Source organism: Neomonachus schauinslandi, chromosome 10, assembly GCF_002201575.2.
Source record: "Neomonachus schauinslandi chromosome 10, ASM220157v2, whole genome shotgun sequence".
Lineage (NCBI taxonomy): Eukaryota > Metazoa > Chordata > Mammalia > Carnivora > Phocidae > Neomonachus > Neomonachus schauinslandi.
Window position 1 is genome coordinate 102,972,461 of NC_058412.1, and position 72,089 is coordinate 103,044,549.

General features: G+C 40.4%; 1 protein-coding gene across 1 annotated transcript; it reads right to left on the reverse strand.

Moving 5' to 3' along the window:
- Positions 1-21,901: 21,901 nt before the first annotated feature.
- Positions 21,902-46,801, reverse strand: ANKEF1 (ankyrin repeat and EF-hand domain containing 1). The gene is made up of 9 exons (XM_021689161.1): positions 46,456-46,801; positions 40,985-41,184; positions 40,082-40,231; positions 38,710-38,833; positions 34,151-34,973; positions 32,474-32,700; positions 31,090-31,253; positions 22,908-23,045; positions 21,902-22,060 (listed from the first exon to the last, which is right to left on the reverse strand). Exons 1-9 carry the CDS (start codon positions 46,799-46,801, stop codon positions 21,902-21,904), a joined length of 2,331 nt encoding a protein of 776 aa, XP_021544836.1.
- Positions 46,802-72,089: the final 25,288 nt, after the last annotated feature.

A 72,089-nucleotide genomic window follows, 5' to 3' on the forward strand; every position in this document is an offset into this window, starting at 1 on the left:
CAGAACTTCCTGAAGAATGATAAGGACCTGGCACCCAGTTTACCCTCAGCAGGCTTGACCCAAGAAAGAGAAGAGTAAGTATCAAACCCAACATCGATAAGGTTGCTGTGTGTTTTTCCTCTTTTCCCTAAAGGCATGTTTGCTCTTTCAAAGACTAGGAACACACTGTTTAAAGTATTTTTGGTCGAAGGGCCAGGCTGCCAAGAAAGCAGTGGGCATTTGCTTGCAGTAGTGGGGTTTTTACCCCATGTGACCTCTATTTTGGGCAGGAATTGTCAAAGTGTGGACCAGCATTCATGAGGCTTTCAGGAGTTTTAAAGGTTCAAACTGATGAAGGGCTGAGAGGCTTTTTCTTTATTGTGAGCAAATGATACACCATGTATCATTTTATTTTTTATATCTAAGCAAGTGCTATATACTAGTAAACTACTGTACGAAGAATTCACTATTACTAAACTTTGGTATTCATACATTTTAGATAGTACAATATTGGAGTTTACTGAGAACAGTAATTCAGGATTCCAGTGAAAGTCCACTTCCCATAAGGAGTTCACAGCTGTGCACAGGTGGATAGGAGAAATTCCCACAAGGCTTGGGGAAAACCTGAGCAGTGCCTCCCCAGTGAGGTCATCTATAGTTCTTAATCACAGCTATGCTTGATTCTTAATCATCAGCCATTGTTGGCTCAAACTCCTCTTAATCTACTTTCTTTCATATCTGGTTCATTTTCTCATGTGGTAAAATGCTGTTTTAGCTTGGGTCTCCCCAGAAGTAGAGTGTGAGAGGATGTGAGTGCAAGTAGTTTATATGGAGGGTGATCCCAGGAACTTGGAGGCAAAGGTGAGTGAGGAGATAAGACAAAGAAGGGAGAAAAGCCATTAAAGGTGTGCTAATGAGCAGAATTTGCTCAGGCCTTTGGGGATCCTGGGGACACTGCATAACATGCCTCCGTGTTGCCCCACCAGAAAGGTGAGGATCGGGGTATATACCCAACACTTCCCACTGGGTGGTGTTGAAGGCGGCTTCTGGAGGCATCAACTAACTCACAGATACTTCCAGCCTTCCTAGCACACTGGATCAGGCTCCTGCAGCCAGAGAAAGCCTTCAGGAGAGTTGCAGGTGCTTTATTAGAGGCTGTTCGGTGAAGAGAAGAATCAGAAGAGAGGACCAGCGGAAGCTGGCAGGGCACAGGTCTGCTATGGATGCGTATTTCCACAAACAGTATTTGGAGTCCATAGTTTTCTAATCACTGGACTTTGAAACACCCATGTGTTGCATTCCAAAGAACTACATAAGCCCAAATTGCTTAATAGTCATGGAGAACTTTATGTAAGGATATAATCTTAATGTTGAACTTGGAGGATGGGAAGAAGCCAGACATATGAAGAAGGAAGCATGGTCCTAAAGTCTTCTGCCTCAGTTTGCCCATGTAAATTGAGTCTAGAATGTGCAGATTTAAATCCTAGATTGCTTGAAGAGTGATTTTTAGCAATCCTGTTCTCATTCAGAATGAAATTGTTTTGTTTTTAGCCATCTCCTGCAGGATAGAATTTCAGATTTTTCATTTGATCCCATTTTAACATCATGCTTCTCATTTCTCTGTGCCCACCCATTAGTCACATTTCCCAATTCCATTTTCACCAATCACTGCTTTGACAGTTCCCAACTTCCATCCTAGGCTTCTCTCATCTAGTTTCTTAGGGAAAAAAAAAAATCCCATCGGAGACACAGAAATCTTCAATCCCTCTAAACGTGGTGAGGGTGACAATTCTGATACCTGGTACTGGACTTGCTCCAATTTGTCTGGTTAAAGACTTCCCCACTTTGTCTTGCCTCTCAGCCTGAAGGTAATTTCGTATCTCTCAGATACTAATCCTGAAGCTTGTCGTTGGTTCTTGACATTCTGTGAGTAATTGTGGCGCATTGAAACAGACTTAAATGAGTATGAGAACGGATGTATTCCCCAAAGTTCTTGCATCACAGATTTTTTTTTCTTGCAATGGGAGTCACTGTCAAATTGCCTGAGTCATACATTTTTTCTTTCCAGTGTAACACACCCCCAAGGGACTTGTGGCTTCATCCTGAGCGAGTTCAGTCAGCAGTGTTAGAGGGAATAGTAAGAACTTTAAAGAATTATGAAGCCAGCTCAGACCTCATTTCTTAAAAGATTTCCTGAAATCTTCCCTGTAGAAACAGCATCACTTGTCATCAGACAGTGGCATGTCCCCTTCAATCATATTCTACCATAGATGGCATCGCCCTTCCTTAGGCTTTCTCTGATGTTTCTGACTTTTGGAAGAATCATGATCTCCCATTTGTATTTGGACTTGTCACCTTCTCTGCACATGATGGTTTTCTACCTCTCAGAGATTCTTCACAGTGTTTGTTCCTCTGATGGAAAACTTTGTTTTTACATACCATTATGGATTATTTTCATCAACTTTTCTTTCATTAAAAAGGCTTTACAATGGAAATAGACACCTGTACTCTATCTGTAATTTGATTCAATTTTCAATAGCCCTTTCCTGTTACCTATTTTTTCCATATCTAGTAACACAAAGTTAGCTCTCAGTGAAGGCTGAATGAATAAAACATTTAAGTCATTGCTTTATAAGAAGATCCAACCTAGTGAAGCTGTATGCAGACTTCAAATATATGTGTTAAAGGAATTCTAGGTATCTAGGTTTCTGACATTCTATCTGAAATCTCATACCAATTTCATTGACTTTGTGGTACTGGATAGCAGGAAAGGAAAAAAGTAATACATAAGCATATCTTTACGTAACTACAACAGGAAAAAAAATCCTCACCTCACAGCTGTAAACCAGTATTTTAATCCACCTAAAACCTCTCCTCCAGTGGTTTTTCAGCCCTCTTTAAAAAAAAAAAAAAAACTTCCAGTGATAGCAAACCCATTATCCCCTCACAAAGCAATTCAAACAACTTCCAGAAAGTTCTAATTGTTAAAGAAAAAAAATAGTATTCAGGGGACCTAATTATGGGCAGTTTTAAGTGCTGTGCTAAAAAAAATGTGGATAGTTTTCTGGGTTGGTCATCTTAATTAAGGGAACTCTGCAAAATAAACCATGTTAGCAGCCCATGTGGGAAAAGAAAACAATTTATATTGAACCTCAACATCCCCTGACCTCTGTAAAGTCCTCATTCCCTAACCAGTGTATTTGTTTATCCAGCAAGTGTGTACCCATTTGGGTCACTGTCTCATTGACATACTACGAATGACTACAATTCAGTAACTGTGTTGAATAGATTTACTCTTCTTTCAACCTGTAGCTCAGACAAAATCATCGTGGCCCAAAGGAGTATCTTTCTAGTTCTGTGGTGGTCATGTTGTCCTAGAAGGGTCTTTGAAGTAACCAGCCTGAGCCATTTTCTCTCCTTATGTGACCTAGCACAGGTCCCTGTGTTCTGACTTCAATTACAGTCAACATCTAAGGTTGGTCCCCGGGTGGCATGTGCAGGGGTAAGGGACATCCTAAGCCTCCTTGATGGCCCCAATAGTCATTGTCGCCGGTGCCTTCACACAGGCCCTCTCTATTTCTAGTCTGAATGGTGCCATGTTTTACTGTCCCCCTCAGCCTCCGCCTTGCCGGGTCTCTCATCCCTTCCTGCTAGAGTGCTCTCTCTTTCATGCATCCCTGATCATGTCACCCTTGGTTAATTGCCTCATTGCTATCTATGTAAAAGACTCCTTACTATGAAAATACAAAGCTTACGCCGACTTCTCTCACCACATCTCTTGTCTTGATCTATCTTCCAACCATGTGGGATTACCTTTGTTCTTGGGTAGCACATGTGCCCTGCTGGTTCCCCTCCCCCCCCGGTCTTTGGCTACACCCACCCCTGAGAGCAAAGCCCTACTGCATAGCTTCCAGAAAGCTGGTTTTCCCTTACACTTTCTTCCCCAGCAGGATAGGTTTATGCTCCACTGCATCTTGAGCTTATCTCAATTGCTAGCACTAATCACTCTGTATTGTAATTAGTTCCTACTCTACATCCTCCCCAAACCTGGAGCTTTTGGTGAGAACAGGCTGGGTTTCTATCTCTGTAACATCAGGGTGTAATGTAGTATAGTTACCCCATATTACAAATGCATGATGAATGCAGGTGCTCCAACTCAGAAATGAATAAATATTCAGCACTCTGAAAAATCTAATCATGCTGCTGAAGACTGTTCTATGGAATACACCTTTTGAGTGAACTCTCAAGTAGCTATGTAATGATTGCTTTTAATGGAACTAAAATATTTATAGTAGTGATCTCTGGTGGTTTTCCCCTGGATTATGTTTTTGTCTTAGTTTTTATATTCTCAAAATTCTCTACAAGGAGCCATATGAATTACATTCATAATCAGGAACAAAGGTTAAGAAACATTATATATTATTTTGTATTTGCATTTACCTTTATGGCAAATGTGTGCAGAGCAAAAGGACTGGGATAGAGTCCTCAAGGGGTGAACGGTGGTTTTCTCTAGAGTTGGAATAATAGGTGATGTTTTTCTTATTCCTTCTAATTTGCATTTTTCCTGTATGATTATGTATTCCTTTTATAAGAAAAATTGTATTTAAGTATTTAAAAATTAAATAACATGACTAATAATTGGAATAGTCAAATAATCAAACCACCTCCTATCAAGAGATTACTGAACTTACTCAAATCATACTTATTGTCAAGCCATTTAGCTCTTATTCTGAGAACCCACGGAAAACAACATAAATATAAGAATCTATCATTTAAAATGGAAAAAATGTGATCCTGCAAATTATAAAACTAAAAAATTTGTTTTAGACCTTTTGGAAGTTAAGTATATCATTGGACTGGGAAGAGAACCTAGGTCCAGTTGTGAATTATAGAGTTGGTTTTTAATGGAATGTAACTATTTCTGTTGCTAAATCTATTATCCTTTGGTACATAATACACTGGAGATTAAGGTTCCTTATATTCAGTAAAAGATTTAGTGTGAAGCAGTAAAAATAGCTTTAGTTATAATTTATACAGGTGCATATTTATAAGTAGAACATAAATATTTGAAAAAAGGCAAAGAGAAAGGTAGGATCCAGCATTATTTTAGAATTTATTTTTACTTTCTTCTTTAAACCCATATGCTTTGTATTTATTATGAGTTAAAACTAAACACTCCTTCAATATTTATCAAACAGTTAAGACTTTTCTCAATTGCATTTTACTCAGCTGTGAGAGCTGAGTAAAAATCAGTTGCTTGTGGTTATTTATTGAAAAGGAGGTTAGGTATTAGTGTTTAGCCATTATGAGTTGTTCTTCAGGTTCTTGTATATTATCAATTATCATGAACTGAAAATATGATTTACGAACTTGATGATCAGTAATTTTCATGAATAATTTAATGTCAGCATAGACACTTCTAAAGTGTCCTCCCATCCTAGGCCTCAAACTCCTATCCTGAGAGCTACACAGATGCTAATACTTAGACGTGGAAGGCCAACAATGACTGAACGATGGAAACATACATGTACTTAGCACCTTATAGTGTGATGGATAATAAATAAAGCAATTGCCTAGTATATATTGTCCCACTGTGTCCTCAACACAAATCTAGGAAGAAAGTCTATTAGAGTAGTTGACAACCTGTAACCTCAGCTGCTTATGACCTACCATGACAGAACCTCTCTCTGTCATGTCCGTTGACAGGCAGCTCTGGACCTCGCTCTGTGTCTCCTGGGCTGACAGAAGAGCCAGCAGCAGAGGGAAGTGAAGCTCAGAGACTCTCAAACCTGCAATTCAAAGCACCACCCTGGAAATGACAAACATCGCTTCTGCTCACAACTCATTGTTCACAACTAGTTAAGAAGGGGGCAGGACAGGAAGTGTGGTCCTACAGTATGTGGGGACAGGCTGGAAATATTTGGTGAATAGTACTAATCACTACCACAGTGAGTGAGGGTCCCTATTTTACACATGAGGAAATAATCTGAGAGAGGTCAGTTTGCCAAGTCACATAGCTAGTAAGTGAAAGAGCTAAGATGCTATTAAAGAATTAAGCCTGAATTTTATAGCAAATTCTGAGCCTACCAATTCTATGCCACTAGAAAGACATGGGAATACTAGAAACTGAACAGAGATGAGCAGGTATCTCTTGGCCTCACTTTCGTGAACTCTGAAATCCCTTAGCTATACCTCCTGCTGCCTACCTCAAAAGCTGGTGACCAAAAGTAGTGACCTTGTTACCAGAGCTGAGTTCCTTATAAAAATGTTCTAGCCCATGGAGTTCTTGGGTAGTTTATTGAGTATCAGGAGCAATGTGACTTGCAATGACTCAGAAGATGCTGTTAGCAAGATAAAGCCAAATAACCCTCAGAAGAGTCAATACTATCCCTCCAATCTGCTTCAGTGATGTGCATTTTTCATTAAGGTGACTTAGAGACAGGCTGTAACTCCAGGGGCACTGTTCACAAAATATTCTATGGTCCCGGACCCTTCTGGAGTTGTGCAATGCGTTGTCCAAAAAACAAGTCTGTCCCTTAAGGGGCACATGTCCCCACTTTCCCTCCAATTTCAGCCCCTCTCCTCCATAGTATTTCACTTCTTATAAGTAGGAGTTAGAACGGAGTATATTATCAGTAAAGTATTGAGAAGTCTACAAATTTTGCCTTTGCATTGAGGGAGGGTTCAGCCAATGGAAGCTCTTTCTGTCATTTCCCTTTTAGCATTTGACGTGACCTCCTGCACCTCTGTAGGTACTAAAGAATCTCTGCTCCCCTAGATACTGCAGCACCAAGCCAACAACAAATTTACGTTGCTTCTACATAATTCCCAGGAAGTGGTCTCCACCCAGGCTGCACACTAATACCCCAGGGTGTTTTCAAAAAATCCCCTTGCCCTTTTCCCCACCCTTGGGATCTGATTTGATTGCCCCTGGATAGGGCCATGAATATTTTACAAAGCCCCTCAGATGGTTTTGATGGTAGCCTATGTTGAGAACCACTGACCTAAGAAATAGTTAACAAGTTACCAAGAAGCTCAACTTACTAGATGAGGAACATGGGAGAGCTGTAACATTGCTCTGTTAAAAGAATAAAGAAAGATAAACCGTAATAGATTTGATTCCTGCACCTACCAGTCTGGTGTCTGGCCCACAGTTCTGCCAAGGCCCACAAACACAGCCACATTGCCAAATCTGTTAGATCACTGGTTCTCAACTTTACTTAAGGTGGTCCTGGAAAGCTTTTAAAATCCAGACACCCTGTCCCTACTTAAGGCCAATTAAAGCAGAGGCTTTATGGGTAGAAGACAGATACCTGTGTTGTTTTTTGTTTTTTAATATTCTCTAGTTGATTCTAAAATGCAGCCAAGGTCAAGAACTCCTAGGTCCTTTTAGTCAATATTGTACTAAACTTCGCAGCAATTTTTGATATTGGCTCCTCCCCCTTCTTGGGAACCAGTGACCTTGGCTTCCATGACTCCACACTCTCCTGTTTTCCTCTTTTCTTTCAATTCCTCTATTTTTCTTTTTCATTCTCATGTGTGAGCTTCTCTTCTTCTAGATTTCTACGTTATGGAAATCTTCAGACTTCAGCTCTTGAGGCAGAATCATCACCTGGGTCTAGCTGATATAATTTATTCCTATGCCTCTAATCACCATCATAAAACCAAAAGCTCCCAAATTTATGTCACTAACCCAGATTTCTTTTTTGGAGTTTGTTTATCCCCTTGGCTATTTTATAGACATCTTTAACTAAACATAACATATCCCAAACCAGACCATCGACCTCAAATGTGTGCTCTTTTGATGTCTTCTTTGCTCTCACTAAGCAATGCAGACTCTCCAGTTGTACAAGCCAGAAATCTGGGAGGTGATCTCCGTGCTGTCCCTCCTCAAACCCCACCCACAGATCCAGGCCTTGGTCACATCCCATCTTGTCTACTTCCAAACACACTTCAAAGCCACCCCCTTCTCTCTGCCTCCATAACTGCATTAGGCATTTCTTTGTTGCATCATACGTTGCCCTAAAACTTAGTGCCTAAAAACAATGAATGTTTTATATCACATACAGTTTCTGGAGGTCAAGGATATGGGAGTGGCTTAGCTGGATGATTCTGGCTAGGGGTCTCTTGTGATTGCAACATGAGATGTTGGCCAGGGCTGCAGTCTTCTGAAAGCTTGACTAGCACTGGAAGATCTGCTTCCGGTGGTGGCACATTCAGATGGTTGGGGAGGTTTGTGCTAGCAGTTGGTAGGAGGTTTTGGTTCCTCCCCCTACATGGAACTCTCTATAGGGCTGCTTGAGTGTTCTCAGGACATGGTGGCTGAATGCCTTCAAAGGGAGTGATCCATGAGAGAGCAAACAGGAGGCTGTTTTGTCTCTCCTGGCTGACTTTTCGTAGTCACACAATATCACTTTTGTATGGTCTTATTGCTTACCCGGATCAGTCCTGTTTAATGTTCTAGGGAACCACACCAGGATATGAAACCCAGGAGGAAAGGATCATAGGGGCTGATTTGGAGCCTGGCTAACACAACTGCCAATACTCTAAGCCGTGCTACAATCATTTCTCACCAAGAATATTAAAATAACTGATCACTTCTAACTTTGCCTTCATTTCAGCTTTTTCTATAAAGCAGCTACGATGATCTATTTTTTTTCCCCACAATCACCTTCTAATGAAGAGAACCGGATCATGTCATCTGTCAGCTTGCATCCTTTAAATGCCATTATATTGAACTTAGAAAGTCACACTGCTTACTCTTCCCTGCAAGTGCTCAACATCTGGCTCTAGCCTCCCTTTCAACCTCATCCTCAGCTCTTCAGGCCATTCTGGTCTTCCTTGCAGCATACTCCTCCCCAGCCAGGCTCTCTCTCACTTCAGAGCCTTTGAGGTGGTTACTTTGTGTACAGATTGCCTCCCTCTCTCTCCTCCCAATCTGGCAGTTTCCACTCATTCTTTAGGTCTCAGATTAGATACTTTCTCAGAGAAGCCCTCTGGGTCTCCCAGCCTAAAACTTTATGCAGTAACATTCATCACAATTTATAAGGATACTTTGTGTTTATTTACTTACTGTCTCCCAGGACCACAGCAGTAAGGGCCCAGGGAGCAGTGACTGAGCTTTGCTCAGGTCCCACACTAGGTGCCTAGGATGCTGACAGGAAAATAGGAGATCCTTAATATTTACTGAAAGCAATGAATGACCGAGTGGCTTATAGTCTTTAAGTGAGGATTTCACTTGAACTCCCCCAATTTCAACTTATGTTTCTCTTCTTTTAAGCTTTGCCAACAATTCTAATGCTGGAGGTGAGAAAATGGAGATGGGAAAACCAGACACAACCGGAGAAGTTTAGATAAAAATGAAAACCGTTCTCTCTCTCTTCTGCTGATCCTTTTCCCCCCCAAAGCCTAAAAAGGATGAAACTATTTGGACTTATTGATGTTGAAAATGATGTAGAAAAGAATTTAAGAACATTCAGCTCGATTCAAGATGATTTCTATAAGTAGAAAAGGAGATCTAGAAAAGCCCCAAACCAATTACTACATTCGAATCGATAAGTACATTTTACATTTTTTGTCAGACGTTTCTTACCAAAAGGCTTGGAGAATATCATCTGTTCTTGTGTTTTTTTCTGTGCATTCCTACTCATGCATATCAAATGAAGAAAAGCCTAAGGTGAGGTGCTCACATTTGCATCATAAAACACGTGGCACATTTCGAAATTGACATCACAAGGGTAACTTCAATGCTACGCAACGCATGTATCTGCTGATGTGTGGTCTAGGAAGTGTTCTTACCCTATCAGTTCTGCGGCCCACCGTGTCCTCCAAAAAAGAAACGCTTTGGCCAAATCATGTGTAGAGTTTTTGAGACCACTTGCTCCCTGCTTATGTACAATTCCTTCACTTCTTCAGAATGATTAACACTTTTTATGCATCTTGGAGCCTGGGCTGGAGCTGAGACTCCAATAGGAGGGTGGTGGAGTAAGGGGGAGCCCCTGACCAGCGGGCTCTGATGAGAAGCAGCCCTTTAGAAGAAGACTTGCTCCAGACGAATAGCTGTGTTATGAGGGGCAAAAGGGAGTGCTGATATGGTCCAGTAGAAAGAAACAAGGGAACAGGAAGGAACAGGTGCAGGAACTCAAGAGTGTAACAGTCAGGGATGAATTAGCTTCAGAATGAACCTCTCTCCAGCGGACTAGGCACCAAGGAGATACATGCATGATTTTTAGTTGCTTACCATGACTCATTTTAAAATAATTTAAGTGTAGATTACCTTGCATTTTCAACGTGGCAGGGAAATCCCTTAGAGATTTACAAGGCAACCAGATGGATTTGGGGAAGTAACTGATTTCTGTTTAATTCTGCTGATTCGTGGGGGCACCTGGGTGGCTCAGTCTTTAAGCGTCTACCTTCAGCTCAGGTCATGATCCCAGGGTCCTGGGATCGAGCCCTGCATCAGGCTCCCTGCTCTGCAGGAAGCCTGCTTCTCCCTCTCCCACTCCCCCTGCTTGTGTTCCCTCTCTCGCTGTGTCTCTCTTGGTCAAATAAATAAAAATATTAAAAAAAAAAATCTTTCTTAAAAAAAAAAAATCTTTCTTAAAAAAAAAAAATTCTGCTGATTCTTCCCTCATCCTAGGAATTTCCTTCACTTTAGTAACACCACAATATCCTTTGAAGGGCAGTTCTTTTTGTATGAGGGCTCTCAACACAAACCAATTTAATCCAAAGACAGCGTGATGGTCCATGAAGTTTAGAATCTCTAGGGGTAGACTGCGTGAGACTGCACGGAACCCTTGAGAAGTGTGTCTCTTTCCTGGGCTTGTGGGCACTCGCTCTCCAGCTCTCTTGCTCCTTCAGCTCTGCTTAAATTTGTGTGAGTGCCAAGCTCAGCCAAAATGTCCCCACAACGTGGCACAAATATCTACCCGCAGCTCCAGACTCACATTCCGTTAGAATCCCAAATGGAAAGAGGTACTCTCTCCCAGTCAGTTCAGTAAAGACCCTGGTTGGGTTCTCCATGGATCTGGTTTGGGCCTCTTCCTCCATCCAGCTTCTGTTTTTGTTCTGGTTATACTGTCTTCATTTCATTTCTTGGAATGGACCTGCCCTGCAAAATGCTGTTCCTTCCATCAGACTCTTCCCTTCCATCAGGGCCAACTGAATACCTTACTCATCCTTCAGATCTCAGCTAAAACGGTATTGCATCAGTATGAAGTCCCCTGATTTTGTAGAGACTCTGTGACTTTACATGTGGCCTCAGAACAGCGTTCCTTGCAGCTATGCTAGGCCAGCTCAATAAATGTGTTTCTGGGCCCACAGTTAATTAACTTTTTTTTTTTAAGATTTTATTTATTTATTAGAGTGCACACGAGCAGGGTTGGGAGAGGGGAGGCAGAGGGAGAAGTAGACTCCCCACTGAGCAGGGAGCCTGACAAGGGGCTTGGGGCTCCATCCCTGGACCCTAAGTTCATGACCCAAGCTGAAGGCAGATGCTTAACTGACTGAGCCACCCAGGTGTCCCTGGGCCCACAGTTATCTTGATCGTGTATAATCTGAAGATGAAGTATGCCCTACCTATCCTGAATACCTAAGAAAGGCCCTGGGGGTGGAGGGGTGGTATGCCTGGAACCTTAGAGCCAAATATGATTCCTTATGCTCTATCTTGCTGTGTTGTACCCTCTACCTGTATTAAAACCTTACGTGAGCATAGGTGAGGATGTAGAGAAAAGGGAACCCTCTTGCACATATTGCAAATTGGTGCAGCCACTCGGGGAAACAGTATGGAGGTTCCTCGGAAAGTGAAAAATAGAACTACCCTATGACGCAACAATCACACTACTAGGTATTTTCTCAAACAATAAATAAAATACTAATTCAAAGGGATACATGTACCCCAATGCTTGTAGCAGCATTATCTACAATAGCCAAATTATGGAAACAGCCCCAGTGTCCATCAGTTGATGAATGGATAAAGATGTGATCTTATCCACAATGGAATATTAGCCCTAAAAAAGAATGAAATCTTGCCATTTGCAACGGCATGGATGGATCTAGAGAGTATTATGCTAAGCAAAATAAGATCAAGAAAGACAAACACCTATTGATTTCACTCATGTGGAATTTAAGAAACAAAACAAATGAGCAAAGGGGGAAAAAGAGAGAGAAGCAAACCAAGAAACAGACTCTTACTATAGAGGACAAACTGATGGTTACCAGAAAGGGGGGGCGGGGGGATGAGTGAAAGAGGTGACCAGGATTAAGAATACACTTACCATGATGAGCACTGAGTAATGTAGAGACTTGTTGAATCACTCTATTATATACCTGAAACTAATATTACACTGTGTGTTAACTAACTGGAATTTAAAAAAGAAAACCTTACAGGAGTATGCCCTGTGGAATCTTGTCTTAATGATAATCATTAATTATCCAAACTTGTGTGATTGTCACATATGGATTTTGTGGTTATTCTATTAAAATAGGTCTCTGCTACCAAACTGGAAGCTCTATCAGGGTAGGGGCCAAGCCTGATTTTTGCATTTTATTTTCTCCTGACATGCCATCATGCCTGATACATGGCGAGTTAGGATCCAACCAGGGAAACAGAAACCACTCTGAGTTCTTACAGAAGGGAAGTTAATGCAAGGATTTAGTGGTGCAGCTGATAGAAGAAGCTGAGTGAGACAGCCCAGATATGAACAAGCCGGAACCATCTCCAAGCTGGAGGGACAGGAGGATGGGGTGGTGGACAAGAGCCCAGGGGCCAGGTTCACCTGGTGGAAGCTGGATCCACGGTAGGGTGCTCAGGGGAGAGCTGGTGCCATGGGGAGATGGACAAGCTATTGCATGGGAGCTGCCCAAGGGCAAGGAGAGGACTGGAGAACTAGCTTGGCTTCTCCTCTCCTTCCTTTCTTCTCCCATCTTTTACCAGTGTCTGCCCTTGCCTAAATCCAGTTGGAAGCCAGGTGATGCAGAAACCTGGGTTTCTCTCCATGATACACCACATGGGGCAAACAAGGAACAGTTCCCGGATCGTCCTTATCAGTGCTCAATAAATATATGCTGAATGAATGAATCCGACCAAATTGTGCACAAAAACCGTTGCTGGTTGATTCAAAATTCTAGTGGTACCAGTCTTGAAAGGTCTAGATCTACAACAAAAATGCACATGTTACAGAGATCCCTCGGTAGGGCAGAATCTGGAGAAACATAGCTTGGCTGATGTCATTTCATGATAATTCTATCGCTGACCAATCCTCCTTCTGGCTGACACTCTTCTTTCTTTAGCTGTGCAATATGTTGCTTTAGCTTGGGATCCATTCAGACGTGTCAGGAATACTTTGTCTATTGTTCATTTCATTCTTCCTGTCTTAATTTCATTATCTTAATTTTTGTGAGGAAATACTTATTTCTCTTATTTCCAACTTCCTTAAGAGAGGAGCATCACATTGGAGCCTGCATGTCCCAACAACAAAGAACATAATAATCTTAACGACTGAGCCACACATGTGGAGAGGGAACACAAGCAGTAGTGGGAGAGGGAGAAGCAGGCTTCCCGCCGAGCAGGGAGCCCGATGCGGGGCTCGATCCCAGGACCCTGGGATTATGACCTGAGCTGAAGGCAGACGCTTAACGACTGAGCCACCCGGGCGCCCCGGTTTAGTGACGGTTTAGCAAATTTCCTATGTAGCCATGAAGGTGCCCAAGAAAACCATTGAGCCTGCAGTTTGTTTTTGAGGAGGTGGGATGACAAGAGAGGAAGGGAAGAATTTAGATGCCTTCTACCCACAGCTATAAATTTGCTCGGACAAATTTATACATGGAGAAATACATGGATATTTCAAGCCATCTTATAAAAAAGTCACTAAACTGGGATGCCTGGGTGGCTCAGTCGTTAAGCGTCTGCCTTCAGCTCAGGTCATAATCCCAGGGTCCTGGGATCGAGCCCCGCATCGGGCTCCCTGCTCGGCGGGAAGCCTGCTTCTCCCTCTCCCACTCCTGCTTGTGTTCCCTCTCTCGCTGTGTCTCTCTCTGTCAAATAAATAAATAAAATCTTAAAAAAAAAAAAGTCACTAAACCTGTGGAAATCAAATCATCTTTTATGTATTAGTTCTTCAAAGTCTTATTTACTGAAGATAAAAGGAAAGACCATGATTATTAATCCTGAATAAAATACACACACATATGCATCACATAATACTCAACTATTTATCTGGGATAAAAAAAATCTCCAGTGAATTCCAGAATATTAACAGAATATTTCATTCTTCTTTATTGCTCAGATAAAATTCATGATGTAGTAACAATTACCTAAGGACCTAAGAATGTTAACATGAGCTTATCTGATGTGCACAAACACCTCATCTGCCTTCATTTATAAATTCCCCCCATGATCCATTGTTAAAGAAACACAAATCCAGGAAAAAATGTACCCCCTGTACAAATATTTAGAAAATAATAACAGTTCAGATGACTACTGCAAATTTATAGCTGTGGGTAGAAGGCATCTAAATTCTTCCCTTCCTCTCTTGTCATCCCACCTCCTCAAAAACAAACTGCAGGCTCAATGGTTTTCTTGAGCACCTTCATGGCTACATAGGAAATTTGCTAAATTGTGAATTCAATAAAAATTGCTAAATTAACTGCACTGTGGGGGGTGATTCATTTATACCAATTAGACATGACCTTCTCCTGAGCATGGGGTTTGAATGCGTCCATCTGTCTCTCACGGTTATAATTTTCAATGATTGATAATGCTCAACTCAAGCTTGAAGAAACAGAAATGACTTTCTCCTTTTAGGTAGCTGCTGAATTGACTCCCATTGCTGTTCTTGCTCATTCTGTATCCTTAAGAATGATTTAGACAAGTTTGGAAGTTTGTAAAAGTTACTTTTCTTTTTAAAAGAGAGACAACTTGTTATACAAAATAAACCCCAAGAAATCACCATCAAAAACTTTACGCCCAAACTTTGTGCCCATAAACATGTCATTTGTAGCAGATGCTACCAAATTCCCCTCACCAGCTGACACACGCATTGCTCTGTGGCCGTGGCTGGTGGCTCAGAGCTCCCCCCTTCTCTGGAGGATTGCCATTGGCTGATGGGAGCCACCTTGCATCTGTGAGGTTTCTGTCCCCACAAGTGGCTGGCCAGTGACTGACTGATGGAGGGTACAACAGTCAGCCTCCTTCCCTCAGGGCAGGGCAGCCCCAGTGGTACAATCCATCCTCCATAGCGCCCCCTGGAGTCAGGCTCAATCTAACTTTCTCTTCCTTAGGTCCTCCCCCTACTTTATCCTGCATCCCTCATGTCCTGAAAAGTCTCTTCTGGGAGCATTCCTGCAATAAAGCATTTACAGAAGAGTTTCCATCTCAAGCTCTAGTTCTAGGGAGCTCGAACTAAGACTCTGTTTTAATAACCTATTTTCATTCTAGAAGAAGTTGGGTTAGGCTCTAGAAACAAACAAAAAAAGTAAACATTTGGGCCACTAGAATTAGTGTGGCTAGAATTAAGTGACTATATTCATAGCAAAGGGGTCATGTTCATCTTTCTCTGATTATCAGAAACCAGATAAAGAAAATGTCTCCGTGTTTAAATCACTTCAACTGACAGTCTGAAAGTGATTCTGCTTTGATGAACCTTTACTCTTCTGATGGTCTAGGTCTGGATCTCCATCCCTGTGCCTTCTTTTGGTTTACCTTGCCCCTAGAGACAGAAAGAGGGTTAAAAACAGGTCACTTACTGAGTACTGACTGCATAGACACAAAATTAGAAACCTTACAGGTGTAATTCCATTTGATTCTCATGACAGGTTATTGAGGGTCAGATTATTATCCCTACTTCATAGAGGATGACACTGAGATTCAGAGACCATTTGTAACTTGATCCAAGCATAGGCAGCTAGGAAATGGCAGAGTGAGGATTCAAATCCAGGTCTGCTGACTACAAAAGCGTCATTCATTTTTTTTTTTTTTAATTAACACATAATATATTATTGGTTTCAGAGGTACAGGTCTGAGATTCATCAGTCTTATATGATACCCAGTGCTCATTACATCACGTGCCCTCCTTAATGTCCATCAACCAGTTACCTCATCCCCCCACCCCCCTCCCCTCCAGCAACCCTCAGTTTGTTTCCTATGATTAAGAGTCTCTTACAGTTTGTCTCCCTCTCTGGTTTCGTCTTTTTTTCTCCCTCCCTTCCCCTATGATTCTGTTTTCTTTCTTTCTTTTTAAGATTTTATTTATTTGACAGAGAGAGACACAGCGAGAGAGGGAACACAAGCAAGGGGAGTGGGAGAGGGAGAGGGAGAAGCAGGCTTCCCGCAGAGTAGGGAGTCTGATGCGGGGCTCAATCCCAGGACTCTGGGATCATGACCCAAGCTGAAGGCAGACGCTTAACGACTGAGCCACCCAGGCGCCCCTCTGTTTTCTTTCTTAAATTCCACATATCAGCAAGATCATATGATAATTGTCTTTCTCTGATTGACTTATTTCGCTTAGTATAACACCCTCTAGTTCCATCCACCTTGTTGCAAATAGCAAGATTTCACACTTTTTTTTTTTTTTTGATGGCTACAGAATTTTCCATTGTATATATGCACCACATCTTTTTTATCCATTCATCTGTGGATGGACATCTGGACTCTTTCCATAGTTTGGCTGTTGTGGACATTGCTGCTATAAACATTGGGATGCAGGTGCTCTTTCAGATCACTGCATTTGTATCAAAAGCCACATTCTTAACCAATTTACACAGTGCCAATTTAAAGATAAGGACATACATGGAAGAGAGTATTTCCTTTTTTTATTTGAGAGTATTTCCCTCTAACCTTAAGCATCTACATCTTCATTTCTGCAGCAGTGTCGGTGTCCCTTTTCCCATACTGCACCCACCGTCAACTCCTGCAGGCTTTCCAACCACTGGTTCCCCCAGGACCCACAATTCAATTTATTGAATTGCCTTTGAGCACTGAGATAGCCTTACCAGTACCTTCCCTAGGCTGTAGTTATTAACAGATGCAGGAATCCAAAAGCCCAGTACTTTTTGCCTGTTCTCTATAGCTCTCCAGGAGTTAAAATGAAGCTGGGGTGGGGGGGGGAACCTCACCAGAAAGCTTACCCTTATTTGGTTTCCTTCACTTCTCTGTCCTGCTCACCCCCCCCCCCCCCCCCCCCCCCACCCCCTCTGGCCCCCCCCCCCCCCAGTGGTCTCTCCAAGAGTATTTTCTCAACAAATCACCTGCTCCTGAATTCCTGGCTCAGTGTCTCCTGAGAGAATCATAACTAAGTCAACATACATAAAGGAATGAAACAGACAAATACTACTAAAATCACTTTGGCATTCTGGACTTCTGGATGAACTTGTTTTGTTTTTTTCAAAGAAATAATTTTGTTGTTTATTGAAAAGTAATACATGCTCATTGCTAAAAAGAAGGATAGCAAATATAAATTAAGACAATAAAAGTCAATTCAGAATTCTAAAACTCCGAAAGATTACTATTTGAGTATTGCATATTTATATGTCTGAAATTACTATACATACCATTTATACTGGCTTTTTTTTTTTAAAGATTTTATTTATTTGGGAGAGAGAGCACGAGTGGGGACAGAGCCAAAAGGAGAGGGAGAGGGACAAGCAGACTCCCCGCTGAGTGCAGAGCCCAACGTGGGGCTCTATCCCAGGACCCCAAGATCATGACCTGAGTCGAAGTCAAATGCCTACTGACTGAGCCACCCAGGCGTCCCTATGCTATTTTTTTTTTAAATGTCTTTGACATGCTTTCTTTCTATGCCAGTAAAATTTCCTCTACAAAATATTTTTTTAAGCTTATATAGTGTTCAGTACTGTAATTTTTGGGGGTGGAACCAAGCCTTCAGGTGATGCTACTGGTCCATGGACCACTCTTTGATTAGTACTGATGGCTTTCTAAGGCCATCAGAGAACTCTGGCTTTGGTCTGTTTCGGTTTAGTGTTAATCTTGAAATAAACTTAGTCATTTGAATGTTCCCTCACACAATTCCCATTCCAACATGTTGATGAGTCATTCAAATGAATATAGACATATATGGGGAAAGAGAATTAATAGAACTTGACATTAATACTTTCAGTGAACATTTACAAGTGGCTGAAGGTGATCACAGAACACTACTATAGATGCAACTAGCACTGAGGAAGTGTTGTATTCACTAGGGTGACAGCAGAAATTTAGACCTTCTGATAGTCTGCTATTTTCCTTGTTCTTGAATAAAACCATGGGTAAGGCATTTCCCACCGTATTCAAGAAATAAAATATCCTCTAATTATTTGAGGAAAAACCATGGGTAAGGCATTTCCCATCGTATTCAAGAAATAAAATGTCCTCTAATTATTTGAGGAAACAACATGTCTTGTTCTCAGGAGCCACCTTGAAGGGGCTTCCACTAGCCAAATCAGGGACAATTGAAAATCAAAGTCATGTTAGTAAAGGATTATAACTCATTAAATAAAAAAGGAATGCATGGGTCCATACTTATTTAAATACATAAATTAATGGGTTAGAAGAAATAGTTCTGTCCCAAAGTAGAAAACCAACTAAGAAATGCTGAAAGAATGATGAAATTAGAAAATCATCTTATGACAGCCATCACTGTTATAACCATTTCAGACAAAAATCATGAATGTTAAAGTTAGTGGGTGAAAATTATGGGGGTAACAGGAAATTTATATAGTTTCATAGGTTTTATTCATAAGATACTAAGTACAAAGGGAAAAATAATAGCTTTACAGTAGAGAAATACCACTTCACCAGATGGATACCACTTTAACCAAGAGATTAGAGTTCACAAAGTTTACATCACATATCAACATCACGTGCTTCCCGATATGATGTACTGAGAAGGGCACAATATCACATCTGTGGTATTCCTGCCTAAAATGTATCACTTGAAGCTATCTTGAGGAAACATAAGATATCAAAATTGAAGGACATTTTACAAAATAACTGGCATGCATTCTTCTAAAATATCAATGTCAAAAAAAATGAGATGAAGGAGATGGGGCAACTCATGCAGCCCATGATCTGGGATTTTCTTTCACTGTAAAGGATATGATTGCGACAAATAACAAAATCTGAACAAGGTCTGTAGACTAGTTAATTCAAATATTAATTTCCTAATTTTGGCAGCTGTAATATGGTTTTGTAAAAGAATGTCTTTGTTTTTTGGAGATACGTACTGAAGTATGTAAGGTAAGGGACATCATGTCTTCCACTGACACTCCAATAGTTGAGGAAAACAAATTATACATACATGGGTATGTGGAGAGAGAAAGAAAGAAGATATGTGGTTAACATGTAGGTAATCTGGGTGAAGGATATATAGGAATTCTTTGTAAAATTCTTGCAACTTTTCTGTACATTTCAAAACTTTAAAATAATTAAAAATAAACATATACACACAAAACTCATAAAACAAACAAAATTCAGTTCTGTCTAATAGCAAATCTCCAGGCTCCATAATATACAACTTGTAAGGAACTCCAGCTCAAGCCTTCCTCAGGGGAAAGTGGGCCTGGTTAGCTACTTGCTCACTCATCCAGCCTCCTCACCACTCACTAGCTCCATTAAAGGCTCTTCCACAGGTGGAAAGTGAGGGAGGGGATAAAGCAAAGGGTTTTTGTCATACATGGCTGATAGAGTTGTAATTTGGAGTCTGTGCCCTTTGCTAAGGCAATCCTAAAGTGAATTTCTGTCTGTGGATATTTTTGGCACTCCTGCCCAGCATTCACTGTATTTCCTGTGTGGGTGATGCCTCCCCTCACTTTTTACTCAGCAGTACACCTCCAGCAATGGTCAGTTTTCTGTCTCAATTTGGCTAGGTTATAGCACCCAGTTACTCAGTCAAACAGTAAGTGTAGGTGTTGCCGTGAAGGAGCTGCGTAGATGCAATTAACATTTACAATTAGTTGACTCTATATAAAGGAGATTATCCTCTGTAATCTGGGTGGGCCTGATCCTCTCAGTTGAAAGGCCTTAACAGCAGAATTGAAGTTTCCCTGTGGAAGAAGAGATTCCACTTGTGAACTGCAGGGACAGCTCTCACCCTCTCACTAAGAGTTTCCAGCCTGGCCTTCCTGATGGCCTGCTCTGCCAGTCCCACAATCATATAAGTGAGCCCCTTGCAGTAAATCCCTTTCTCTATCTATCTATCTATCTATCTATCATCGCCTATCTATCTATACTACTGGTTCTATTTCTCTGGTAGAATCCTGACATACCTCTTTTCCAAGTATCAGGCCCCTGCCCTAAATCCCAGTGGACAATTGTAAGGGTTCATGGTGGGTATCTTAAACCCCCTCTTCTCTCTTGCTCCCACCCCATACACTTGCCTTAAGAAAAAGTCACATATGATATCTGGTCATTCTTTATCATATATATGTTTTTTTGGCATCTGGAAATTTTGCTCAAAGTTTCAGCGAGTGTATGAATACCACTTGAACTGTTTCTTAATTGCACAAAACCCTGGGGGCACATCATCCTTGCTGGGGGAAATGCTTATTTTATAGTAAACAGAAGATAAGGGAAGGCACTTTTTTTTTTAAAGGTTTTATTTATTTATTTGACACAGAGAAAGAGCACAAGTAGGCAGAGCGACAGAGGGAGAGGCAGAAACAGGCTCCCCACTGAGCAAAGAGCCCAATGTGGGGCTCAATCCCTGGACCCCAGGATCATGACCCGAGCTGAAGGCAGACACTTAACCGACTGAGCTACCCAGGCATCCCAGGGAACGCACTTTTAAAATTTTCGCTAGGGGGTCTCAGAATCATAACTAGTACTGTAGTTGTTATCTTAGTTTGGGTCCTTCCAGAAGCAACCTTGAGACAAGGGTTTAGGTATATGTATTTCAGAGGTGATCTTGATAAAGATCTGTAGGTGTGGGAGAAATGTGGGAGGACAGAGAAGGGAAGGTGGCCAGTGAAGGGTGTGTTATCAAATTACCAGTGTGGGCAATGTGATCTTAACCTCTCGGGAGCTTTAGCAATCAGTAGGAATGCGCACTTCCAAACAATCCAACTAGGGCAGTGAGGGAGCTGGGGTGTTAATACACCATATCTGTTCAGTTTCTGGTTGAGAGCTGCTTCCAGGAGGCTCTCATTCTCACGCACTTGGGTCCTACTGTGTCAGAGGCAGCCTTCCAGCATCTGGAAGTCAGGCCTACTTCAATCCCAAAGCAGAGGAGAAAGGGGTGGAGTGCTGACAGCGTCTGCTAGAGGTGATAAAGTTTATCTGACCCAAGGTATCGGATACATACCAGTATCTAATACATACAATGGTGTGTCAGAAACAAACTCCTTACTTAATGGATTAAAACTACTTCTCTTCCGGGGGTGCCTGGGTGGCTCAGTCGTTTCGGCTCAGGTCATGGTCCCAGGGTCCTGGGATCAAGCCCCGCATCAGGCTCTCTGCTCCGTGGGAGGCCTGTTTTTCCCTCTCCCACTCCCCCTGCTTTTGTTCCCTCTCTTGCTGTGTTTCTTTCTGTCAAATAAATAAATAAAATCTTTAAAAAAAGAAAACCTACTTCTCTTCCCTACTATTAAATTGTTTTCATCAATTTCCACTAGAATTATAACTTTAGCAACATAATGACATACATCCTGTAAATTTTTTGTAATAATGTTATGTTTATAACCAAAATGCCATTTATTCTTCTACATCCTTAAAGAAGATTAGGGGGTTTATCCAGAATATGTAATTCATTGCAAAATAAAATATATACTTTCTAGATAGCTCAGAATATTTATAGTTGTTAGAGCAAAAACAAATGTTTGGTTACAAATTCTTAATTTGTGGATTGCTTTGACTTTGATGGAAATACCAATTTTCTCTGAAGTATGGTCCCTGGGCCTCAAAATGTTGACCGCAAGAAGCAGCTGCTGTGATTTAGGTCTTGAAGGCGGCTTCCAAGGCTTTAGCTTTTTCTGTGATGTTCTTCTGAAAGGGCATCATGAAGTCCTCAAAGTCCACCTCATAAGTGAACCTCTCTCGCCGCAGCTCCCTTTTTCTGATCAGCTCTGCTGTTGTGGCTTCAGGACTCCAGATCTTAAATAAATCACCATATTCGGAGAAGGCATGAGTAGGAAAGCCAGCAAACACATGGCAGTATGCAGATAATGCCCAGTATGGTTAATTCAAAACTATCAAATTTATTTCTAAATCTATTTTAACTTATGTTTTCCTCTTACATGATGTCAGTGGCTACATGGGCATCACTATTTCTGATGGTGACTATTTGGACAACTGGAATGCTTTTTAGTGACCTCTGATGATCCTCTGTTGTTCATTTTTAAGATGTCAAAAAAGGAAGTGATAGAGTTAGATCATTGAGGTTTGCTACCTTTATGTGTTATGGGGAAGTCCTGAGAAAATTATTTTCATAGTAGAAGGAAGAGGGGGCTGGTGGTCTCTTATTCAGCATGGTTTGATGGGCATTGGCAAGATCGCTCCTGTTTTCCAAAGATGTCTCCACCTCTTTAATTGTGGATGTTTTAGGCAGCTACTAAATAAATCCAGTGTTGCTTAGTATGAAACTCCCAAGTGAAATGGTAGTAAGAGTGCAAAGAGGAAGGTTAGGGTCTGAGAAGCATCAAGAAAATGTATCTATAGCATTTGATGACCAAATGGCTATAGGGAATGGCATTGACCAAAAAATAGTTTTTCAAGGACAATTAAAATGTCAATATAGAAATAGTAGCAGGGGAAACTAGATATTGGAAGCTAAACAAATTGGACTTAGTCAAAGCAGTAGGACCTGGCAAAAGGACACCTTCAAATTATAACTATGAAAGATAATCTCTGGATATTTGTTTGGGTGCTCTGCATAAAAAGTATTTAGAAAATGATATTATGAGTTTATAACATGTTATGAAGGTCTTTCCAAAGTACTTACCCTCCGTGGAATAAATGTGATATCCACTTTCTTGGTATAACCACTGGTAATCAATGAATTGAGATAAACCACATTATCCTTACGCATTTTCTTTTCCTCTGATATGGTTGGTATGGTATAAACAGATGAAAGTGGTTCCTGGAAATGAGACAAAAGAAAAACCAACCCTATCAATTGCAAAAACCTATATATACTTTCTAATATTTGCCATTCTTTATCTTACTCTGAAGCCAAGAAAAAATTAAAATTAAAATTAAAATGTTACCATACAAATTATAATTTGAAATGAAATAGAATATTATTATAACTTTGGATGGGGAAAGATAACTAGTTGGCCTTGTTTAGCTCTACTTAATTAGTAGTATCAGAGACAGATCATACAAGTCTTCAAAATATCCTTGACCTATGGCCATTGATTAGAAGAATTAAATTATTCTACTAAAAAGATAATGATGTATGTAGTAGAAGCCTAGCCAACTGATCTTCCTTCACCTCTGGCCCCCCCCTTACTCTCGTCTTCCATGTTTATTACTCTCTACCGTTTATTGTCCTCCATGTTTGTTACAATCTTTTCACCCTCTCCACTTCTTACCACCTATGTTTCTCCAACCCTTTCCAATTTGATAACATTAGAGCATTCCTTTTTGAATTTCACCCTGTCTTATGTCTGCAAAGAATCTCCAGGGATCCTCTTGCTTCCCTAAAGAAGCTTCTAGCCTAGAAATACACTTGGGCTTCCCTGCTACTGACAAAGTCTTGCTCTCTCTGTAATCTGCCTGGGCAAAAACCTCAACCTTTTGCTGGTAGTTTAGAGGCACGCACATTATTCAGGATTACCAGGAACAGTCACTTTGGCACCTTTAAAACTTTCTGGAGTCATTCTGAGGGATATCCAAGTCACAAGTGGCTCGATATCCCCAGCGTTCAGTGGTAGTCATTAAAATTCCTTAGAAGGGGATGGGGGGGTGGAGCAAGATGGTGGAGGAGTAGGAGACCTGGATTTCGTCTCCTCTCAGGAATTCAGCTGGATAGGGATCAAACCATTCTGAACACCTACAAGCTCAACAGGAGATTGAAGAAAAGAAGAGCAACAACTCTCTCATCAGAAAAGCGACCACTTTGTGGAAGGTAGGACGTGCGGAGAAGTGAATCCGAGGCGATATTCGGGAGGATAGAAGGTGGGGGAGGGGCCTCCATCAGCCGCTTCTGGCAAGTGATAGAGCTGCCGAGCACAAAATCGGAACTTTTAAAAGTCTGCTCCGCTGAGGGACGTCACTCTGGTGGCTAAGTGGGGGGTGGAACCCTCGTGGGACAGTGTGGTCTCAGGACCCTCGTGGTCACAGAAAGACCGGGGGTGCCTGAGTGCGGCAGAGCTCCCAGGTATCGGAGCAGGGAAGCCGGCTGCAGAGGCGGAGCCCAGGCGCGGGCTCTCAGCTCGGGGTTGCCATAAACCGTGATCCGCGGCACAGTCGGGCCACTGCTCCTCCAGCAGGGACCCAACAAGTGACAGATCCGGGGAGACTCACCTTCCTCTCCTGGGAGGAGCGGCGCGGGAGCACACCGCAGGGATCTGCTGGGTTTGGAGACTCCACAACGAGTCGGGTGCCAGAGATAGAAACGCGCGGTCACAGGCCGGGTGAGCACGGAGTGCGGCCGGAGACCGGAGAGGGGAGTAACTGACTCCCCACTGAGGAGCGGGGCCCTGAGTTCTCGGCTCCTCCAGGGCGGAGATTGGGAAGCCGCCATTTTCACTCTCCGCCTCCAAAGCAGTACGGAAAGCTTGCAGGGAACAAAAGCTCCGGAGAGCAAACCCGAGCAGATTACTTAGCCGGGAGGGGGCAAGGGCGGGGCAATTCCGCCTCCGGCAAAGACATTTGGGAACCACGGCAACAGGCCCCTCCCCCAGAAGACCAGCGAGAACAGCCAGCCAAGACCAAGTTTACCGATCAATGAGAACGGCAGAACTCCAGCACTAGGGGAATAATGCACATAGAATTCATGGCTTTTTTACCATGATTCTTTAGTCTTTCAAAGTTAATTATTTTTTAAAATTTTTTTTTTTGAATTTTTCTTTTTCCCGTTTTCAACCAACATCTTATCAATCCCTTTTTTAAAAAACATTTTTATTTTTCATTTTTAGAGTCATATTCTATCCCTTCATAGTAGTTACCCATATTTTTGGCATATATATATAAGATGTTCTCTCTTTAAAATTTTGAGATAGTTTCTTCTAACAGATCAAAATGTACTCTAAATCTCTAGTGTATGTTTTTTTTCTACTCCCCTGCCTGATCACATTCTCTCCCTTTTTTTCTTTTTTTTAAATCCTCTTCTTTCTTTTTTCAAACAACTTATCAATGCCTTTTATAAAATTTTTTATAATTTCCATCTTTACACTCATATTCCATCCCTTCATCATATCAACCCTTATTTTTCTACATATATAAGTTTTTCTTTCTTTAAAATTTTGGGAGGCACTTTCTTCTAACAGACCAAATACACCCAAAATCTAGTGTGTGGCACAGATCTATATACCAGCCTGATCATATTTGATCACATTCTGATTTTTTTTTGTTTTGTTCTGTTTTTGTTTGTTTTTATCTTTATCTTTTTCTCTTTTTTTTCCTTTTTTTCTTTTTCTTTTTTCTCTCTTTCCCTTTCTTTTCCCACTGCTTCAGGTCTTTTCTGATTTGTTTAGAGTATATTTTCTGGGAACGTTGTTACCCTGTTAGCATTTTGTTCTCTCATTCATCTATTCTCCTCTGGGCAAAATGACAAGACAGAAAAAATCACCTCAACAAAAAGAACAAGAGGTAATACCAACGGCCAGGGACCTACTCAATACAGACATTAGTACAATGTCAGATCTAGAGTTCAGAATCATCACTTTAAAGATACTAGCTGGGCTTGAAAAAAGCATGGAAGTTATTAGAGAAACCCTTTCTGGAGAAGTAAAAGAACTAAAATCTAACCAAGTCGAAATCAAAAAGGCTATTAATGAGGTGCAATCAAAAATGGGGGCGCTAACTGCTAGGATAAATGAGGCAGAAGAGAGAATCAGTGATATAGAAGACCAAATGATGGAAAATAAAGAAGCTGAGAAAAAGAGAGATAAACAACTGCTGGATCACGAGGGCAGAATTCGAGAGATAAGTAATACCATAAGACGAAACAACATTAGAATAATTGGGATCCCAGAAGAAGAAGAAAGAGAGAGAGGGGCAGAAGGTATAATGGAGCAAATTATAGCAGAGAACTTCCCTAATTTGGGGAAGGAAACAGGCATCAAAGTCCAGGAAGCACAGAGAACCCCTCTCAAAATCAATAAAAATAGGTCAACACCCTGACATCTAATAGTAAAACTTATGAGTCTCAGAGACAAAGAGAAAATCCTGAAAGCAGCTCGGGAGAAGAGATATGTAACCTACAATGGTAGGAACATTAGATTGGCAACAGACCTATCCAGAGAGACCTGGCAGGCCAGAAAGGACTGGCAGGATATATTCAGAGCACTAAATGAGAAAAATATACAGCCAAGAATACTATATCCAGCTAGGCTGTCATTGAAAATAGAAGGAGAGATAAAAAGCTTCCAGGACAAACAAAAACTAAAGGAATTTGCAAACACAAAACCAGCCCTACAAGAAATCTTGAAAGGGGTCCTCAAGCAAAGAGAGAGCCTAAAAGCAACATAGACCAGAAAGGAACACAGACAATATACAGTAAAAGTCACCTTACAGGCAATAAAATGGCACTAAATTCCTATCTTTCAATAGTTACCCTGAATGTAAATGTGCTAAATGCCCCAATCAAAAGACACAGGCTATCAGACTGGATTAAAAAACAAGACCCATCGATATGCTGTCTGCAAGAGACTCATTTTCGACCCAAAGACACCCCCAGCTTGAAAGTGAGGGGGTGGAAAACCATTTACCATGCTAATGGACACCAAAAGAAAGCTGGGGTGGCAATCCTTATATCAGACAAATTAGATTTTAAACCAAAGACTGTAATAAGAGATGAGGAAGGACACTATATACTACTTAAAGGGTCTATCCAACAAGAAGATCTAACAATTGTAAATATCTATGCCCCTAACATGGGAGCAGCCAATTATATAAGGCAATTAATAACAGAAGCAAAGAAACACATTGACAACAATACAATAATAGTGGGGGACTTTAACACCCCCCTCACTGAAATGGACAGATTGTCTAAGCAAAAGATCAACAAGGAAATAAAGACTTTAAATGACACACTGGACCAAATGGACTTCACAGACATATTCAGAACATTCCACCCCAAAGCAATGGAATACACATTCTTCTCTAGTGCCCATGGAACATTCTCCAGAATCGATCACATCCTAGGTCATAAATCAGGTCTCAACCGGTACCAAAAGATTGGGATCATTCCCTGCCTATTTTCAGACCACAATGCTTTGAAACTAGAACTCAATCACAAGAGGAAAGTTGGAAAGAACTCAAATACATGGAGGCTAAAGAGCATCCTACTGAAGAATGAATGGGTCAAACAGGAAATTAAAAAAGAATTTAAAAAATTCATGGAAACCAATGAAAATGAAAACACAACTATTCAAAATCTCTGGGATGCAGCAAAGGCAGTCCTAAGAGGAAAGTATATAGCAATACAAGCCTTTCTCAAGAAACAAGAAAGGTCTCAAGTACACAACCTAACCCTACACCTAAAGGAGCTGGAGAAGGAACAGCAAATAAAGCCTAAACCCAGCAGGAGAAGAGAAATAATAAAGATCAGAGCAGAAATCAATGAAATAGAAACTAAAAGAACAGTAGAACAGATCAACAAAACTAGGAGCTGGTTCTTTGAAAGAATTAACAAGATTGATAAACCCCTGGCCAGACTTATCAAAAAGAAAAGAGAAATGACCCAAATCAACAAAATCATGAATGAAAGAGGAGAGATCACAACCAACACCAAAGAAATACAAACAATTAGAAGAACATATTATGAGCAACTCTATGCCAGCAAATTCGATAACCTGGAAGAAATGGATGCATTCCTAGAGATGTATCAACTACCAAAACTGAACCAGGAAGAAATAGAAAACCTGAACAGAGCTATAACCACTAAGGAAATTGAAGCAGTCATCAAAAATCTCCCAAAAAGCAAAAGCCCAGGGCCAGATGGCTTCCCAGGGGAATTCTACCAAACATTTCAAGAAGAATTAATACCTATTCTTCTGAAACTGTTCCAAAAAATAGAAATGGAAGGAAAACTTCCAAACTCATTTTACGAGGCCAGCATTACCTTGATCCCAAAACCAGAGAAAGACCCCATCAAAAAGGAGAATTACAGACCAATATCCCTGATAAACATGGATGCAAAAATTCTCACCAAAATACTAGCCAATAGGATCCAACAGTACATTAAAAGGATTATTCACCACGACAAAGTGGGATTTATCCCTGGGCTGCAAGGTTGGTTCAACATCTGCAAATCAATCAACGTGATACAATACATTAACAAAAGAAAGAACAAGAATCATATGATCCTCTCAATAGATGCAGAAAAAGCATTTGACAAAGTACAGCATCCTTTCTTGATCAAAACTCTTCAGAGTATAGGCATAGAGGGTACATACCTCAATATCATAAAAGCCATCTATGAAAAACCTACAGCGAATATCATTCTCAATGGGGAAAAACTGAGAGCTTTCCCCCTAAGGTCAGGAATGCGGCAGGGATGTCCACTCTCACCACTGCTATTCAACATAGTATTGGAAGTCCTAGCCACAGCAATCAGACATCAAAAAGAAATAAAAGGCATCCAAATCGTCAAAGAAGAAGTCAAACTCTCACTCTTTGCAGATGATATGATATTTTATGTGGAAAACCCCAAAGATTCCACCCCAAAACTGCTACAACTCATACAGGAATTCAGTAAAGTGGCAGGATATAAAATCAATGCACAGAAATCAGTGGCATTCCTATACACCAACAACAAGACAGAAGAAAGAGAAATTAAGGAGTTGATCCCATTGACAACTGCACCCAAAACCATAAGATACCTAGGCATAAATCTAACCAAAGAGGCAAAGGATCTGTACTCAGAAAACTATAAAATACTCATGAAAGAAATTGAGGAAGACACAAAGAAATGGAAAAACGTTCCATGCTCATGGATTAGAAGAACAAATATTGTGAAGATGTCAATGCTACGTAGAGCAATCTACACATTCCATGCAATCCCCATCAAAATACCATCCACTTTTTTCAAAGAAATGGAACAAATAATCCTAAAATTTGTATGGAACCAGAAGAGACCCCGCATAGCCAGAGGAATGTTGAAAAAGAAAAGCAAAGCTGGTGGCATCACAATTCCAGACTTCCAGCTCTATTACAAAGCTGTCATCATCAAGACAGTATGGTACTGGCACAAAAACAGACACATAGATCAATGGAACAGAATAGAGAGCCCAGAAATGCACCCTCAACTCTATGCAAGGGCAAAAATGAACTATTGGGACTTCATCAAGATAAAAAGCTTTTGCAAAGCAAAGGAAACAGTCAACAAAACCAAAAGACAACCGACAGAATGGGAGAAGATATTTGCAAATGACATATCAGATAAAGGGCTAGTATCCAAAATCTATAAAGAACTCATCAAACTCAACACCCAAAGAACAGAGAATCCAATCAAGAAATGGGCAGAAGACATGAACAGACATTTTTCCAAAGAAGACATCCAGATGGCCAACAGACACATGAAAAAGAGTTCAATATCGCTCGGCATCAGGGAAATCCAAATCAAAACCTCAATGAGATACCACCTCACACCAGTCAGAATGGCTAAAGTTAACAAGTCAGGAAACGACAGATGTTGGCGGGATGCGGAGAAAGGGGAACCCTCCTACACTGTTGGTGGGAATGCAAGCTGGTGCAGCCACTCTGGAAAACAGTATGGAGGTTCCTCAAAAAGTTGAAAATAGAGCTACCATATGATCCAGCAATTGCACTACTGGGTATTTACCCTAAAGATACAAAAGTAGGGATCTGAAAGGGTACGTGCACCCCAATGTTTATAGCAGCAATGTCCACAATAGCCAAACTGTGGAAAGAGCCAAGATGTCCATCGACAGATGAATGGATAAAGAAGAAGTGGTATATATATACAATGGAATATTATGCAGCCATCAAAAGGAATGAGATCTTGCCATTTGCAACGACGTGGATGGAACTGGAGGGTATTATGCTGAGCGAAATAAGTCAAACAGAGAAAGACATGTATCATAGGACCTCACTGATATGAGGAATTCTTGATCTCAGGAAAGAAACTGAGGGTTGCTGGAGTGGGGGGTGGGGTGGGAGGGATGGGGTGACTGGGTGATGGACACGGGGGAGGGTATGTGCTCTGGTAAGCGCTGTGAATTGTGCAAGACTGTTGAAACTCAGATCTGTACCTCTGAAACAAATAATGCAATATATGTTAAGAAAGAAAAAAAAAGAAGAAGAAGAAGAATGTAGCAGGAGGGCAAGAATGAAGGGGGGAAATCGGAGGGGTAGACAAACCATGAGAGACGATGGACTCTGAAAAACAAACTGAGGGTTCTAGAGGGGAGGGGGGTGGGAGGATGGGTTAGCCTGGTGATGGGTATTGAGGAGGGCACATTCAGCATGGAGCACTGGGTGTTATGCACAAACAATGAATCATGGAACACTACATCTAAAACTGATGATGTAATGTATGGGGATTAACATAACAATAAAAAAATTTTTTAAATTTCCTTAGAAGGGGGATAAGGTGGGTAATGAAAGATTATGAGACCAAAATGAAGGAAAATTATGCTTTGCTTCTTTCTTCTTACCTTCCTTCCCTGTCTGAGCCATCTCATCAAATCTGTATGACTTAGAACCAAGTATATACATATCCAATACCAGTTCTTTTTTCAACATTCTAATTGTATTTGGCTGAGCCAACTTGGTTTTTACATGGATTCTATTTGCAATGAGCACTTTTTAGAATTTTCAGTAATAGGAATTTCTTTGCTAGGTATTTTTTTTTCAATGCTGCATAATAGTGCTGAAAATATGGCTTGCATATTATTTCGCCCATGCTGTGTAACAATGTGTAAATACTGACACTCTCCTACCCCCCGCAAGCTTTTACCAGTTACTAATGGGTAGTCGATCACTTTTCTTACCTCTTCTTTCTTAACTTCAGGGCCTTCAGTCTTCACTTTAGGAGGTGGCTTGCCTTTCAGTTTTTGATTTTCTGTTAGTTTTGGCAAGTTATCCAGCTTCTCTTGAATCAAACTAACTATTCTATAGTCAGCATATGCCTTTGCAACATCCATGGGAGTATGTCCTGCTCAAGACATAAATTCAGAGTTGCAATAAACAGACTGATAATAAACCATGCCGAAAAACCTCAGCACATCAGCCTCAGCATGTGGCAGTAAGGGTGATTACTACAGCCAATGGTTATGTGTATAAGGTCACCAAGCTAGATCAGCTACTCTCTAAGGCAGACCCAGCTCTGAAATCTCATAGTTTAAAGTGCCATTTACTAACAACACAATGTTTTCTTGTTAATTTTTTTGAGCATGTTTCTTAAAAAAATGGATAAGAAATATTGGTAGAATATTTACATTTGGGTATTTGATTGATGGTTCTCTTCCCACCTTACACACATTTCCTTTTGTGTGACAATTTTACACTATCCTCCCCTTTCCCTGATACAAGGATGTATATTCAAAAAGGCCTGGGGAAGCTGGTAGTCACAGTGCTCTATACAGAAGGCTGGGTATTATGACAACTGTAATATCCTCAGGCAGGCCTGAAACAATACTACCAGTGACCCAGGGGAAGCCCGAAGCAGCCAGAAAAGTTAATGCTCTCTCTGATCAAAAGGAAGCAATGGGTTCCACTGTAAGAAAATGACACCTCCAAGCAATGAGGTCAAACATTTATTCAAATGCTTATTTTTCAGGTTGTATATTTATGACATAAGATGGGCCTATTTACTTCCCAGAGAGAGCCTCAAACTCAGGAATTGTGTTGTTCAGCTTTAGAAATAATCCAAATTCTACAGCCTTTAAAATTATGCCACTTCCTAGGGACTTGGTAGTTATGACAGTGTGATAACCCAAGGTATAGTCTGAAAACCGGTATAAGCCCACAAAACCAATGCTTCCTGGGCCACAGTGAAATAAGTAAGAAATTAAGAGTGGGCATTTAGAAATTTTTGGATGGATTTGATAGAATTTTCCATCACTTTAATCTAGTGATTAAAAAAACCTTACATTTTATTTCCCCACTTCATTTTCTAGTAAATCACTTTTTACTGTACTTTACAAAAGTATCCATCCATGACAGACTGCAAACATCAAGAACCGGTCCTTTCACACCAGTGACTTGAGAGGAACTGTGTATGAAACCAACTTCCAGAACATTCAACTTAGGCTTGTGGTTGCAGTAGCGACTTGCGGGGAAATGCGATCTTACAAGAAGAGAACCAGAAGGGGTTTGGAATCTAACGTAAATTCTCCTCTTCTGACCCGAACCACCACTCATGCGCCCACGCACCTTTTCTATTTTCCAGCTGGAATTTAGCGCCGATATCAAGAAGGTACTTTACGGTATCCAGTCTACAGCTCTCGATGGCTCTAGTCAAAGGGGTGGAGTTGTTGATTGAGACTGCATCTATCACTGCTCCAGCTTTAACAAGACGCTCAACGATGTCTTGTTGGCCTGCATGGCATGCAAAATGAAGTGGGGTCCACAGGAAATTATCTCTTGCATTAACGTTAGCCCTATAAAATAAGATAGATGCACAAGCTAAAAATGTTGCTTGTTCCAAACACCAGAGGCTGGAAATGCAAAGCAAGATTTCCTATTAGTGTTATCAAGTTGTTCAACTGTAAACCAGGGAAGCCCTAAATAAAGTTAAACTCTGTGCCATAATTTTTCTTGACTCGTGTTCCGCATTATCCGACAGTCTTAATTTGCTTTGCATGCATATATATATATATATGTATATATATACATATATATATACATACACATTTTGTTTAGTTTTAAAAGGCACTTAGTTAGATCCCAGGGGTTACACTTTTTTGCAAAGGTTAAAATTAAGGAAAATTATATAACTGGATCTAGTGAAGGTAAAAGCTGATAGGAAATAAAAAAATCCTATTATTTCATTTTGTGTCTACTTTCTCTGCATGTCATAGATTTTTAAGTGCACCTCCATTATTAAAATTCTAAGCATGAAAATGTATTATTTTAAATGTTAGTCCTTTTTAAAAATTCACTGTCCAAAAGTTCAAATTCTCATTAATTACTTTATACTCCCTCTTGATAATATACAAATCTGAATGCTTCTTTGACCTTGACCATTATAGTAATAACAATAATACCCTTTTATCAAATATGCAATTACTTTGCTTTACATATTTTAACTCATTTAATCTTCAAAAAATGTGCAAGCTGAATCCTAGTAGAGCCCCATTATAAAAATGAAAAATGTGAGACACAAAAAAGAAACTTATGCCAGGTTATTCAGCTATGGTAAGAGAAGGAATTAAACCTGAGTAGTTGCTTTAGAAGTTCAGTAAAAATGTCATGCTTGGATATTTTAAAGATATTTACAAATGAACCAAGGAAAAGACTGCTGCTTCTCGAGGAGGGAATGAGACATGCCCTAAGTCATCATGATCACTGTCCCACTTATTTGAATTTGCTAGGATCCCCACACATAGGAGACAGATTAAAAAGCAATGCGGAAAATGAATAAGTTCTAGAGATCTATGCAATTCTGTGATTATAGTTAATATTGTACTGTACGCTTATAACCTGTTAAGAGGATAGATCATGTTATCTGTCCCTACCACAATAAAAAAAAATTCTTTCGCTGGGCTCCCTGCTCAGAAGGGCATCTGCTTTTCCCTTTACCCTTCCCCCCCTGCTCATGAACTCTCTCTCTCTCTCAAATAAATAAAATCTTTAAAAAAATAGTTTAAAAAATTCTTTCGGTAATTTAAAATAAAATAAAAAGTGACTCCACACCATGTAGATAAATCCCTAGGCAAAGCAACTTCATGCATAGTTACTGGCAAACCATCTTTGGGTACACACATTCCCAGCTTCCCATTAGCCCACTTTCCCATACAAGATCTATCTGTAATCTCGACGTCAGGAATGAAGCACTTTCTTTGTCCTAAAATTCTGGAGTTGAATGTGAATTCAACCAAGAAAACACACCCTTTTTCAAGAAGAAACTTGACGGCATCTATGTTTCCCGTGGCACACGCAGTCATTAGCGGTGTTTTGTAATAATTATCCTTCATATCCACAGGTATTCCTGATTCAAACGCCTTTTTCAGAGAAGCCAGGTCTCCTGCCTTGGTGATGAAATTAATATTTGAAAATACCTTCGGTGGATCATCAATGTACCAAGCAGAGTCATCCCGAACGGGATGTTCGGGCGGCCAGTCTCGGTTAAACCGACTGCTATCTGTTACATTCTTGTAGGTTTCAATCATGTAATAGGGCGGCCCGCCGTCACTCCGGCGGGGAAATACGTCGTCAGGGATGATGCAGATTGGCAGCGGTAAGACAAACTTGCCTTTCTTTGGCTTTTTGGCCATCCCTTTTTTCTTTTTCTTAGGCCCATAGGATCCCAAGACATAAGACTTACTCAGGTACCTGGTTCCTTTAAAGAAATCATTAATGTTGACCCCAGCTCCCCGCAATTTCTCATGATATTGAGCTATCATAGCCAGCTGTTCTGGGGTCACATATTCTTGCCTCTCCTCCAGCGTCAACACGAAGTCCTCCTTGCTGACTGTCCCATCGCCTCTGTCCACAAACGAAAAGGCTTCCCGAAGGAAAGTCTCATGTTCTAGCGACCAGTCGTGAAGTCTCAGGGCCCAGAGTGGATTTGGATCTTTGGCTCCTGGCCGCACCAGTTTATTAGCGGTGCGCTCTGCCCGCCGTATTTCTTTGCTTGCTGCTTTGAAGCCACCTTCCTTGGCCACAGTCCTGGGTGTTTTATGGTCTAAGTTCTTCCATTTCAGGTCACATCCTAAAACATGAAGCATCATTATCATGAATAGTGCCTAGGCACTTGCATGACTCTGCAAATGACATTCTTACAACCATTTTCTTAAGCTTGAACTACTGGCCAAAAGTTTATCCCTAAATTATTTGTATAGAGCAATGAACCCATTTAGCTATTATAATTACAAAATTAAACTGTGAATTTTTTTTTTTCTGTGAGCTTCACTTTGGTGAATTCTGAGGGAAATCTGTTTCCAATTTATATTCTCTGCCCCTAAAGGATTGGGACATGAATCCCTATAGATACTTGAAACAAATTTCATATTGGGATACTTGCTAAGGAGACTTCCTGCCAAACAGGAAAAGAATAAGGGTGGCATTTGAATTTGGAAAGAAGCTGAGTTCAGACAGCTTACAAGGCCCTTAGGAACTCAGAATGCTGTACACCTGCTTCTTTTTGAATGATTATGACTGCAAATCTGTGTACCATCTTAAACTATATTTATCTGTATTCTCCATGAATTCAATGTAATTTATATCGACCTGCTGTTTTGTGATTGGTCATGTGAACAACCCGATAGAGGACAAAGTCATTCGTTCATCAAATCTGAAAGGACTCTAGTATTACGTTTGTGCAAAGTAGGCATTAAAATTCATTTTCCTTCTTGGACCCTTCCTTAAAATGATGACACCAACAGTATATGTAAGTATTCCTCAAATAAATAAATTTCTCTGAGTGCATTGGGGAGTCTACTTAGTGCCACTAGGAAGGCTGTGCTGTCCATAAGTGTCTTAAGATATTAAAAATCCATTATGTATATAAATAAGTCAGACTATGAAGAAGCTCTTTCTAGTGTTTTGAATCTAGAAGAAGGCTCTTCTGTGTCTTTGCCAATATCACATAATCAGAAAGATTGCTACTCAATCAGTATGTCCAGCAACCAAATATGTATGCAGCTGCATGCAAAAATAAAACATGCCTCTCCAATACTTTATAGTTTTATTCCTTGTCAAAAAGAAAATGAGTCACCAGTGCTTTTTTTTTTTTTTTTTTTTTTTTTTTTTTAAAGATTTTATTTATTTATTTGAGAGAGAGAGAATGAGAGAGAGCACATGAGAGGGGGGAGGGTCAGAGGGAGAAGCAGACCCCCTGCTGAGCAAGGAGCCCGATGCGGGACTCGATCCCGGGACTCCAGGATCATGACCTGAGCCAAAGGCAGTCGCTTAACCAACTGAGCCACCCAGGCACCCGAGTCACCAGTGCTTTTTAAGATTAATACTTCCTTTGGCATTGTCAAAACTTAAAACTTTATATTAAGACTGACAATTTTATTAGTGGTAGAAGAACTCAAAAAGAGTATCATGACAATGAGGATTCTAAAATGTCCATATTGAACAGTTTTGAGAACAGTGACTTATTGAAAAGGGGACCTGAGACTGATCTTGATAGCATAATTCCATAGCAATTTCAAAAATGCTGTCTTTACTTAGCTTTTTTGCTTATTCAAGGTGTCTGGGTGTTTATCTACCATCTCCCAAGCCACTCCTTTATTCACCCCTAAGGATCAAAGGACTTTAAAGGTGTTTTATCTTGCCTCCTTCTGCTCCCAGTTTCCTCCTAGTTAGAAACCTTTATGTGGATAAAAGACTCCAACATCCCAGCTTAAAGATCTGAAGGCCCTTTTCTTCTCCTTTTGCCTTGGGATTTTTTGTCTCCTCCTCTATAATTAGTAAAAATAAAGATCCATTCATTCCCTTTGTGATGTATGATCTGCGGTCAAACGTACTCAGCTTACAGCTGGTGTGTGCTGCAGAGCACCAGCCAAAGGCCCAAGAGAAAGAGAAACCTCATGGGGTGCTTCCCCAGAAGTGCTCCAAACTCCCAGCTTCTGCCCTTGGATACAGCACTCGCACTGCTTACAGGGACTTGTAAATTGTTCCAGCAGCAGGACCAGGGGCAAAGGAGGAGAACACTGAAGAAGATAGTTTAATGTGGCAAAAGAATTCAGCCTTCACATTTAAGTATAGAAGACACTGAATCCAGGGAGTTTACTCAGAAATGAGCATTTCATGGCTAATGCATTGTTTGTTGCTGCTCTGATTGCCTTAGCTGGACATGTAACTGATCACACTTCTGCTATGGAACTGGGTCCCCCACCTTGATCCAGTGAAGTGGTTGTTACTTCCAAACATGCTACAGAACTTAGAATGCTTTCAGGCCCTTGTTTTAGAAACACGGTCTAGTCTCATGACTCTGCCAGGAAGATAATACTTTTCTGCATCATTGGGAAGGCCTTTGGCATGGCCCAAGCTCTGACTAAATGTGTTTCTCAATTTGCTCTTTGTGACTTTCTCCCAGGAGTACATAAATAACAGAGTAGATGTCTGGTGATGTTTGTCCCTATAATGAAGTGGTCAACATGTTAAAGTTGAAGAAGCTTGTCTTAATCTGGACAGATCTTTAGTTCTTAGAAATATACAGTGTTAAAAATGTCAGAATAAATTGCTGATAGTGACAGATTTGAAAACAAGACTGATGAGACCGTTTATGGGGGCAAAAGTTGCATTTGATATATTTTCCTTTATTTGTTAAAAGTGTTTATTATTTGGGGGGGTGGGGGGAGAGTACGAGCTTGTATAAGTTCATAAAAAGTAGAAGTGAATCAGTTATTACACTCTTAGTTATACAGGCACATTAGTCTTATTTATATTAGTGGTTATAATACAGGATCTCTAGGCCCCAGGGACTTCTAAAATTCTCTGCTCTATTCTAGAATTGTAGAATAATAGACTCTAAGTTTTTGCCTATTTCTCAAACTGGAAAAAAAAAAGAAAAAAAACACTACCATAAAGCTCAGCAGAATGCAGTTCCACTTCTAACGAAGAGTTAGAAACTTTTTTTTAAATAAAGATTTTATTTATTTGCGAAAGAGACAGAGCACAAGGGGGGTGTGGAGAGGCAGAGGGAGAAGCAGACTCCCCCTTGAGCAGGGAGCCCAACACGGGCTCAATCCCAGAACCCCGAGATAATGACCTGAGGCAAAGGCAGATGTTTAACCAACTGAGCCACCCAGGCGCCCTGAGTTAAAAACTTTCAATGTACATCCAGTCAGCATGTAATTAACACCAATTTGATCCACAAACTTAATTAGCTAATATTACCACTTTAAGGAATACATTAAGCTATACATACATATTTCATATTCCTAAATTAATAGTTACATAGAAGCTTCAGGAAAATCTAAAATATCACTTACCTTTTAAATTTTCCATGAAAATTTTCATTTTATTTCATATTTCTCCCTAAAACATTTCTCCCATAATTTCAAATTATTTAGAAAAGTTTATCCTTTGCACTTGATACAATTGAACATTTTTTAATAAAATAGTTAAAACTTCAGACTAAAAGACATAGTTTTCAGTATTCGTCCTTCAGATTGATGTCAACATTTTTTTAAAAAGGAGTTTAATAACTATAAGCGTTTTAATAATTAGTTGACCCATGAACAATCCTGTTTAGATTTTTAACAATAACCTAAAAATATTTGAGAATGTGGGTTTTCATCACTTTAAGACAAGATTCATGATTTGACAGAAGGTAGAGTAAGAAAAGATTCTCAATTTTCTTTCTACGTATATAACTGATGTTCGGCTATTGAAAAAGATAAGCAACTGACAAGTGACAGGCCCAGATTCTCTGCTCATCTACAACATGGGTAAATCATAAATACTTTAAGCATAAAATTGCTAGGCAATTTTACCTCGCTGAGCTATATATTTACAGCAATCTGCAAAACCACCCATGGCAGCATAATGAAGTGGTGTGTTCCCATTCATTGATATCAGCCCCATGTCTCCATTGTAAGCAAAAAGAAGCTTCAATATCTGCAAAAAAAATCGTAGATATTGTAGAGGAATAGCAATGTACATTCATTGAATGAAGACTGGCACCTAAACGTGTTCTCCAATAGTTACTTAGGCTACATGTGGCTATTTAAAATTAAATTGAATTAAATAGAAAACAATTTTTAAAAATCCAGTTCCTTAGTTTCACTAGCCATATTTGAAATACTCAAAAGCCACATGTGACTTCTATATTACACAGCACAGATTTATAACTTTTCCACATTGCCAAAATTTCTATCAAATAGCGCTGATCTAGAGGTTAGAAAATTCTATATTCAGCTGGGGCATGCCATCTTAGTGAATTCTAGTAATTCTAGAAAACATCAGCCTATGGGAAATATCATCAGGGAAGCAAATTCTTAACCACATGTGACTTCTATTGTGCTGTAGATTTTTATTGCAGGGGAGAGACCGAATGACAAAAACAAAGATAATTGTTAAAACTCAGAAAATTGAGTAAAGAAATTTTAGATGTAATTGAGAATTAAAAAAAAAAAAAGGAGAGCATTGGTTCCTATTTCGTTTCTGCAACGTCATTGTACCTATGAGATATCCTTTGCTGGTATATCCAGATAACCACAATACTGAAGAGTTTAAAATGGAGGTGAGTCATTAGATGCACACAAAAAATCAGGGAGATAAAGGGGCACCTGGGTGGCTCAGTCGGTTAAGTGTCTGCCTTTGGCTCAGGTCATGATCCCAGGGTCCTGGGATCGAGCCCCGCGTCAGGCTCCCTGCTCAGCGGGAAGCCTGCTTCTCCCTCTCCCACTCCCCCTGCTTGTCTTCCCTCTCTCGCTGTGTCTCTCTCTGTCAAATAAATAAATAAAATCTAAAAAAAAAAAATCAGGGAGATAAGAGTATGTTGACATTGTTCTCTCTACAACTCGGCCATGCCGGACATATTATGAAGAGTCTAATATGTAATAGAGGCATAAAATAAAGTAGTCTTGGTTGGCAAAACTTTTAAATTGCCATAGTTAAGAATACAGAAAAACATGGTTAGTAATATTAAATGCATAAACTTGGCAAGCCGATAAAACTGAATAAAGAGCTAGACAAAGTTAAAAATATAATATTTGATATAAAATATAATTTTAGAATTATTTAGGGAAATCAAGATGGTAATGTAGAAAAAATTCTTAGTGTAACCTATATGATATTTAAAAATTTGAGGAAAAGGTAAGAAATGGTGAGCAACAAATTTTAAAGCAAAGGGCAGATTCTTACATCAAAAAAGCCTCCTTTGGCAGCAAAATGTGCAGCTTGTTTTCTCTCATTGTCAAAGGCATTCACTTCACCTCCTCTTTCCAATATCCCTCGAACTAATTCTATCACTCCTTCTCTTGATGCTTCCATTAAAGCCGTTCGACCTGTGGACTGGACAAGAAGCAGATCAAATTCTGGTTATACTTGTCATCTTAAATAACACATTTGGTATACATATGTTCTCAATCCATTTGGCCTTAGATTCACACTGGCAGGTTTAATTCTCTACATCTTTATTAGTTCCACAAAGCAAATAGGAAAAATGAAGTCAGTGCAGTGGGTCAATGTAGAGAGTTCCAATATCAGAGTCAGGGTCACACCAGATGTCCCTGTGAAAAAATCATGCTAAAGATGCATTTTTTTTTTTTTGCAAAGAAAGTAGAGCAAAAGGGGAGAAAAGAGGGTAAAATATATGCTAAAATTAGGTTTTAAGTGTTTTCTAATGAGAAAAAATCTATTATTATTATCTTGAAATGCCTCTTAAACAATTAGAAAACTCAATAAAATTGGCCAAATGAGGACAGAGAGCAAAATGAATGAGGGAAATAGCACAACTACATATTTTCTTTCCAAAAAGATAAATTTTTATTAGATAGCGGTGATATTTTTTCTATTTTCTCTAATGATGTTTTACCTTTATGCATAATAAATACCAATTTTCCAAATGTAATTAGGAAATAAACTGTAAAATCATAGCAATATAAAGATAATGAGAGTATATCATCTTAAAGCATTTTGAATAGAAATGAAAGTCTATAAGCTGACAGGATAATTTTACCATATTTAAATGCAAAAAAAAATGCACTACTAAGACTCTATAATTGAAAAAAAAAGGAATATTTATAATCACAGGAATAGTCATACTGAGTTGATAGCATTTGGATTGGCTCCTTTTTCCAAAAATGTCAGGCACGTGTCTTTAACATCATGTGCTTCTTCGCAAGCTCTAAGAAATATTGGTTTTCCTTCATAGGTAGAGTTGTTGACATCTGCGCCATGTTCCAGGGCAATCAATGCACAGTGATAATGCCGCTTAGTAGGTAAAATGCAGTAAAACAAAATACCTGTAGAAAAATAGAATCCCCAAATAGTACTTCATTAATAGTCTCTCTATATTCGAACCAGATAGCAAAGAAAATCTAATAATTTTGAAATCCATAATTGGCTAGTTGAAGGTGGCAAAGCAGAGGCGTAGCTGCCTTGCTTTTCCTTCTGAAACCGACTGAAACACCAAGACAGAGGAAGAAAGAGAGTCAACCTCTGATACAATTAGAAAACAGTCACAACCAAATGTGATAGGACGTGGTTCAGGGAAGAATCTGAGTGCTGATATGTGAGGCCCTGTCAACCTTGGGTATTTGGCATCTTGCAGTCCACGTGCAGGACTGTGTGTGCTGGAGGGCTAGTGGTGGTTTGCTGTGTCCCATCTGAAGCTGCAGAGCCACAAAGCAGATGGTACTGAATGATGAAATGTGCAGACTGGCCATGTTTATAAGAAACAGGCTGTCAGTACAGCAGCATTAAGAAGAAAACGTTGTGGGCACCTGGGTGGCTCAGTTGGTTAAGCGACTGCCTTCGGCTCAGGTCATGATCCTGGAGTCCCAGGATTGAGTCCCTCATCAGGCTCCCTGCTGTCAGCAGGGAGTCTGCTTCTCCCTCTGACCCTCCCCCCTCATGCTCCCTCTCTCTCATTCTCTCTCTCAAATAAATAAATAAAATCTTAAAAAAAAAAGAAGAAGAAAACGTTGATGACAAGGGGCTCTGCCATTTTGGCAACTCATTTTGTTCCAATGAAGAGAGGAAAATGCAAAATCTCCCCACCTATAACTTACTCTGACGTACAGGCCCTCCACATAATCCACATCAAAAATGTACTACAAGTCAGGGGTATTGTTGTAATCTGGGCAAACAACAGTCAATCTCCAAACTGACTTTGTAATGACCTCACTCTAAACAGAGGCTTCATTCAAAGAGGAACAGTGTTTCATCTGTATGAAAAATACAGATACCGAAAGGAAGAAATCTGATAATAAAAGCTAGGTTAAAAGTACACGCTGGAAAAACTATACTGTGTGAGAATTATTGACTGTCCTATTTCTATGATAGCAAAGAAGTTAAACATAACTTTTTTCCAAAAGAAAAGTGCGAAGATGGACCAAGACTAAATGCAGGGCTTCTAGGACAATAGATGATAAAAGAAGGAAAAGATGAAGTTAAGCCAGCTGAGCTTAGGAAGAAATGGTAGAGGAAAATAAAACCACCAAAGAAAGTAAAGTCAAACCGGAGGCAGGAAAAAGGAGAGTGCAAAGACCATGGTGATGGAAGTGAAGAAAAAACTTGAAAGAACTAAGGAAAATGTAACAGATGGTGGAAGAGCTGAAATGGTCTAGAGAGGCAAAGAAGAGTTAACATATATGTAATTGGTGCTCAACAATAAAAAACCAAGTAGAACAGAAAAAATATGGAGATACAACAGAAGAAAACTTTCTTGTAGTGAAAAGCTGAATTTGAAGATTAAAAAAGCATACTGGGGGGGTGCCTGGGTGGCTCAGTCATTAAGCATCTGCCTTCGGCTCAGGCCATGATCTCAGGGTCCTGGGATCGAGCCCCACATCGGGCTCCTTGCTCCACGGGAAGCCTGCTTCTCCCTCTCTCACTCCCCCTGCTTGTGTTCCCTCTCTCACTGTGTTTCTGTCAAATAAATAAATAAAATCTTTAAAAAAAAAGAAAAAAGAAAAAACATACTGGGGTCTCAGGAAAAATGGACTAAGAACAATCAATGAGGTGTGCCTAGGTAAAGCTAGGTAGAGGACATGTCCTGTGAGCCTCTGGGTAACAATTCAAGTCCTCTATAAAGAGGAAAGTCAAGGGGCACCTGGGTGGCTCAGTCAGTTAAGCATCTGCCTTCGGCTCAGGTCATGGTCCCAGGGTCCTAGAATTGAGCCCCACATCAGACTCCCTGCTCAGCGGGGAGTCTGCTTCTCCCTCTCCCACTCCCCTTGCTTGTGTTCCCTCTCTCTCGCTGTGTCTCTCTCTGTTAAAAAAAAAATAAAATCTTTAAAAAAAAAAAAAAAGAGGAAAGTCAAGCTGGCCTCCAGATTTTGCCACAGCAACATTCAATGCTAGAAAATAACTAAAGGATCTCTACAATATCACTTGAGAAAGAAAATGGGAGGTTTTTTTGTACCTACCGAGCTGGCTGTTCATATATAAAAGCAGTAGACATATAAGTTTAAGGATGCAAAAGTTATTGTACTAATCTCTTCTTTCATAGCAAAATATTAATGAATACCATGTAAAGTGCTAATTCAACAAAGTTTTATATATATGAAAAGCTATTAAATTTGCCATTAAAACAATCAAAAACATTTCTCTTCCCAAGGGGAAAAAAAATCTATATATGGTGGTGGGTGTTAACTAGACTTATTGTGGTGATCATTTTGCAATGCATACAAATATCAAATTATGTGTACACCTGAAACTGATACAATGTTGATGTCAATTATATCTCAATTTTTAAAAGTCAATCAGTAAATAATAAAAGTAAATAAAACTACCGTTCCAACAACCAAAAAAAAGATCTAAAAGCAGACCACTAACCTTAGAAAATATAACACACACACACACCAAAAAAAGAACATATGGACCATATAGGAAAATATTTTTATATGTATTTATTTATATATATATAAAATATATTATATTCTCATAACATAAAATAAATGACAGCCCTGAGGCCAAATCTTTGGGCCATCTAGATAAATATAGGTTGGATAAATTCTACCATTAAAATAAAAACCACAATTTATATAAAACCAAAATCTAAATATATTTCATATAAACAGATGCATCAAAAATAGGGTTACTCAGAACAGTTAAAAACAGAAAGATGGCCAAGGATATGGTTGAAAATAGAAAACCAAAGACACAACAAGTGATAGCAGGCAAAATTGGGCCAAAACAATAACAAACAACAATGTCACCTAGAGAATACCAGATGAGGCTGAATTCATTACAAAAGGCCCTAAGGTACTTAGGAAATGGATACTTTATAATGATGGCAGGTGCAACTCACAGTTAAAGTCTATCTGGGTTGACTCTTTAAGCCACAATGAACATGAGTCAACATTCTAAAACTGAAGCAAAAAAAAAAAGAGGGCAAAGATGATAGACTGTAGAATTCTCATACTACATTTATGGGACTGGGTATGCATGCCTATAAATGGGAGAACCAATGAATGGGTGCTATTAGGAGCTAGTCTAGCTTAACCCTTGAAGAGAACAGACACCATTCTATACTCCAGACTGGACAGACACTAATTAATCCCCTAGGACAACATATAGGAAAGAAATTCTTGGCTTAGAGATTTACCTTTTCCATGTTCTGCAAAATTTTTCAAAGTACAGTTTAACCTAGAATATGTCCCACATCCTTCTAAAGATCCAGTAAGTGTTTTAACCATTTAAATGTTGGCTTGTCCTTTAGGACCAATGTGCAGTGAATGAAACAATCGCTGGAGAATAGGATGTCAATGGCAGAGACTTCTGTGGAACAGCAAAGCAGTTGGGCAAGTGGCCGCCAAACTGAGAGCTGTGCAAGGTGAGCTAGATTCGTTGACGTGGGGAAGACAGGGCTCGCAGTGCAATAAGCACACCACGGGTTAGACAGAATCAAGTCTCTATGGGGCCAGACTAACAAGGTCATGCGTGCAACAAGATTTATATTTGTTCCAAGTTTTTTATTTTTAATTCTTCCTATGTGATTGGTCAGATTGTTTTCTCATACATTCATCTCCCAGAACCTTGACAGGTTTAATATTAATTTCAATGAACTTAGATATTAACCAGATGGCTGTTGCATTTGCTACTAATATTCATGTGATCCTGTTTCTAATTTTACTTTACTTTTAATTTTACAATTTTAGATTTTTATTATAAAATTTCTCAACCTTTTTTTTTTAAGCTTATATTTCTGTTTCAAATTCTAGAAGGTAAACTATTCCCCATTACAGTGTTTCCCCAAAGTATATTTCACAAAACTCCTGGTATATAAAATGCCACAAGGAAAAACTATTTCAAGGGTCAAACACAAATGGAAAATGTCACTGTCATTAGTCTGTCTGACAAATGTGAAATCAACATGTCTCAATTTGTTTTATCCAATGTTTCTCTAACGAGTTTGGCAGTGGAAACAATTTTGCATGTAATGCTTATCAATATCCTAGAGATTCAGTGGTCCATGGAACACACTTTGGGAAATGATATTTTATAGAGCTTTAAGAGGCTTTTTTTTCTTTTTCTTTTTCAGGATTTAACATTTTAAAACACATTTGATCCCTGAATGTATCTGAAGTTCATTTCATTATGTGGTGCTATTAAGTAATTAAATGATTATTTCTTTCCTTGCCCTCTCCTATTGTTTTAAGAAAGTCATTTATCAAATACCAAGTCTGGAGAGAATTATAAAAGCGGATTTTGTTCCTGTCAGAAAACATTAACACCAAAAAATGGGATTTATTTCTCCAGTGTGGGACTGATGTTAATGGCTTTGTACTTGAAGCAACTCCTTGGGACAACTGATTAAATCTACCAATTTATATTAAGCCTGGTGGTAATTTTCTTGGTGATTTTCATGGGGCTGTGTCAAGTCCTTCTGAAACCTTGAGTTATTTGGGCAAGAAGCTCCCAGACAAGGTGTTGAGATGAGATTAGGGAGAACAGAGTGGAGAAGTAGGGCTGTCTCACCTGAAAAAGCATGGAAATGCCATGTCTCAAGGTTCAAGTCAGGTTTCCAAATACATTTAAATTGACCCTCAAGAATTGGATTTTATGCCAGAATCCACCTTAGCCCTTCCAGTTTCCAACTGCAACCCCTTTCTACATCAGGCTGCTATTGAGAGGGAATACAATCCTTTTGGAGTCCAAGTTGAGTACTCTTTGAGGTTCTAAAGTATAAAAAAGATTAAGAAATTCTCTCCCTCATCTTTTGTTCTAAACAAGATTTTTGTATTTTATAATCGATGATTCTGCCTATAGTATTATCAGTGTGTATCATTAAAAATTCTCTACATTTAGAAAAAACACCAAACACAAATTAATCTAACTCTAATTTTTTAAGGGAGACATCTCTCACAGCTCGTTTCCCTAAGATATACCTTAATACCATTTTCAAATTATAGGGAGATGGTGTCCTTAGGTACAGGAGTGAGAACCTGGCTTTTCACTTGAACTCATGAGTAATTCACTTCTACAGTTGGAAAGCAAAAAAGTCCACTTTCTGGATTTCTGGCTACAGAGTGGATTGTAGCTACTGGATAAAATGTTGGGATTTTTACCTTTTCCTTCATTATCAACTATAGTCATGTCAGCCTTTGCCTTGGCTAATATTTCCATGGACAATTCATGCCCCAGCTCTGCAGCCCTCATTGTCGGAGTACAACCCATCTTGTCTTGCACATCAGGGTGAGCACCAAGGCTAAGGAGAAAGCTGACCATATCGACGTCATTGGAAACCGAGGCCAAGTGCAGAGCACTGTGTCCATTGAGGGGGTCTGTGAAATTGATTAGTTCAGGGTATCCAAGCCTGATCAGCTTTTCTATCTGCTTCGTGTCTTTGTTCCGAACACACTGAAGAACTTTGTAGATCTGCAAGTTCTCAAGTCTCTTATCGGCTAAAGCCATACTCGACCACCTTCTTGAAAATGCTTTTCTGGACCAAAAAAAAACTATAGCAGCAAAAAAACAAAAACAGAAACACACAACTCCAAGTTAATTTTGTCATCTTTAATTTGGTATAAATAATAATATTTTAAGTCTTCCCTAAGAAGAGAGGCTGTTTCTCACAAAATGTTATTACCACAATTTATTGCAACTGATTTCACAAAAAGTATAAATTATACATAGAGAATATTCAGCTAGCATAAAACTAAAATATTTTGAAACAAATGTTTCATCATAATTAATATCAGCCTTGCTAATGCAGCTTTCTTTTTAATTTAATTTCTTGTTTCATTTAACCCTCCTTCCTTGACACAGCCTCCCTATTCTATCCATGAAGAAGGTAAGGCTAACAGAAGTGCCAATGTGAGGATTTGAGTTCCCCACTCTGTGGCTCTGTACCAGCATGTCCTTCTAACCTAGAGACCATACAGGTTTTGGTAGTTAACAAATGTTATAAAGAACCTGTGGAATTTTAGGTGCTCATTATAAGCAGGAATCTACTGGGCTCAGTGGGATACTAAATGTGATGGATGATTTATGTCACCTCACATGGGAATGATGTAGGCAAATGGTTGAGAGACAACTATAATTTTCATAAATAATTCCACTGTTAAATTGTGATGAGCATTCTGATATGTAATTTTATCTCTTCTTTACTGTTTATGGGAAAACAATCTTTTGAATTGAGTCATAGGTCATGCTAGGTATACCCAGCTTGCTTTTCTTTCCTCACTTTTTCTGGGAAAAGAACACCATTATCATATTGGGGATCCATTCCAGATCATCCAGTCCTGCTATCCTAGGCCAAATCATTGCCACAGACTTCTAATTTGTCTCACTGCTCCCACAATGGACCCCTAAGGGTATATTCTCTGTTCAGTCCTCAGAAAATAATTTTAAAAATGTAGATCGGATAAGGTCAAGCAAGCTTCCAGCCCAAAATTTTTGGATGGGGCTGCCCCTTCTATCCCCTGTGATAGGAATGGGTCTGAGACCGTGGCTTAGCCAGTGTGAATGAATTCTCTCCCTAGGTAGAGTGAATGTCTCAAGCATATGCTCAGGAAAGACATGATGAGGCAGTCAGCACCCTACAGGACCCTCCTGCTAGAACATGGCCAGACTACTGTATGCTGAGGCAGTTAAGCAGTAGGATGTGGCCTCGACTGTGCGAGCCATGTTGGCTGTCAGGGAGCGTGCGTGTTACAGAGACTGAGACTGAGGGCAGACATTGGGCTTGGGACTCCGTTGTGCCAGAATTCACCTACCACTTTAGTTAGTCCACATGACATTAGCTCAGGGCTGCAGGAATAAATATGCCCTCCCCACCCCCCCTTAATTTAGCATAAACTAGTTAGCCGAGTTTCTATGATTTGCAATGGAAAGGATTTCATCTTACTACAAAATCTGAAACTGCTCCACCTTTTCTCCACAAGCCTGCTCCCTTGCCTACATTCCCTGTGGCGGTGAATAGCACTGGTGACCACTTGTTCCTCTTGAGCTGCATCTCTCTACGCAACCCCATCTCCATTGCCTGCTCCCCTTCTACCTCACCAGCCACTCTTCATCCCCCTTTTGCTGGCTCCCCTCTTCTGTCAGAAGCCTAACTGTTGGGGTGCCCAGGGCTCGGCCCTCAGGACTCTTCTCTAACCTCACACACTGTCCTGATGGTCTCATCCCATCTCATGACCTTCATCCCAATTTGAGGCTTCTGATGGTTCACTCTCAAATTTATACAGCCATCTCTGGCTCTCCCCAGAGTCCAAAGTGATATCTCTACTTGTTGACTCTTCATCCTCACATGGACCTCCACTAGGCATATAAAATGTAACCCGTCGGAAGAGAACTGGGAGCATCCTGACCTCCTGTTCTCCCCACTTCCAACGATGCCATCACCATCCATGAGTCTACTCTGAGGAAAATACTGGAAGTTATCCCTCATTCTTTCCCTGCAGATCCCCTACTCTTTAAATCCATCAGCAAACCCCGTAACTCTACCTCCAGAATATAGCCTGACATCAGCTGCCAGTGGTGCCATCCTCGGCCAAATCCTTGCCACAGACTCTAGGTTGTCTCACTGCTTCTTCAGCAGCCCTCCAGAGCCTCTTCCTTATTCAGTTCCCAGAAAAATCTTTCTAAAATGTAGATCAGACAAGCCTCCACCCCCAACATTTTAGCATAACTATTTTTGAATATAAAGAAAAGTTGAATACCCATATATCTACCCCTGAGATCCCACCATGAATGCTTTACTTGCTTTATCATATATCTATCCATCCTTCTATCATTTATCCATCTTCTTTTCTTTTTTTTTTTTTTAAGATTTTATTTATTTATTTGACAGAGAGAGACACAGCGAGAACAGGAACACAAGCAGGGGGAATGGGAGAGGGAGAAGCAGGCTTCCTGCCGAGCAGGGAGCCCGATGCGGGGCTCGATCCCAGGACTCTGGGATCATGACCTGAGCCAAAGGCAGACGCCCAACAACTGAGCCACCCAGGCGCCCCTATCCATCTTATTTTCTGATCCATTTCAAGGTAAATTGCAGACATATTCCAGCATACAATATCCTTAACCAGAGTTCAATATTTGCTTACAGCTCTTTTTTTTTTCTTTTTTGTCTTTTGAATATATAATGAAATGTACAAGTATTAAGTGTACCATTCCATGGGTTTTGACAAACGCATACATCTATGTAACCCAAACTCCTGTTAGGATATAGAACATGATGTTCACGCCAGAAAGTTCTCTCCAAACTATCTTTTAAAAGCAGTTCAAATGCTTTTCATCTTAATCAGAATAAATCCAGACACCTCATGATGATCTTTTAAGAACATTTTCTCTGCCCCTCTGATCTTAACTTCACTCCAACCTCCCTTGATAAGGTGATCTCCAGCCACATTGGCCCCCTTTCTGTTTATGGAACAAAAGCGCATTCCTGCCTCTGCAACTTCTTGTTCCCTCTGCCTCGGGTGCCCTTTGTTCAGAATATGTCAGTTGGCACTTCTCACCATTCAAACTGCAGCCACCATGTCACCCTTTCTTTATAACGAAACATTTCTGTATATTACATTTCTATATATCTGTAGAAACAGATATATTCAATTTATGTATTGTGTGACTTCCCCACTAGTATAGAGCCTTCATGAAACAGACGTTTTATATCATAATGACCTTTATTTCTCCATCACCCAGAACTTGACTCACGTGAGGCATTCAAGTAATGGTTGTTCAATAAAGGATGATCGAAAGTTTTAAGATTGAGGAGTGGAAGAAACCAAAGAAAATGCCCACGTTTCTGGCTTGAGCCATTGGCTACCTGTGTCTGAGATGGGGAGCTTGAGATTTGGTCTGGATTGGTCAGAGAGTGTAGATGGTTACGCTTTGGGCATGCTGAGTCAGAATCCACAAGGCAATGGGGTACACAATTCAAGAGAGAGGTGTCTGAGCCTGGCCTATGGGGAGCTGTGGGGGGTTTGGTGGCTGCAGGGCAGCCCAACACTGGGCGAAGTCAAGGAGGAGAGCGTGTCAAGGGTGAAGAGTGACCATCACTGTCAAATGCACGCTGCTGCCTCGTCCTTTTCTCCCCACTCTTTTGCTGGCTGTTTTTTCTTTGTGCTTCCTCCTTTGCCACTGGGACATCAGTCATCACATGGCTTGTGGCTTCAATGTCCTGTTTACCGTGGCCCCTCTCTTCCCTTCTAATCTGTTTATAACATGTGGTGGACTAGGCAACCAGATAACGCAGCTGGTTAAAGCCATGTGTGTAAAGAGGCTCCCACTAAGTCCTGAGCTGCCCCACAAGTCATCCACTTGGTCTCTGCTCCGTGCTGTGGTGATATTTACTTTAGCAGCTGTTTATGGTTTGTCTTATTACACAGCCATATCCTAGTTAGATGAATATGTAAGCACGATGTACATGGAATAGGATTCAGTGCTTCCAAATAGCTCATTGACTCTCCTGAATCTACATCCCCTCATTTGTGTGAACAGAGACATCCTCATCAAAGACTTCAATGCTGTCTCTGAGGCACCCACCACATCAAGCTACGCTGGTGAATTCCACAGTCCACGGGCAGGTTCTAGAGCTTGCACTCTTCCAGCTAAAGCCCTGAAAGGGCTGGGGGTGGGGAGAGCGGTGCCCTGTGCTCTCCTTCACACCCTGCTGCCAAGACTGACCAAGGGCCTCACCCCTCTGGAGGAAATAACAAAAGTCCTGCCCTCTAGTTCTGGGTTCTTCAGTTTTATTATTATTTTTTTATTAGTTTCAAGGGTAGAATTTAGTGATTCATCACTTGCATATAACACTCAATGCTCATTATAACAAGTCCCCTCCTTTATGCCCATCACCCAGTTACCCCATCCCCTCACCCACCCAGCAACCCTCAGTTTGTTCCTTAGAGTTAAGCGTCTCTTATGGTTTGTCTCCCTCTCTGTTTTTATCTTATTTTATTTTTCCTTCCCTTCCCTTATGTTCACCTGTTTGTTTCTTAAATTCCATATATGAGTGAAATCAGATGGTATTTGTCTTTCTCTGACAGACTTATTTCACCTAGCATAATACACTCTAGTTCTGGGTTCTTCAAAAACTTGTGTAGCATCTCTGGTCTTTGGGGGGCTGGGTCAGCATATATACACACACACGCCCCACCATGTATACTTTACCTCTGTATGACCCTGGAGCCACCTTGGCATACCCCCATCTCATCATCTATATGGACAGTCTCAAAAGACAGGGGAATAGAACAGGATTTCTTGCCCCAAGGTCCATGTTTGGGTCTGAATCCTCTAAAATTATATGACAATCTGCAGTGTGTGTGTGTGTGTGTCCAGGTGCATTTTTCCATGGGGAAAGATCCGTAGAACTTATCAACTTCTCCAAGGAGTCTGTGACGCAAGGATGGTTTGCTAGAAAGAGGAATGGAGGGAGACACACTTGAAACTGTGGAAAGAGTGTAGGATTGCAGGTGGGGAAATCTGTTGTTGTTTGTGACTCCCCCTTCTCTGCATCATTTATACAAACTGGTTACATAAACCTGGACATCTTACCTACCTGGTTTGTGCCTCAGTCTCTTTACCTGTGAAACAGAGATGACTGAACCCATTCCATGGGCGGAGTGAAGAGGAAATGAGACAATCCTAGTGAAATATTTAGCAAAGTCCCTCAATGCAGGCTTGCTATGAATCAATCAAAATTCCATACGTTTCAACTCCCCCATAAACCAGGTGTACATTTGGTGGGTTCTTTACTGTCCCTTTCAGTTTTGGGTTTTTTTTTTTTAATATTTTATTTATTTGTTTGAGAGAGAGGGCAGAGAGAGATGGAGTACGAGCGGGGGTGAGGGGCAAAGGGAGAGAGACAAGCAGACTTCCCCCTGAGCAGAGCCCCATGCGGGACTCAATCCCAGGACCCTGAGATCAGGGCCTGAGCCACCCAGACGCCCCTGCCCTTTCAGTTTTAAGTCTCAGAAAAATCCGGAAGGGGGGGGGGGTTAAGAAGTAATTTCAAGGGAAAAGCCAGGTGGCAGGGAGCAAGGTGCCAAGCTCACCTCTTAGTCCTGAGGGTGATCAGCAGCCGCGGATGACCAGGCACCGACGCGCCTCGGCCTGCGGGGGCGCCCTGCGGCCGCGGCCCTTGTTCTCTGCCACCTGGCGGGGGCCCCAGCAGCGACCGCGGGCTCCCGGAGCCCTGCTTGGGCGCCCAGCCGTGGATGGTGTCTACGTGGGCAGAGCAGGCGAGCCGGCGCGTGGGGCTGCAGGGAGGGGTTGTGTGTGTCCATGGGCCCCGGGTCCGCAGCAGGCGAGCTCGCAGCCAGGTGAGCGCAGGGGGCGGGGTGGGAGCCGCCGAGTCAGGGCCGATTGTGAGCTTCGGCCACGCACCGCCCCGCTGCCAGGGCAACCGCTCGGGGGCGCGGCGCGGCGGGGCGGGGCTGGTGTCCGCCAGCCGCGCGGCCCCGCCAGGTGGCCTGGTCCCCGCCAGGTGGCCCGCCCTGCCCGGATGCTGGAGGAGGGTCCTGCGCTCCCAGCGCCGCGGATGGCGGAGGCCGTGCGCCCCACACCGGGGTCCGCACCAATCCTCCCTTCTTTCATCCTCTTCTCCCACCCCCTGCCCTTATTCTAAAAAGCATTTAATTCGCAGCGCTATAAACATAATAATAAAAAAAATTTTTTAAAGAAATAAAAAGCATTTAATTCGAAACGTAAAGCTCCTATAGTAAAGCCAACCAACCAAACGATTACAATATAGAATAAAATAATTTTAAAAGTAAAGTTAAATGAAAAATACATTATACAATAGAATGAAAAAATCTACTTGTCAGAGACAACTGCTGTAGATTCTTGTAAATCTTCCCAGACTTTTTCTTTGCATACTCTAGGATGCATATAGACTTAAAAATATTTATACACAAATAACAGCAAATCTATCAAGGAGGTCATTTTATTTCAGGGCCTACAAGTGCGCCCTAACATCCCAACCCCCAACACTTTTTTACAGGCAAATTCTGAAATTTTTGTTATGCTTTTAAAAATAGTATGCAATAGCTTCTGATTAAAAACAATAGTTCTCCCATCCCAATCTATTGTTTTCTACCCAGAGACTGTTTGAAAATATGATTAAGGACTATTTCATGAACACAAAGGAATATACTATGTAACATGTGGAAAGGATGAAGAAACAAAGCATACTGTGGCTAAAGAAGTTTGCTTCTACTGCTGGACTCCCTGTATATTTCTTCCCCAAACTGCACCCTCCCGTTCCTGTCTCCATAGGTAACCACTATTCTGAAATTTGTATTTAGCGCCCCCCTTGCTTTTTATTTTATTTATTTTTTTTAAAGATTTTATTTATTTATTTGACAGAGACCGAGATAGCGAGAGCAGGAACACAAGCAGGGGGAGTGGTTGAGGGAGAAGCAGGCTTCCCCCCGAGGAGGGAGCCCGATGTGGGACTGGGTCCCAGGACCCTGGGATCATGACCTGAGCTGAAGGCAGACGCTTAACGACTGAGCCACCCAGGCGCCCCCCCCCCTTGCTTTTTTAAAAATATGTTGCTTCATATGAATGCATCCCTAAAAAATGTGTGTTTAGTATTGCACATTGTGAGAATTTATAAAAATGGAGTAGAATGGTATGTATTGTTTTGACATTTTTTCCTTCCAACATCTTATTTTTGAAATATGCCTTTTTTATGTTTAATTATAGCTCTTTTATCTTAATAGCTGCATACTATTCCATTATATTACCATTCCATACCCCTTTTGAATCAACTCTACTATTGATGGACATTTGAGATATCTCCAGTAGTTGGTATCATAAGGAATGCTGCTATGATCATGTTTGTACGTGTCTATAGATGCACACGTTCAAGAGTTTTTCTAGGGAATATGCCTGGGAGTGACGTTTCTGGACCACAGGTTATTTATAATATCAAGATAATGTATGGGGCGCCTGGGTGGCTTAGTTGGTTAAGCGGCTGCCTTCGGCTCCGGTCATGATCCTGGGGTCCTGGGATCGAGCTCCACGTCGGGGTCCTGGGATCGAGCCCCACCAGGGAGTCCTGGGATCGAGGCCCGCATTGGGCTCCCTGCTCAGCGGAGAGCCTGCTTCTCCCTCTCCCTCTGCCTGCAGCTCTGCCTACTTGTGCTCTCTATCTGTCAAATAAATAAATAAAATCTTAAAAAAAAAAAAAGATAATGTCGGCTTGTTTTCCAAGTATATATAGCAATTTAGACTCTCCCCATCAGCAGTGTGTGTCTTAGCCAAGACTTGGCTTTGTCACACTAAACTTCTTGCCAATCTAGTGAGTATAAATTGATATTTCATGATTTTATGTTACATGCTCTGATTAATGATTGTTAGTCTAAGAGCTTGATTTTTTTGGAAATATTTGAGTGTGACTTTATCGGCAAGCTACACTCTTCACCCTCACCTACTTACCACATAACTCTCTTAGATATTTTAACAGGATCAATGTGAACTGTGCTTGAATTTAGTAACCGTAGGGTAGATATTTGATAGTTGAATGAAATCTTGGAGATAATCCGTCTGACTCACTGTCCTCACTTGGTTTCTGGGACATTTTTGTCCCCTGAAAGGATACTCTCTGAGTTTCACAAAAATGCTCTTTGTTTTTATGAGCAAGTAGCTGAAAAGTAGCTTCTCCATGATAATCCTATTTGATTTCAAACTTTTTACAGTCTAAGGAGGCTAGGTATGCTGACATACTTACATAGTAGCTTCCTGTCAATGAGGGGGCAGGCAGAACATGGGCAAAATGTTAGAGACCCCACAGATTGATAAGTAGACACGACCTTTCCCCTCTTTCACCAGAAATTTTCAAAACACTGTGAAGCTCTTAACTTGAACTTTGTTTATATTTTTGCTCTTAGCCATTTAGCAGTTGAGTCATCCGAACTTGGGCAACAAAAAGGAAGAATGGGAGTAAAGGGTGCTAACAGTTCTACTGCTTGAAATAAAGCTAATCAAAACGTGGCAGAAAAGTTTATGTAGTTCTTACCAATACAGACTATGAGACAGACTGATGCATGGGTTAAGTTCCCTACCAGTGATCAAATTTGTGCTTCTGTCTTTATCTGGTATTCAATAAAATTTTATCTTTAAGTTACAACTATGCAAAGGGATTATACATTTAGTACTTCTTAGGTAGTCCCAGGCATTCTGCAAAACACTTAGTAAATAAAGTGACTTTATTGAATTATTTCCCACATCTTTATAAAAATTGTCATTAAAATCCAGTAATAAATTGCATTAGCTACCAGAGCCCTTAAATTCTTATTTACTGGCCTGAAAGGCCAGCCACGGAGTAGTTGTTCCTTAGCAATACTATATTAATTAATTTAAATGTGAAAATAATTGAAATATGAGTTAGTAACTGGTGTGGCATTCCAGTGGCTGATGGTATATTTGACTGGAAATAAAATCTTTTAAATTGTTATGGATCTTTTTGTAAGACTGAGGCAAAGTTTGTAGAGTTTATTGTTGTTACCTTTTCAAAAATATTACAAAATTCATCTTTTATATTGCCCATGTGTTTGTGTTTTTTCCCTTCTAAAAATAAATCTTTCAGAGTGCCTCAGAGTTATGGGGGAGGCTGTTGCTATGTTGCACTGCACATTGATTTAAAGCTTTATGTATCGTACAAGTAAAGGACGGATTGCTAACATATTTAGTTGTTTCTTCCAAAAGGGAAATAAAAACATGTCAAAAAGCTTTGAAATGGAAAATACATTCATTGACAACATAGAGCACTGCTTACTACTTTCATTTAGGACTTAGACGGCTTCTTTTATATCATAGCATTTATAAAACACCTCTTTTTTTTTATTATGTTATGTTAATCACCATCATTAGTTTTTGAAGTAGTGTTCCATGATTCATTGTTTGCGTATAACACCCAGTGCTCCATTCAGTATGTGCCCTCTTTAATACCCACCACCAGGACACTTCTTGAAGAAGTGAATACTGAGCAGGCATAGAGAAGTCTGGATAAATGGATAAATGTATTCATATCAGGATCTGTACTTTTCTCTGGCCTAGAGAATGACCTAGGATCTCTGATCCTCCTAAGATCATGGAGAAAAATGTTTGTGAATCTGAAATAAACACCTCAAAAATTCTCTTGTCCCTGAGCATTTTTCATATTTGTAGGTTACTGGTGTATTATTCAGATTTCCTGAGTACTTGTTTATTTTTAAATTTACTGTATCAATCTAATTCTTAGAATATATTAAATTCCTCACAGTTAGTATACTTTTATCAAGTTCTTCCATTTCTGGTAATTTTCACCGCCATACTGTTTGTGCATATAGATTTATTATATATCTGGTTCCTAGTTTTTGCTTTTTACTGTTCTGTAATGTCTCTCCTTTTCTTAAGGAGTGTCCATGACCTTTCATTCCTCCTGGACTAATAATTTTTTTGTTTGCCTTCCATCCAATGTCTCATTTTTAAACTTTCATTATCAATTTACAGGTATATTTCTGTAAACACTATATAGCTAGGTTTTTCTATTATTATATCAAATCTATCTCTGTCTTTTGATGAGAGTGTGGAATATATTGACATTTAGTGTAACAAGGGATATACTCGTTTTTAGTCTATTAATCCTATTGCTTATTATTTCCTTTTCTCTGTTACGACCTCTTTTTTTCCTTATTTTTCTGGTTTGCTCAAATTCCACCTTGTTAACTTGGGAAATGTGATGGACTTTTCTATCCCATTAATAGCCACCTTGCATTTTCAGGCACTAATAGTCTATTTTTTCATTTTATAAAAATAAGATAACGCTTCCCCACTTATTTCCAGATGCTCTGTTCTCTCAATGCTTTCCCCACTGTCATTTCCCCAAATACTCTTCTACTCTTAGATCTTGGGGATGTCACATTTCTCCACATCTCTCTCAAGAGTTGACACCAACTGTTGAATTTGGCCAAAATAACTTAGAACTTCTAATTTCAGGCATTTATGTTATCACTGGCAGTATGCATCTTCCATATCAGTGTGTAGGACACATTTCTAGGAAATCTAACCTTTTTCATTGAAAGGCAGTTTCACATTGTAGTTATGAGCTTGGGCACGTGAGTCAGAATGCCTGGGCTTGTGTCTCAGCTCCCCTGCCTACCAACCATGTAAACTTGGGCAAGTTAAATAACTTGTTTGTGCCTCAGTGTAGAGAATAATACCATTGTGGTCGGTTAAAATATCCACACATTCTTTAACCCTCCCCTCAAAGAAGTGGAGCCTAATTCTGCCCCCCCCCTTATGTGTGCTGAATTTCATCTCTTGCTTCTAGTGACTAGAATAAAGTGGAAGTGACAGTGTGTGACATCAGAGATGAGATCATAAAAGACACTGTGGCTTCGGAATCTCTCTCTCACACACAGTGTTCTCTCACGGGGAAGTCAGCTGCCAAGCCACAAGGACAGGCAGCCCAATGGAGAGGCCCATGGGGTGAGGAGCTGAAGCCTCCAGTCAATAGTCATGTGAGTAAAGTCTTCTAGGAAGTAGACCCTTCAGCTACAGTCAAACCTTCAGATGCCTACAGCCCTGGCTCACATTCTGACTCCATCCTCAAGAAAGCTGTTGAGCCAGAACACTATTCCACATTCTTGACCTGCAGAAAGTATGAAATCATGACTGTTTGTTGTGTTAAACTGCTAAATTTGGGGATAGTTTGTTGAATAGCAAAAGGTAACTAATGCATCCACTTTCCAGAATTGTGATGAGGAATGAGTAAGATAGAGCATATAAAGAACTTTGCTATTATTTTTATTATTTAACCCAGCAAGTTATGTCAAAAGATTCTTTCCTAATCACTTTCTCCTTTTCATCTCCCTATCTTGACATTTCTGTCTGGGTCATTTGTTTTCAGTTAGAGTTGTGCCTCTAGAATTTTCCACAAGCTGAGTACATAAATGCTAGATTTTTCTGAATCGTTGCATATCTTTGCAAATATTTTTATTTTACCTTGATGGGTAAATGGCATTTTAGTTGTATATTGTATTTTCGGGGTAAGCCCTTTTCCCTCAGCACTCTGTAATGTTATCCTCCTACCTTCTAGCTGCTTCCGTTTTCCTCTACCGAATAATTTTTCTACTACTGTCTAGTGGATGATGCTTGTCACCAGATAGTTTTTCCTTTTTGCTTTGTATATCCACTGTTATTTTTTCCTTCAAGTTTTTTTATGTTCCCCTTTGTTATTTAAATCTTGGAATATAACCAGGATGTGTTTAGGCTGATATCTTTTCTTATCAATTCTGCATAGAAGTCAGGGGCCTCTTTCAATATGTGAACTTGAGTCTTCAGCTCAGAATAAGTATTATTTGATTGATTAATTATTGCCTTTAGTTTCTCTGGACCCAGAAAGCCCCAGAACTGGTAAGGCAGTGCTTCTAAAACTTTAAAATGCGTAAGAGTTACCTGGGGATCTTTTAAAATGCAGATTCTGATTTAGAGTATGTGGAAGGCAAGTACCTGTCAACTAAGGGAGTCTGACACTCTGTGGCAAGAAGTAAGTCAGTAATAAAATATATGTGCATAAAGTTATTTATGATATACGCTGGAGACATCAGGCTCTTTTCTCTCTCAAGATCATCCTCTGGCCTAGATGACTTGTGGCTAGGATAAGTGGGACTGCTAAAAAATGATTGATTTGTTCCTATCCCATTCCCAACCATGACACAGGAGGTATAAACAGGAGATAAGGGAGAGAGAAATATTCTGGAGGACGTAGAGTTTAGAGAAGTTAGTTTGGTGCCTGAACATGTCCTAAATCCAAGTGGATCAGGCAGAGTAGACAGAAGCCGAAACATAAAACTTTTGAAGTGTGCGTGTATGCCAGACCCTAGAGATGGTACCTCCTTCTCATCTGGAGATTACTGAAGGCAAGAGGTTTCATGAAGGATCTGAACCAACAGGACAGGCTGGGATCTCAAAGTAAGCAGTCATCCACCCTCTCTTCACTCTCCTAAGCTCTTGGACAGCAGTGAATTTGACCCCACAAGTTTCTGCCTTTCCAAATGAGAGCTCTCTGAGATTAGTTGAAGGGCAGGAGCTGTGGGCTACCCTGAGGGTGGCACAATGGAACATTGGGACACACCCCCTAATGGGAGTGTCCAAAATAAGGCTAAATGGAGGTCCAGAAAATCATGTCCACCAGCTCTGTTGAAATCAGCATGTCGGTAATAATTTAAAAATCAGACACCCCTGGGGTGGCAAGGTGCCTCAGTCAGTTAAGCACCTGACTCTTTTTTTTTTTTTTTTTTTTTTAAAAGACTTTATTTATTTATTTGAGAGAGAGAATGAGATAGAGCATGAGACGGGGGAGGGTCAGAGCGAGAAGCAGACTCCCTGCTGAGCAGGGAGCCCGACGTGGGACTCGATCCCGGGACTCCAGGATCATGACCTGAGCCGAAGGCAGTCGCTTAACCAACTGAGCCACCCAGGCGCCCAGCACCTGACTCTTGATATCAGCTCTGGTTTTGATCTCAGATCTGGTTTTGATCTCAGAGTCCTGAATTCAAGTGCCACATTGGGCTCCATTCCAGGCATGGAACCTACGTAAAAGAAAAAAGTCAGGCACCCCTATCTGCTCAGCACCTGGGCAGGACCAGCTGATGACCCCAGCAGTAGAAGGAAGCATAGTCCAGCTGTGTCCATGAAGGTCACCATCACTCATCCAGGCAGATTCTCTTTTCTCCCTTTCCTCTCCCTTCCTCCCTTCTCCCTCCCACCAGTACACAGCAGTGATGGACAACGTGCTAATTATGATAATACTTGGATTTCATTCGCTAATTACTTGTGACTGTTATAACAGGATTAGACAGAAAACCCTAGATTAGGTTAGATTATTAAATAGGAAAACATTTAATTTTCTCATCACCAAGTGAGAATGAGGGCTTTGCAAAGAATGATATGATTGGTTAAGGACAGGTTGGCCCTGTGTAAATGGTTTGACTAGGACAAGCTGGTTTACACCTTGCATTCAGGCTTCATTGTTAGGAGGTACTGCACCATTAGACCATGAGGGAACGAGCCTCAGGATAATAGCCAACCAGCTAAGACTAGTAGAGCGAATTCCAAGAACTTGGAGGCTTTAACTTGAATTAACTTGGACCAGCTCTCTCTCTGACTTCATACTAAAAGGGATAATAATTGCCTATATTTTTAAGCCATCTTGAGATGAGCGTCTTCTTACAGACAAAAAAAATCATGACACAGCATCCTTTTCGTACCCAATGAAATGCTCATCGATATTTGATACATTCATTAAATAAATCTTTTGATGTCTATCTCTTCTACGTAATATACATATGATCTGAATATCTATCCAGAAATTATAGCTGGTCTGAAATATATAATTACTATAGGGCCTTTATTAATTGATAGTTATCCCTTCTCAAAATTCTTTTACTATTCCATATATGGGCAGAGTACATCTGCATTGTTATGTTAATTATACAAAACAAAGCAGTGAAATCAGGAAGTTACTCTTCATTGTACATATATAACAATTATGGAAAAAGCCAAAACCTTTCTCTTTTATTAACGCTTCTCTAGAAAAGCAGTTGAGATAAACTAGTATAATTCTAAAATAATTTGTGTACCAGATAGACCAGAGTATAGGGATGTACCTATAAAAAATATAGGCACAGTTGTTCTAGAGATTAGATCTTCATGAAAAAACAAACTTAAATGATTGACTAACTCAAGCTGATTAGATATTTTTATTAAATACATCCTTAACCAGTGCTTCTTTTCATGGCTGCAATAATTAAAATATAATACATATTCAAATAAGTAATTGAATTTGTTAAAAGAACATGCTCAGTTCAGTGAAGACTTTTGAATAAATAGAATGCAAGTACCATGTTTTCATACTTCATAACACTTGTTTCATCTTAGTTTAATGACTGCCATGTCTTGTACTATAAGATTTTATTTTGAATTCATTTCATGCTATTCATAAGTTCAGATGTATATGAGTACATGGGTCACCTAAGTATAACCGTGGACTGAGAGTTTGTTAACTACACTTGAGATAAGAAGTACTCTAGAGACAGTCTGATTAGTTTTGCATACTTTCAGTCCTATTGCCCACTACCTTGCCGGGCTTTGCCGGTAAGATCCATGATATTTTCACCTCATACAACCAAGCAGTGAAATGATGGTTGCATTGAGAATTTTGTTTGCTTTTCTGTACTAAGTTCTTAGAAATTTAAAATAACTCATCTTACAGTGAAGGAAGACTTTTTTAAATACTTTGGAGAGGAAACTGTTACTGGTGGTTGCTATTCTCAATATGTTAATGACTTAAAGTGTCTTTCAGACATTTTAGGAAGACCACTTAGGAAAAAGTATAAATAATAAACTCCTATTGTGTTAAATGGTTAACATTTCTTTTTCTCTTCAATTCATTTTGAAATTATCTTTATGTATCTGGTGATACAGGAAGAAGAATCCAACAGAGTAATATAATGGAACAATATGAATTTGTGTTCCAGTTCCTATTAGTTGCACCCTTGTTCACATCTAGAAAAGATCCAACCAATGACACAAAGCCATTACAGTGGATAAGGGTGAAGGCAGACGGTAAGACAATCGAGATCTTGGTCTTCATGGCTCTATCATTTAACTTTCATTGACATCACAGAAATTCATTCATCATTCATTTTTTCCAGGAAATTTTGAATAGATGAAAAATTTAAACATCATGTTCTGTGCAAAAGGATATTTATCCATTGATTCACTCATTTTACAAATGATTATTAAGTACTTATGTGTCAGGCACTGTTCTAGGCACTGAGGTTACAGCAGTGAACAAAAGAAATAACTTCTCTATTCTCACAGAGTTCATAAACTAGTAAGGGGAAGAGATACATGCAACAAAACACATATGATAAGTCAGGAAATGATAGGTGCTCTGAAGAAAAGTAAACCATGGTAGAGGTTACGTAGAGTGCTGGGTGGATATATTCGTGTATATGGGTTGCCAGAAGTCAAACCATAAAACTTTTAGCAGAAATATAGGAATGAATTTCCATGACCTTGGATTAGGCAATGGTTTCTTACATGTGACACCTAAGTACACCTAAAGTACAAGCACCCAAAGAAAAAATAAATTTGTTTTAATAAAATAAAAATTTGTGCATTTTAGAACACTATCAAGAAAGTGAAATGGCATCTCTGTCTGGGTCCTGAGATCAAGCCTCAAGTCAGGGTCAGCAGGGAGTCTGCTTTGGATTCTCTCCCTCTCCCCCTCTACCGCTCGTGCGTGCACACTCTCTAACTCTAAAATAAATGTATATTTAAAAAAAGAGCATAACAAAAACTAGAATTGGGGTCCAATCAATAGGCACCATGGATGTGCTACTTGTGGTTACCCAGGCAACAGGAGCCTTCTCCTCTTGTTAATGACTCTGATGACGTATAATGAGGAAACACACATGCAAATAAGTCATGAATAATTAGAGGTGGAGTCACACCAAGTCCAGGGAATTTCCTTTGGGAAAGGCAGAAATTGGGGTGGGATTGATATGAGAGGTTGTGAGGAGATGGATTTGACTTCCAGGTGAAAGCAGGAAGTTGAGACCCCTCCAGGGTGTCTGGGACTGGGGAATTAACCAGGTGGCTACCTCACGTTGTCCCCATTCCACGCTGTGCAAGTTCACCTGGGAATGCAGAATCCAGACAGCCTGGGTTTGGCTGGCTCTCCGCTCAGAAAGGAGAAGAATTGATTTTTGATGTGGGAAGAAAAAGCGCAATTTACACAATTCACCCTGCTCTTCTTGAAATATGTAAACGCCCATTTTTTGTTTTGTTTGCTTTCTGTTGTCCTGCTTTCCCTAGTTACTGAAAAACTTCAAGTTTCGTGTTTAACATTTCAACCTTTTTTTTACTATTGTGAAAGGATCATCTTCACAGATTATCTTGCTACTTGAAGCTACTTCCAAATACTTTTCACATATTAGGGAGGAAATTTAAATAAAATATTTGCCTTGTTAAACCATTTCTTTATTAGTGACTAAAGCAAAAATGAAAATGCCTAATTTTTTAGTTCACTGGTTCTCAAATTTGCCTGTACACAAGAATCACGTGGGGATCTTACAGATTTTGCTGGTCTAGGTGAGGCCTAAGATTCTGAGTTTATTATTATTTTTTTAAAGATTTTATTTATTTGACAGAGAGAGCACAAGCAGGGGGAGCAGCAGAGGGAGAGGGAGAAACAGACTCCTCTGCTGAGCAGGGCGCCTGATGCGGGGCTCAATCCCAGGACCCTGGGATCATGACCTGAGCCTAAGGCAGGCACTCAACCAACTGAGCCACTGAGGTGCCCCAAGATTCTGTATTTCTAACTAGTTCCCAGGTAATGCCATTGCTGCTGGCCCAAGGATCTCATTTTAAGTAGCAAGATTTTATTTGTTATATAAATGATAATTTGGTAGTTAAATATTGACCAAATGCAATATATTAATATAATATTTTGTTTCTTTTTCCTTTGCAGAAACAGGTTTTGTCAGATTTACATTTCTTTCATAAATTCCACCAAGTAATGCATAGTTACAAAAAAAATTGACTAATTATTGAAATAGATGGGGTAAAAGTAAAAAGTTTTCATTCTCCACTCTTCTCCTCCCTTAGTCTCTCTGCTCTGTGGATAATAAATACTTTGGTATAATAAACATTTTGTATATATAAATAAAAATAAATGGGAATAGTATAATGAATGCCTTGGTATTTATTGAGAACTTTTATAATGCCACCATCATGCTGCATAATAAACTCACCCCAAAATTCAGAGGTTTACAACTGTAAGCATCTGTCTGCATGCTTGAGTTCTCAGGTTGACTGCTCTTGTCTCATCTAGAATAGGCTTGTCTGGGCAGCTTTACTTCAGCTGTTGTGTTTCACGACAGAAGCTCTCAGCTGGGGTTGGGAGCCAGTTGTCTCCCAGGCTGAAGGAGGAGTTGGCAGTTACTGAGGGCATGTTCTTCTCATGGAAGATCACAGTGGCCAAGAAGACAAGCCCAACATTCAGGTTTATGTCATGTCTTCTATGTGGCCAAGCCCAGGTCAGAAGGAGCGGCTGTCTCAGCTCACTCGAAGGCTGTGGCAGAGGTGAGTAAAGAAAATGAGGAATCAGGGTGAATTTTTAATCTATGAAGCCACTGAAAGTTTTTCCTTTGTAGCCTCTCTTTTGTGCTCCGTGCAGTCTTCCATCCACAGTGAAATCCACTGAATCCTTGGCAAGTTGCATACATTGTCATCAAGCTTTTCCAACAGAAAGCATCGGGTGGATAAAAAAAAAGGTGAAACCCCTTCTGATCTTTGAGTGACTCCACGTTGGTGGTCCAGAGCAATGACTAGTACAAGAGAATCACCCCTGTCCCAAACCAGGTTTCCATGTGTTCACATAGGAACAGAGCCAAGCAGTTGGTATTTAACAGGGGTGAGGTCCTTTGTTTTTAGGCCAAAGCAATAAACATGTTGGTTTCTTTCCCAATTTGTTCTTCAGTAATGGCAAAGGAGATTTTTCTTAAGGAGATTCAATGCCATTGTGAAGTTCTTGTCTGCAAAGTTGAATAAATAATCTCCGTTTCAAAGCTAATTTTAATTCCTTCGGACCCTGTACTAATGAACTATTCTTTCCATCCAGATGCCACCAGGGGGTTGTTGCTGTTGTTTTTCTCCATGTTTGGACATTTTGCCCTTTGCAACATCATCTCAGAGTGTGTAGTAGAAGCTACCGATGTCCCAGTCTAGATCCTTCTACCATCTTCTGGATTCCTTGCCGCTGTAGTATACACCCACCACTTTCCCCTCAACCATCCACATTACTCTGCTTGCTTTCTCTGTCTGGAGGCTGCCTGTGTGCAGGGCAGCTGGGAACTAGAGTGGGCTCGTGAGGAATTGGAGCCCATGCATAGACAACCCAGCTTCCCTGTCCTCAGTGTGGCAAACTCCCAGAAAACTTGGATGCCAATAACCTGCTCATGCACACACCTTTACTGGCTGCCTTCCTCCCTGCCCTCCTTCCCCACTTACAGCACTTCCTGGGGTCACTCATACCCCAGGAATTGACTACTTGTACCCACATTCTTTCCTCAGTGTCAGCTTTTGGAGCAACCCAAACTAGGACAGGTTATGAGCAGAAAAAGCCAAAAGCTTTCCCTAAACCTCAGAGCACCAAAAGCAATCAAGTAAATTAAGGAGCAGGTAAAAAATGGCTGGCAGATGGCATGGCTGTATCAGAGTTGGCAAGTTGAAATAAGTAGCAACCAAATATCAAAAACATAAATAGGGAGAAAGATAACTCCCTCCTAGATGTTGGTCTGTGTTTGAAGCGTAGAAAAGGTGGAGTTTGGTTCTAGGCAAGGGCAATGTCCCCAATGCCCTGGCTTCTTCCACTCCCCAACTAGGTTCTCTCTCTGGCTACTCCTTGGTCTTCATGCCCCTTTCTCTGACTTTTGTTCAGAAGGGATGGGTATGATCCTCTGCTCATGATTGCCAGGGCAGACAGATTTTCATTAGACTCATGTGCTTCTAAGACCTGGTGGCAGCCCCCTCTTGTGCCCTCGATCACATCCTCTTTGCCCACCTTTTTACAGCAACCAGCTTGGTGAAGGGGTCACCAGCCTGCACCCTACATCAGTGGCAGCACCTATCTCTTGCTTTCTGCTCAGCAGTTTCTCCTTTGCCATGTCTTAAGATACCTTCTGGACACCATTCAGCTATTCTGAAGCAGGTGCAATCCTGGAAGTGCAAGGTCATGAACAGTGCCCCCCCCCCCCCCCGGCCCCATAACTTGACCAAGGGAAAAAGAAAGGCGATGGATAGTTTCTCCTTCTCCTTCTGATGGGCAACTTTGAGGTGTATTCTCCGCACCTTCTCAGAGCGCCCCTTGGAGGATGGAGCCCCAATTGCCCATGGTACTATTGAGCCTGATAACACACTTTCCTTTTATTACTCTTTCCAGTCTCCCAGTCCAGTTCCTTGGGATGGATCTTCCCAAAGTAAACTTCCTGGATACACACCCTTGTGTCCATCTCAGCTTTCTGGAGAATCCAGTGCTGGTTAGGTCCACAGTCCAGGATGCGAAGCTTCCCCTGTTTCTCCTTTCCCAGTGGCTCCTTAGACACCTTACCAGCCCAGCTGTTCTTTTGGCACTATCAGAGTCTCTTCTTCACTTCCAACTAACAAAGGTAGGAACTAGAATTCTAAAATCTAGAATTCTGCTGCTGACTTACTACTCTTAAGGAATTAACCGTTAGTAAGACACAAACAAATGTTTAGGACTCTAACTTCCGCTCCTCCCTATTGAATTTTTGAGGACTCTGATAAGCTCATTCCTCAGCTGATGGTCCTCCTTCATTCATTTTCACCTTTCCTTGCAATATACAGCATTTCTCCCTGTAGCTGTAGATTTCTTGGGGCTTTATTTTTTTTTTTTTAATTTTATTATGTTATGTTAGTCACCATACAATACATCATTGGTTTTTGATGTGGTGATCCACGATCCATTGTTTTCGTATAACACCCAGTGCTCCATGCAGTACGTGCCCTCCTTAATAACCATCACCGGGCTAACCAATCCCCCCTCCCCCCTCCCCTCTAAAACCCTGTTTGTTTCTCAGAGTCCATAGTCTCTCATGGTTCATCTCTCCCTCCAATTCCCTGCCCCCCATTTTTCCCTTCCTTCTCCTAATGTCCTCCATGCTATTCCTTATGTTCCACAAATAAGTGAAACCATGTGATAATTCACTTTCTCTGCTTGACTTATTTCACTTAGCATAATCTCCTCCAGTCCCATCCATGTTGATGTAAAAGTTGGGTATTCATCCTTTCTGATGGCTGAGTAATATTCCATTGTATATATGGACCACATCTTCTTTAGCCATTCATCTGTTGAAGGGCATCTCGGCTCTTTCCACAGTTTGGCTATTGCGGACATTGCTTCTATGAACATTGGGGTGCATAGGGCCCTTCTTTTCACTACATCTGTGTCTTTGGGGTAAATACCCAGTAGTGCAATTGCTGGATCATAGGGTAGCTCTATTTTTAAATTTTTGAGGAACCTCCACACTGTTTTCCAAAGTGGCTGTACCAACTTGCATTCCCACCAACAGTGTAAGAGGGCTCCTCTTTCTCCACAACCTCTCCAACATTGGTTGTTTCTTTCCCTGTCCATTTTTGCCATTCTAACTGGTGTAAGGTGGTATCTCAGTGTGGTTTTAATTTGGATTTCCCTGATGGCTAATGATGATGAACATTTTTTCATGTGTCTGTTAGCCATTTGTATGTCTTCTTCAGAGAAGTGTCTGTTCATCTCTTCTGCCCACTTTTTGACTTGATTATTTGTTTTTTGGGTGTTGAGTTTGAGAAGTTCTTTATAGATCTTGGATACCAGCCCTTTATCTGTAGTGTCATTTGCAAATATCTTCTCCCATTCTGTGGGTTGCCTCTTTGTTTTGTTGACTGTTTCCTTTGCTGTGCAGAAGCTTTTTATCTTGATAAAGACCCAAAAGTTCATTTTTGCTTTTGTTTCACTAGCTTTTGGAGATGTATCTTGAAAGAAGTTGCTGTGGGCAATGTCAAAGAGATTACTGCCTATGTTCTCCTCCAGGATTTTGATGGATTCCTGTCTCACATTGACGTCTTTCATCCACTTTGAGTTTATCTTTGTGAATGGTGTTAGAGAATGGTCGAGTTCCATTCTTCTACATGTGGCTGTCCAATTTTCCCAGCACCATTTATTGAAGAGACTGTCTATTTTCCATTGCATATTTTTTCCTGTTTTGTCAAAGATTATTTGACCATAGAGTTGAGGGTCCATATCTGGGTTCTCTATTCTGTTCCATTGGTCTGTATGTCTGTTTTTGTGCCAGTACCATGCTGTCTTGGTGATCACAGCTTTGTAATATAGCTTGAAATCAGGCAACGTGATGCCCCCAGCTTTGTTTTTCTTTTTCAACATTTCCTTGGCGATTCGGGGTCTTTTCTGATTCCATACAAATTTTAGGATTGTTTGTTCCAGCACTTTGAAAAATGTCATTGGAATTTTGATCGGGATGGCATTGAAGGTATAGATTGCTCTGGGTAGCATAGACATTTTAACAATGTTTATTCTTCCAATCCATGAGCATGGAAAGTTTTTCCATCTTTTTGTGTCTTCTTCCAGTTCTTTCATGAGTGTTCTGTAGTTCCTAGAGTATAGATCCTTTACCTCTTTTGTTAGATTTATTCCGAGGTATCTTATGGGTTTTGGTGCTCTTGTAAATGGAATCGTTTCTCTAATCTCTCTTTCTACAGTTGCGTTGTTAGTGTATAAGAAAGCAACTGATTCCTGTGCATTGATTTTGTATCCTGCCACATTACTGAATTGCTGTATGAGTTCTAGTAATTTGGGGGTGGAGTCTTTTGGGTTTTCCACATAAAGTATCATGTCATCTGCGAAAAGAGAGAGTTTGACTTCTTCTTTGCCAATTTGAATACCTTTTATTTCTTTTTGTTGTCTGATTGCTGTTGCTAGGACTTCTAGTACTATGGTGAATAATAGTGGCGAGAGTGGGCATCCTTGACGTGTTCCTGATCTTAATGGAAAGGCTCTCAGCTCTTCTTCTTGGGGCTTTATTAATTCAGAAATGTGTTTATTAATATTCACAGCGCTTGGATTGGCACTGTCGACCATACAGAGCAGCTGAGAGGCAATTGCTAAAGTTTAAGGATAATCTAAGGATGAGATAGGAAAAACAACAAATAACCACACCACATAAAACAAAGAATGTGATGTGTGACAAGTATAGTATTGACAGGGTGTCATGGTGGAGAGAGAAATCCCATCTGGGCAAAGTAGAAGGAAGCACGGATTTGATGCTGATCTTCAGTCAGGTAGTGAAGGGTGCCCCAACTGGCCCAGGCTGAGACCAGCAAAAGCAATGGTCAGTTTGGCCATGATGGCAAATATGCTCATGTTTGGTTGGCTTAGGCATTTGGAAGAAACATTTTTCTTTTTTTTTTTTTTTTAAGATTTTATTTATTTGCGAGAGAGAGAATGAGAGACAGAGAGCATGAGAGGGAGGAGGGTCAGAGGGAGAGGCAGACTCCCTGCCGAGCAGGGAGCCCGATGTGGGACTCGATCCCGGGACTCCAGGATCATGACCTGAGCCGAAGACAGTCGCTTAACCAACTGAGCCACCCAGGCGCCCTGGAAGAAACATTTTTCAATTTCACTCGAACATTTTGGCGGCTCTAGATATTTCAAACTCCAAAGGCATTTTGACAAGTTTCAGTACTATGTTGTTGACTAGCATGTTTATCCTCTCCAAGGCTGGTTTTTAGAGTTCTAAAATCTATCTTTTCTGCATCTGTACTGTCATAAGCCCCGCATTTTTGAAGTATTAAAACTCTTCATGCCTCTTGGGTATTTCTGCTTGTTTATGAGAATTTCTTTGTATTCATGTGTAGATGGCAGTTTGAATGACCTAGAAAGAACAAAACATTAAAAATAATGATTACATAATTCATGTGATCCCTAATTAACTATGTTTTATTTTCTAAGAGCTACAGATGTTATATTATTCATAAGTCTGTTCACATATTATTTATGTCACAAAAATAGGATGTTTGTTAGTTTAAAACAAGCAAATTCTGTGTGTTTCTTTAAGCTAATAAAGCAGGTATCAGGGTATATTAACTATACTTTTTTGTGTCTACAAAACAAGGAGCTAAACTAGTTGAAGTCTAAAGCCTTCTGAACTCAGAGTGTGGTCTTTAGACCACTAGCTGCAGCATCATCTATGGGAACCTGCCCCCCACCAACTACTGGCTCAAAATCTGCATTTGAACAAGATGTCCAGTGATTTATGAGCACTTTAAAATTTGAAAAGCCCTGATCTGTTTTCTAGAGCAAGTTTTAAGAGCCAACTTTGGTCTTAATTGCAACTACATCTGACACATGGGACATTCTCAAGACACCTGACGACCATGGTGCTTGGGTTTTAGAATGTATCAATATATTTTGAAATGTTAATTTCTTTTTTTTTTTAAAGATTTTATTTATTTATTTGACAGAGAGAGACACAGCGAGAGAGGGAACACAAGCAGGGAGAGTGGGAGAAGGAGAAGCAGGCTTCCCATTGAGCAGGGAGTCCAATGCAGGGCTCGATCCCAGGACCCTGGGATCACAACCTGAGCGGAAGGCAGACGCTTAACGACTGAGCCACCCAGGCACTCCGAAATGCTAATTTCTAGTAAAAATATTTTTGCTCCTCTTTTTAAAAAAAGATTTATTTAGTTTAGAGCGAGAAAGTGTAAGTGGGAGAGGGGCAGAGGGAAAGGGAGAGAGAGGGAGAAGCAGACTCCCTGCTGAGCACAGAGCCTGATGTGGGGCTGGATCCCACCACCCTGAGATGATGACCTGAGCTGAAACCAAGGGTCAGATGCTTAATGGACTGAGCCATCCAGGCACCCCTATTTTTGTTCCTTCTAAAACAAGCAGGTTTATAGGTTTAAAGGATCTTTAATTACTATGGTCCATTTTCCATGCCTCTAATCATTTGTATACTGATTCACAGGGAAAAGTTTTAGCCTTTAGAAACTTAGAACTATTTTAGGGGCACTCAGGTGGTTCAGTTGTTAAGCGTCAGCCTTCGGTTCAGGTCATGATCCCAGCGTCTTGGGATGGAGCCCCGCATCGGGCTCCCTGCTCAGCGGGAAGCCTGCTTCTCCCTCCAGCTCCCCTCTGCTTGTGTTCCCCCACTCGCTGTCTCTCTCTGTCAAATAAATAAATAAAACAATAATAAATTATTTTAAAAATAAATAAAAATCTTTAACAAATAAAATAAATAAATAAAAATCTTTTTTAAAAAAGAAACTTAGAACTAATTTAATGGTCACATATTTGGTATATCTCTTGAAGAGTAAAAGAACATTTTCAAATGATAAATGTCCAATAGTATATTTAATGATGCTCAACCATATTTAGAATTTTTTTTTAATTTATTTATTTGAGAGAGAGAGAATGAGAGAGAGCACATGAGAGGGGGGAGGGTCAGAGGGAGAAGCAGACTCCCCGCCGAGCTGGGAGCCCGATGCGGGACTCGATCCCGGGACTCCAGGATCATGACCTGAGCCGAAGGCAGTCGCCCAACCAACTGAGCCACCCAGGCGCCCCATATTTAGAATTTTTAAACTGTTTTTTTAAAGATAGAATTTTTTCCTACCCATCAGATTAAGTAATGAATGACATCATTACTCCAGGATTTGGGAAGGGAAACCAACCTGATGTACAGCTGGTAAGGATGTGAATTGACGTGAGCTTTTTGAAGGACACATCTACCAACTTTTCAGTGGGCCTACATTCGGACCAAAAAGTTCCACTTTACAGATTTACTTTACAGATATATTCCCATATGTTTGCAAAGAAATACATACAAGAAGGTGCAATGAACCATTTATATAAACATAAAAGCTGGAATTACCTAAATGTCTATTTTCACTAAGAAATGATTTAATAAATTGTAGCATGTTAATACAGTGAAATATTACATAGCTATTAAAGAGGAAGAGATAAGCTAGTGTCTAAGATATATATAATTAGATTCAGATGCATGTGGAGATTACAGACACAGATTAGATGAGCTATAAGATATGGGTCTATGCATAGAAAATGCTCATAAGAATGAGCCCCAAGCTGTTCACAGTGGCTGCCTCTGGGAAGTGGTATGTGGGAGGA

Excerpts from the sequence above, each read along its gene's own strand:
- ANKEF1 (XM_021689161.1), bottom strand. The coding sequence starts at position 46,801 with ATGGCTTTAGCCGATAAGAGACTTGAGAACTTGCAGATCTACAAAGTT. Across the intron at positions 34,974-38,709 it reads TAAATATATAGCTCAGCGAG|GATGTGACCTGAAATGGAAG; the intron begins GTAAAATTGCCT and ends TTCATGTTTTAG. Across the intron at positions 31,254-32,473 it reads CCAGCTGGAAAATAGAAAAG|GACATACTCCCATGGATGTT; the intron begins GTGCGTGGGCGC and ends TGTCTTGAGCAG.